The following is a 60,303-nucleotide window of genomic DNA, read 5'->3' as shown; positions in this document are numbered from 1 at the left end:
AACAAAGATTACGTGAAAGTAACACACGAAATCATATTCCTCAACAACACTGCCTCTCCAAGTAAAATGTTATGCCGCGATACAGACGTTTCGGGCAAATGGCCCCTTTTGCATAGCAAACATTCCATTGTATGTTTCCATTAAACGCACCATTATTACTTATCATGAATACAAAATATTAGCGATCATTAATATAAAAACGATTGGCAAGCAGCATAAAGTCGCATTGATTAAAAGCTGTTAAGTACACGAACAAAAGCTATCGGTTATTACGGTATTAGCACAATTACCGCTTAACACTATCAAGAGCAATTGTATTTGTAATTAGTGTCTTCATATTGCATGGCCAAGCTGTACACATTGAAAGAATTGTTTAAAGAAGCACCATTATTATTAATGCTTTGTTATAACAATTAATAACGAGCTTAATTCTTTGTGATGGTCACGATAAATATTCGATGTACCAGTTAGTACAATGTCATCGCTTCTCTACAATATTATTTCGACTTGTCTAATTTAGTTTTGGAATGTTTTACAGGCACCATCATTACTAACTCTTCTTTCCATTAAACACTAAAATGAAATAACCACAATAATTAAGTGTCAATAGCACAAGGTTGTGCAAACAATTATAATCTGTTGAATGGTTTATCCTTACAGATTTGATCGTACTTATTTAGAATCATTACGAAAGACTGGTAAATCTCACCAACAAGTAAAATGTTACTTTGGTTAAGATTATTAAATGTTATGATGCCCATCATACAATTACAAAGACAATATCATAATGAATAAGCTCAATATTTTTAATCGATGTATTATGTAATTTTATTATTTGGTATGACTAATGTTCATTTTATTATATTGCTATATAGTACACGACGTTATTTCACCTAACATTCTAAATACTACAATAATAACTACGCTATAACTATAATTATAGCACAAGCCTAAAGCAACATTCCTTTGTGAAGTACAGTGCAATACAATGTACACTTGAATAGCAATACAGTACGTGACAAAATCAATACAATTAAGCGACGGCACTTTATAACTCACTTTAAAGCTTTAAACATCGCTCACTACACATGTACTCTAAAACACAATTAAAAGTTCAACTTTTAAACATAAATACGCTGGCATCGACGTTAAGAAATCACCTTTGACCTAATTTGTAGAACACGGGGGCAACTTTTTAACAAAAAAAAACATTAAATTCACAACGAGCAAATAAACACGAATAAAGTGTGCCAAATTAAACAATTTATCGAAGACTAAAATGAGAAACGACCGTAACAACTCGTAGAACAATCGCACATTATATAATACTGTACACATTAGAGTAGTGCCAAGCAGGCAACGCCAAATATTACTTTACTCGCTCTGCGAAGCGACACTTAACAACTTTTTTGTTCATTAAAAATAAAAACAAACAAGCAAAAATACTCGCGAGCGATAACAAACGCATCGCTTTCAGGTTTAAAAAACCAACTCGAACGAGCAGGAAGGCGACGACTTAAAAAAATAAAAGATTAACTTAATATCGACCATTGCTTAACGACTGCCAACCCGCGCGCGATATTGCGAGGCGAAACCCTTCCCCCTCAAGCATCAAACTTTCGTCAGAAACTCCAAAAACTATTGCAGATTTTTTTTGCTTTTCAATCTTGACGTGCGAATATACATTCTTACAATTATTATCGTAACTCGCGAGCGCTTCCCCCCCCCCCCCGTTTTACCTGTTGTTCACATTGGGGGCAGTTCTTAGTCGCCGTTTTGGTGCTCTTTTAGACTTAATTTGCGGACATTTTTTTCAGTTTAAACCTCCGCCAAAACGAATCGCGATTCAGCGACGCGTCAACACGAACGACATTAAACAAAATAATTCGCGACAATTTATAAATGATAATTAACTAATCGCCTCGCGCGCGAATAATAAAGGTGGCGAGATTATAAATTTTACTTTCGATTTGCGATAAATTTACAAAGAGCTCCCCATTGCCATCCCCCTCCTCCATCCCCCCCCCCTCTCCTCCTCCTTCCCCCCAGCCCCGCCCCCTCTTATTCCCCCCCAGCCCCCGCCCTCACCTGCACCCCAATCTCGCCCCTCCCCTCCAACTCCATTGACCCGCGCGCTATTGGCCCGCGCCTGCGAGCACGTGACCGAGGCCGCCGCGGCGACCACGCCTACGGCCGCGTTCATTGGCCAAGCATACGGGGGGGGGGGGAGGGGGTGACCAATCACAGAAGAGTTCGGAGAGGAGGGGGGGGCGCGCGAAGGACATTCGTGGGATGGGACGGGGGAGTGGGGGAAGTTATCGGGGGTGGGATAGGGGGATGGGTCGGTGGGAGTGGGGAGGGGGATGAAAGGAGGGGGGAGGGATAAGGGGGAAGATGGGGGAGGGGTAAAGGGTAGGGGGGTACATGGGGGAGGGGGGAAGGGTGGGGGGAAGGGGGGGTACATGGGGGAGGGGGAAGGGTGGGGGAAGGGGGGTGTACCATGGGGAGGGGTGGGGGGGTGTAGATGGGGGTGGGGTGTAGATGGGGGAGGGGGTGTAGATGGGGTGGGGGGTGTAGATGGGGGAGGGGGTGTAGATGGGGTGGGGGGTGTAGATGGGGGAGGGGGTGTAGATGGGGTGGGGGGTGTAGATGGGGGAGGGGGTGTAGATGGGGTGGGGGGTGTAGATGGGGGAGGGGGTTGTAGATGGGGGAGGGGGTGTACGAAGTCAATTCACACGAATTTAATATGAAAGACCCGCGGATTGATATGAATTATTCATTCCGTATATTTAGCACATTGAAAACGCCTTTAACTTTTGACGATGTTGTTTGCTGTTGTTGATTTTTTTTTTTTACCGTCGTATTTTTTGAGTTTTTAAAATGTCAAATGTTACATTTGCAAACGCAACATTTTAACATTTTTTTCTCAACTCGTGGTAATGCGGTCCTCAGGGGGGGAGGGGAGGGGGTTGCGTTTGTGTCAATGCGCGCTATGAAATCGAATCCCCGTCGTGCCACTCCCCGCCGGTCACGTCACAGCACACATTGCAACAAAAATACAAATCTTCGAACAATCAACGGCGACGATTCTGAAACGAACAGGGGGATCAACGTTAGAGGGTTCGGTAAAGTTAGAATAAAAGTTGCGCAATAAATATTTATTATTTATCCCGTAACTTTCCCGCCATGACGTCATCGCGGTGCTGCGCGCCGATTGGTCAACGCCGCCCGCACGCGTCTGACCGTCATGGCGGCCACACGAGTGGTTCCCAAATTCTGGAAGCCAGGTGCGGGATATATTTCACCTCGTCCTTCACTCGCTCGCTCGCTCGCCGCATTTTACCTTTCTCTTATAGTCATCCCTCGCTTGTGCAATGTCATAAAAAAAAAATAGCAACTGTTGCTGTATGCACGGAATTGTTGTTGAGGCCTTGTTAACAACGGTCTTTCCTAGATTCTTGGCCGGGAGAGGCGCATCTTCCTCGGTTGGAATATCGCGAGAGGCTCGGTGGGATGTGGATGGGGCACTTAGTCCTGGTGCTTACTCTCGTATTCATTTAATGCCAGTCTTATAAAGTAACTATGTAGCTCTTATACTTTTCTGCTCGAAGCGTGTTTGTGTGAATATCGGACCATTGAAATTGCAAGCGTCCCTGAGTGTGGTGTTTGAGGCGTGATCATTCAAACGAAACCCAAGAATCTCAGTGGAGCATTTAATAATATATATAATTTATAATTATTTTCGGAATCAAATATATTGTCGTTCACATATTAAGATGTTTTCAGCCAATTATACATGTGGTAAGAAACCGGAGCACCCACAGAAAACCCTGGCGAGCCAGGAGGTAATATTTAACATTTTTTTTTATTTAAAGCCTTCGTGACTGCAGGGATTCATATTCTCGGTTCTTTCGGTAAAGTAACGAAGAAGGGAAATAATAAAAGAATAAAAATATAAAAAATAAAAATCTCACAACAATAATACAATTTTATTGTTTTATATATTTAATTTAATTATTTCCCTTCTACGTGACTTTACATTTTATTTTACCAGGTAAGGCCCCCACATACCTGTCAACCCCTTGTCAGTGCCCAGCTTATTACAGACCAATTCAGACCTTATGGGTCACCCCATGCCCTGATAAATCTCAGTTCACCCTACAAAGCCCGTATTGAAACGGCTGTACGCCGTATGGACGTGCAAACTCAATTTCCCTGTGCAAGAATACTTGTAAGCCGTATGGGTTGACTGCTATGAGCCCCACAGCAATGTAGCTTTTTTTCAGAAACGACCGGGCCACAAATGATAGTAGCCCAGTGAAGTGGCGTATCACGTGGACATTTATAACATCCAAATACTCTGAACGTAAGCTGATTCTAAATGTAGAGGGAAAACCGGAGGACCGTCCCATACAGAAGGAACAGGTGGAGTCCACATTTGCTGTACTACCGCCCTGGAAGCCAGGGTTTATGGCACCCTTATGCCCACGGGAAGGGAGTTTTCACCAACCCTCGCACAGTGCTGGATTAAAGGCGTGCGCCACCACAGCCCCTCTGGCTCTTGAGCCTTGGTATTTACACTGAGCCCCGAGAATCACAAAGGTGCCTAAAATGTTAAATTAGTTTATGATGCTGCGTTGGCAGTGATGCACAGGCACACGTAAAAAATGTAACGCGTTCGTAAATAACACTTACATTAATATATATACGGTGAAGTTTGGGGCAGGGGCCCTTCACAGCACATACAGAGGACAGGAAGTGGATAATAAGAGTTGGAGACCACTTTTCACCATGGGGCCTGAAGTTGGCATCTGATTAAAGGTGTTTTAATTTTAGATTTGAAGTTTTGGTGACTGCAAGGGTCCATACTCTTTATTTTTTTCGGTAAAGTCACGTAGGTAAAAAAAAACCCCAAAGAGTAAAGGTGTTTTAGTCTGGCTCTTTGGGCCTCTGGTGATAACACTTGTATCCCAAGAATCCCAAAGGTGACATGTGGAGAGAGATGGGCTGACCTGACAGAAAATGCCATTCGTAACAATTTATCCCCAAGTTTCTTGTGACTGATGTGTGTGTGGAGCAGTGTCGCTGTTTGTACGAATCTCTCTAGGTTACAGTATATTTCCCACACCACATGGCCGAGAGTATGTAATGTATGTAATAAAATCAGCTCTTGTGCAGTTGCTGTTCCATTGCAAGAACCATGTGACATCGTGACGGCTTAGCCTTCATGGAGCAGTGGAGTGCCCGTGGCTGCTGCTGCTGCTGCTGACGATGATAATGTGAGGCTAGACTATGGAGAATGTTTCATACAGATGAACATTGCACGTTGTTCATGTGGTAGGGACGGAGGCGCCTGGAGTTGGGGAGGAGCGAGCTACTGCGGGGGAAGAGGCCTCCACGGCATTTGTGTACAACCCTCACACCTCCCTTTCCATCCAGCAGCAGCGACAGCGTTTGCCCATATTCATGGTACTTGCAGTGCACGACAAATCCTCATGGCGCCTTGCCAACGTTAATAGTTGCTATCAAAGAATTTTGAGGTGTCAGGATTGTTGCTTTAAATTCAGTGTATTACCTGCCTTAACATATATGGCAGGTCATACACGTATCTGACTTCAGACCTCCTTCCTGTCCACTCATGTCTCACCTCTTCAGGCATCTCACCTCTGACTGCACATATATTCCTCTCAAACCATGCAGCTCCCATCTCGACTTCACACACATCCTTCAAGGCATCTCCTTCCTCCGATTCCGTGCATCTGCATTCTCATGCCATGCATCTCCTGCCTCGTATGCCAAGTGCATTGTGAAATGATTATATATGTGCCCAGAATATGATTTAACTAGATTTACGGGTTTTTTTTCAGTTATTGATTTGTTTTTCCTTGTGCAATGTATTGTTCAGCACAGGAATCATATCCTTTACCTGGTGGAGAAATACCGCACTGTTGTGATTGTGGGTGAGACTGGATGCGGTAAAAGCACACAAATTCCCCAGGTACGCATGGGTGTTGGAGCTGTGGAAGTGACTTAAAGTTTGATATACATAGCATAATCAGTGGTTCACTATACTTTATTATTGTGCCTTTCCTGTAGATTTGTGCTCAATGTGGTGGGGTAAACTGTGAGAAATGTATATGTTTTTAAATCTCATCAGATGTGGTGTGATGGTTAGTACGCTGCACCATAAACTTGGCCACTTGAGGTCAGTTGCTGGATACACACAGCCTGATGTCATTGATAAGTGATATTTTGAACTGGTCTGTGGCATCCCCTTCACGAACTCACGATGACCAGCATGATCACCAAGGTGTGGAGAGACCTTTGTCAAGCAGTGGAATGACAAAGGGTTGTATATTTATAAATCCTGCTGCATTTATTAGTGAAATAACCTTTTCAGCTACTTTTTAGTGAATAAATGGCAAACATGGTGGAAAATAATAACCTTGTCATTTTTCGAACAAGTATCGGTGGCAACTTGTTTTGCACCGACAAGTTAATATGTTTCTAATTGGAGAGGGAGAACGAGGTGCATATGCCAAAGCGGTGTTCTGTCGTGTCTTAATTGCGTCGTCTTGCGCAGTACCTGGCAGAAGCCGGCTGGACAGCGGAGGGACACGTCGTGGCCATCACGCAACCACGGAGGGTCGCAGCGACCACGGTGAAAACGCACACCGCTCGTTGTCTGTCTTTGCTTCGAGTAGTTTCCAATACTCGGCACATTCATCCACGGCCATTCTTCTGCTATGTGTAAGAAGGCCATTGGCAAAAATGTCACCTATTTTGCAAAAAAAGTTGATTCATATTGGTTTTTGTTGACACGCAACAAACACTTTTTGATGAGCATGTCAGTGTGCCACTCTTGTAAATCATCATCATGTGTCATCCCCAAACTGGACGTCGACAGCATTGGATCTCCCTCCTGTCCCGTCCCTTGTTTCCATAACACGCCACACTTTGTCCTTGTGATCCAAACTGCTTCAGTGTGTCATCCATGTACTCACTGCTTTGTGTGTGTGTGTCTGTATATACGTGTCTGCCTCCATCCACCTTGGATGATGTGGCCAGGTCGCAGCGCGAGTTGCCGAGGAGAGAGGCGCGTTGCTGGGTCACGAGGTCGGCTACTGCATTCGCTTTGACGACTGCAGTGACCCTCAAGCCACTCGCATAAAGGTTGCGGCCTAGATCGTTGATCGGTCCCAGCTCCCATCGATCGCTGTCCTCGAAATACCAGGACAATTCAGGGGTAGAGTGACCCAGTATATCTGTTATTTCAATGAAGTACAAATTTAGCCCATTTACAACTTGTGAAGTTATTACGGTGTGTCCTCCAAACACCGGGCTAATTTAAGGGTGAAGTGTCCTGGTATTATTAAAAGTGGTCTTATTTCCAATAAGACTACGTTGAACACATTAACTACTTATATCGTGATCACAATGTGTCCTCCAAATACTGGCATAACTACGGTGGAGTACCATGTTAAAGGTTTTTTTTACCCCATTATATCTATAATGACCAAATTTTGTAATTTTTTTTTAGCTTATAGTGTTCTTTCTTGCTTTTTATAGTGTGCTAAAAATGCATAAAAAATATAAAAAACCCATCACTTAACCAATGTTAGTTACTGTACAGTACACTACTAAACTACAAAAAAAACTACATCGGCAGGCAATGTTTCCTTCGTATACCGGTCTCTCCACATAGAAAATAAAAGTTTTTTATATATATAACCCGTTGGGCCCCACGGTCTTCTGGGAGGTCAAGTTCTACTCAATTAGGACGAGCTGGCACGTGACTTTTCTGCGCAGCATGGAGTTGCAGTGAGCAACAAGTCAGCATTGCTTTGCATGCAGTTTGCAGTGCGATTTTTTTTTTTTCCCCAACTTTTTTTCTATGATCCCTCACCCCCCCACCCCCAAAAAATAATCCATAATATGCGGACACGGTGCATATGGCCACATTATTTAGATGGGCGCACTGCCCCACTTGTTGGTACTACCTCTGGTGGTAAAACCAACTGTTCATTATGAGGTTATAAACACATTCCTGCGGAGGGAGCTGGTAGGAACGTTGGGTTGCTCGGTCAATGGCCAGGGTCAACGGCGGCGTGGTGTATTCCGCAAATATGCCCGACTGTGAGGGCGGGCACAAGCCGGCGTGAGTAGGTTAAACGTTGAGTTTTATAAGGGCACCACGGGGTGACCAGCCCCTCCCTACCCAGCCCCACCCCTCCCACCCCCCACCCAGCCCCACTCTCCCCACCCAGCCCCTCCCCACCCTCCCCTCCCCACCCAGCCCCTCCCCACCCAGCCCCTCCCTGCATGACGGACGGACACAATAATCTCCTGTGGGCTGGTATAACCAGGAGGTTCCTACCAGTACCATTCCCTCCACTGCCTCTGAACTACTGAACATATGAAACGTTCACTGGGTATTCATCTGCATGAATGCCAAAGTGTGTGATGTTTCGGTGTTTGCGGACAGTTTTTGACGGACGGCATGCTGGTGAGGGAAATGATGGCTGATCCACTGCTGAAGAAGTACAGGTGACTCCACTTAACTGCAACACAGTCCGTCATGCTGAGGTTTGGTGACACTACTGCAACTTATCCTACCGTAACGAATGTGTCGAATGCGGTATGGCTCCTGGTATGGTTGTCGGTTAGCTTTGTGCGACGGTTCAATGAGTTCTATTTTTTTTTCTGCCGACAGCGTTATTATACTGGATGAAGCCCATGAACGGACTCTGTACACCGATATCGCTCTTGGCCTGCTAAGAAAGGTAAAACAATTGACTTTATTTAAAAAAGGAAAGCTTTAACATCACTATAATGAGTTAAGATTGACAGTAACCTCGGTCTAATGGAATGGCTGTACTCCATTTACTTTGTGCCTTCATATTTAATGTACTCTATGTGTAAATACATTGTCGTGATCAGCCATTGTCTTTTCACTGCTGAATGAAGAGCTGCCCATGCCATCAGCGAACCTCATGGTCCTGCGGTGCCACAATGTGTCGCGCTCTTGAGCTGATCTTCTCGCTCTCTCTTGCCCTTGTTTTCTCCTTGGGCTGCCGTTTCATCACTTGTGTTTTTTTCTTTCATCGGCCATCATCCCATCGAGCGACGTATCCCGCCTAAGCCCCCTGATTTTGTTAACAGTCAATGCGATTTCTCAGATTGTGTTTGTTTCCTGATTATCGTGTTCCCCTGTCTTTCACTGTAAATTTCGAGAATGCATTTCTCTCATGTGTCCTGGAGTACTTTTCAGTCTAGTGTCATTGATTCTGATCTGTGTAACAGTGGATAATACGTACCGATTGAAAACCACCTTTCTTATTCGGGCACATTGATGATCAAATCGATATTCCAAAAGCACTCTATTCCTATGGTTCTTTCGGTAAAGTTGCATAGGTAGAAAAAATAATGGATCACGACGTTTCGATCGCCATACAAGCAATCGTCTTCAGGTGATTGCTTGTGTGGCGATCGAAATGTCGTGATCTATTTTTTTTTCTACCTACGTGACTTTACCGAAAGAGCCAAAGAGTATGGATTCCTGCAGTCACGAAAGCTTCAAATCAAGATTTCACTCTATTCCTGTCGTAATTCTTGTTTTTATTTCAAAATGTTAATCGCAGTTCACCTTAAGTGCTTTTCATTTTTATTCTTTGCAGATACAGAAGAAGAGAGAAGAGCTGAGGATCATTGTCGCATCTGCTACTCTTGATGCAGAGGTATGAGTTGATTGTGTGCTTGATGCTAGCGTGGTTTTAAAATTCCAGTATCTATGCCGTGCTGTTGCATGTGATGAGCAGGTGGCGTTGGTTCTCAGGGCTACGGTTATACTGAGCCAGGCTGCATCGTTGCCATTCTGCTTACAGGTCAACTCAGACTAAAAGTAGTGAGCGGCTGCTGATTTGTCAATCCGTGCGTTAAGTTAGTCGGCCTGTTCGTTTTTTAATCGTAGTCTAGTTGACGGAAACCTGTGGAATATTACGTTCAGTTTTAGTCTGTGGATTTAATTTAGTTGGCATTTTTTTTAATGACTAAATAAAGTACACAGATGAAGAGTTGACACAAATTCTGCAAGTTTTGGTAGATTAAGACTAAAAGACTGAAATTCTGACTAAATTAACCCTGACCAAACCAACGCTGGGAACACAAAGGACTTTTCACGACTTTGTGTACCAGCCACTGTACGGTCCCTCTAGTGGAGGCCCTTCCGCCACCGGTGACATGAGCAAGTAATTGCAGGGCTGCACCTTTATATATTTTTTCACTTGTAATCTAGAAATTCCAGAAGTTCTTCAACCACAATGACACATCGGACCCCAACAAGGACACAAGCGCCATCCTAACCGTGGAGGGACGCACCTACCCCGTGGAGATTTTCTACACGCACAGGTAACTTCCTCGACCATACTCGCTTGTGCCAGGCTAGGTGCACTTGGTGGCCACGTGGAGTGACAAAGGTTCACGGGCAGAACTCGTGAGTCCAATCCACTTGTCACACTTCAGCAGACCAGGGTGACTGGCGGTTGCAAGTACCTACGTTCCCAACTATGTCAATTCAGTGTTTTATAACCATCGTCGTTTTCCCGTGCATTTGTGTCTTAATGCTGCTTAGTGGATTACATGTTATTGAGAGCTGGGCGGTGGTGGCGAATGCATGTAATCCAGCATAGCGAAGCACAAATGCCAGATGCTACATATTGATGTCATGAGTTTTATTTTCATTGTCGGTATTGTGTGTGTTCAAGTCCTGTGCCAGACTATGTGAAGACCACGGTAGAGACAATCATGAAAATTCACAACGATGCAGCGGACGGAGACATCCTGGCCTTCCTGACCGGACAGGTACCGTCCGCGACATTCTTCAGCATCCTACAACAGCTTCCGTTGCCACATCGAGTACAAATTCAGCAGAGGCTGAACCACAGTATTTTCTACCTGCACAGCCCTTTGTCAATCCACAGCTGGATGAGAGCCTCCCCTTGCCGTGCCGGTCATGGGGTTCATTTAATCATAATTCACCATGCCAGTCATTTGGCGAAGGCACAGACCATAGAACAGGAGCGTATAATTACAAACAGTAGATGATGTTACACTGCCCTCTGCTGCTCAGTATGCAGCCCTGCAGCATCTGCTGTGCATGATGGTCACCCATCTAAGCACCTCACCCACTTGTTCGCCCGCTCAGCTAACTCGTCAACTCATTCATCCGCTCATTTCACCCACCTGCTTGCCCCCGCTCCATTGACTCCGGATGATCGCTGCAAAGTATGATCTGTGTTTTGATTTAGTGTGCTGATCTTAAAGGTGCATTGAAAAATGTTGACACTCCGACTGATGCTCCTGCTGTTGTGGAGTGACTCATGCAGCCAGCTATGGCTGCAGAGTTTGGTATTACATGTTGTTTACGTCGTTTATTGTGAAAATTCGGTCACAGTTCCTATGGTCACTGTTTCATTGCTTTTATGGCTTTATTTTGGTGATTTTTGAAAAGTTTTTCGGTTTGGCCATGTTTGTTTGTTGTAGTACAGAGTTAGACTGATGGTCTTAATCTAAGTTGTCTTGTGGTTGTTGTTGTTTGACTTGCATCCCACTGGGATTTTTGCACACAGCGTTGGTGTACGGTGTTTTTTTCTGCAATATTTTGCTGTCTTTTCTTGGATTTTCTGCTTGCACATAGTCACTTTAAGATGTTTTCTTGTTCATGTTTTAGTTTTTTTGTTTGTTGTGGTTGCACCCGATTCAAGAGCCGAATGGCTCACAGGGCTTGTACCTAGTAAATTAAACTTGAAACTTGCCCACTTGCTCATTCACCCGCCCACCACCTGCATGTTCGCCCGCCGGATCGCTCGTTCGCCTGCCCGCCGCTGCGCCCGTGCAGGAGGAGGTGGAGAACGTCGTGTCGGCCGTGGTGGAGGAGGTGCGTGCGGCGGCGGCTCGCACCAAGGGCAGCCTGCACAAGCACGTGCGCGCCCTGCCCATGTACGCCGGGCTGCCTTACGTTGACCAGATGAAGGTGTTTGAGCGTGTCGGCCGCAGCTGTCGCAAGGTCAGAGTCTGAAAACGTGCGGATGATTGACCCTTTCCCGTTCCGATGAAGTACAGGTAGTCCCCGACTTACGATGGAGATGTGTTACGACGACCCCATCGTAAGTCTAAAATATCGTAAGTCCAAAATGGCCTAGCCTCCCCAGGAGTCTTAAAGAATGGTGATAATTTAGCAAAACAGAGCAATTTACAGTACCGTACTGTATAAACTATATGCGTACAGTACATCCCGGCAGCGTCCCAACATACAGTATCGTACCTCGTACGCTGCTGCGTTTGCCTGCCGCGCGAAATGCAAAATATTTTTCAATTTTGTCGTATCGCTATCGCCATCGTAAGATCCAAATATCGTAAGTCGGACCTTCGTAAGTCGGGGACTACCTGTACATGAATATAATAAGTTTTTTCTTCCGATTCCGTTCCTATGACGTTCATGTTGAACATGTACTGAACATTATCCCCCATTTTGTTTGTAACAAACCGCACCTCCGGACAGGTGGTGGTGGCAACCAATGTGGCGGAGACCTCGGTGACGGTGCCGGGCATCGCGTTCGTGGTGGACTGTGGCTTTGTGAAGCTGCGCGCCTACGACCCTCGCCGTGCCGTCGACGCGCTGCTCGTGACGCCGGCATCGCGGGCGTCGGCACAGCAGCGTGCCGGCCGGGCCGGGCGGAGCCGCCCGGGGAAGTGTTACCGTCTCTATCCAGGTACGGTGAGCGTGCAAGCCAGAGGTCGCAACCGGGTACCCGATACCCGTACCCTACCCGATACCCGGCTACCCGTACCCGGCTGGGTACGGGTACGGGTAGCCGTTTGCGAGCCTGGTGCGGCCGGGTACGGGTTGGCCGTGAGTCACTGGTGAGTAGCCGTTTGTCACTCATTTCGGGTAGGGTACGGGTAGGGAACGGTACGGGTACGGGTACCCATTTGCGACCCTGGTGCGGCCGGGTACGGGTACGGGTAAGGAATCAAAACCCGTTTGCGACCTCTGGTGCAAGCTGTCCTGTGTTAGGTGTTGTGTCGATGAGGCGAGTGTTGTTGGCGAGCACTCGTGAAGGCTGGCACGGTGTATTCGGGCTCGCTGTGGCCGGCACAACGCCAGGCGACCTTTGTCTCGAAAGTGCGTATGTTCACACCGCATCAGGTCCTTGTTTTAAGGCAGGTCGAACTGCACCTGCACCAGCAACCTGGTCGTGAATGTGAAGAGTGGGAGTCTAGTGGTTAGGGCACCGCACTACAAACCTGAGGGCCTCAAGTTCGATTCCCGGCCACGGATAACATCTAACATCAATCGTCATTATCTGAACTGGTCCTGTACCTCTCCTAGGATGACTCAGCCTTAAATGAACAGCAGCACTCGGGAGGCAAGGGCGGTCGGGCGTGATTCTAGACACACCACTCACGCGTGCGCCGTGCCCGCTCACAGCACACAGTATCGGTTGCAGTGTCGGTTTAGAAATGTAATCCTAGTTTTGATGCCGATTGTGCTCTCCGTGCCATGCCATGTGACAAAGAATCCGTCTGGATCTCTCGCAGAGCAATGCATCCCTTTGTATGTTAGAAAACGCCCCACGGTAGCACATATCACAGAGCTAAACTCAACGATCCCTTCCAAGTTACCTGTGGGTCCCACACGGTTGGCGGTGGCTGCGCTTGCCCACCCCGCTCTGCCGCTGAGTGTGCCGACGGTCGTGCGCTGACACAGAGTCGGAGTTCGCGAAGCTGCCCGAGGCGACGGAGCCCGAGATGCGGCGGAGCGACATGGCGCCCGTCATTCTGCAGCTCAAGGCGCTCGGCATCGACAACGTCCTGCGTTTCTCCTTCCTCTCGGTGAGGCTCACCGTGCTCGCTCGTGCGGCGTTACACTTTTATTTTCCCGCGGGCACATCGGAGCCGAGCCAGGAACTAAGCTCCTTCGTTGTAAACAAAACATTTTTTATGTAAAGTTGCGTTTGTCATCCAGTTTGTAAATTCACGCGACCCTTGCCCGTGTTTTTTCTCTCTCTCCACAGCCGCCTCCAGCTGAGTCCATGGTGCAAGCCGTGGAGCTACTCTACGCTTTGGGAGGTGCGTGCGCTTGAATTCCCGTGCATTTAAAGCAGGGGGGTGGGTGACCCCCGAGTCATTACTGAGGGCCAGATAGGATGTTAAAATACCTTTGGAGGGGCCGCATGTTAACGCACGCCTCGGTCACTTCCGCCACTGCACGGGGCTGTCGCCCATCATCCCTGCAAAGTCAACGGAGCCTGCTGTGTGAGAAGCCAGCAGTGGTTGTTGTCACGTGCAGAGACGCGCCCTCGTCGTCATGTTAGAATCAACGTTGCGCTTGGAGTATTTGGCTGTTTTCAATTTCCATGCGGTTAGCCACTTCGTTGAGCTATCATTTGTGGCCAAGTCGCTTCTGAAAAAGAGCTGTACAGCTCAGTGGGCCTTACCTGGTAAAATAAACAATTGTTTAGTTGATCAGTAAGTTTAATGAGGAAGTAGCCTTCGTTGACCTAGGGTTGCTTATGCACAGGAAGACTCCACTTGTTTAGCTGCTGTATAGAGCATGCGGGATGGGTGATGTTAGCGAGCGCATATTAAGGCTGGCCAGTGTAATGCACGGCCGCCTTTGCCTCTTCAGTGGTGATGTTCACACACGGTGCCAGCTACTCGAGAATGGTTGAGTCATTGTTGACGATGTACAGGACATGTTTGGCTAGCGCCAATGATGATGTGCAAGGCTGGGAAACAAACTCGGGATGTCCAGGATTGTGGCACCATGAACTAACCGCTAAGGCACTGCTCTTTCCTCTTTGTGGAAATGCACAAATACACAACAAAGACAAAGATCCCCTGTGTAGCCTTAACAGACTGTTGGGGCAAGTGGCATGGCACACCAGGGGGTAGGTGGCAAGCACCACGCCTGGCTGCCTTTGTCTCTCCAGCAGCGATGTTTACACACCGCACCAGGTACTCCTTTGAGGCTGAGTCGACCTAGGGGAGGCCCAGGATCGGTTCAGAATAATTATCGCTGGTGTTGGTCGTGAGCGGGAATCGAACTCGGGGTCGCCGAGTTTGTAGCGCAGCGCACTGAACCGCTGCGCCGCCACTCCCCCCTCTTGTGCACACGCAGGCCTTGATGAGCAGTGTCAGCTGACGGAGCCTCTAGGAGTGCGCATGGCTGAGTTCCCGATGGGACCCATGTATGCCAAGATGCTGCTGGAATCAGGTACAGAGTCTGTTTTTATTTTTTTCAAGTTTGTAATCGTCCCACTGATGCCCTCAGCCAAGTACCTAATCAGCCCTGATGTAAAATTCACAATATTTTGAAGCACACTTATTCGTTTGGCTTCTGCCCCCTCTTATCAGTTGTCGTTTATGTTACAACTAGCCTTTTGCCCATCCCAGGACGGAAGCTGTAATATTTACGTAAAGGAACGTCTGCGTAGAGTTATTTATTTTAGTAACTTTAAATAAAAAAACGTCAAATTTAAAGCGAATTTGCGATAATTTTTTCTTGCTTTTTATAGCAATGACGTAATAACGGAGGGTGGGGGGGGCTCTTTTGCAGTGACGTCTCGTACGTATGTAGCACTGTGCTGCGTATATTTATTTTTGTCCGTCACTTTCTGTAAAGAAACGTCATGTTTGAAGCGACTTTGCGAAAAAAAATATCTTTCCGCTCGACCTTATTCCGCGTGAGTGTAAAAATCCACCCGCTCATGATTGTTTATTATTAATGACGGGGGGGGGTGGGGGTGCGGCATGTGGAGTGACGTCACGCGCGTTACACACATTTCTGGGCTATTATAGTAGTAATTGTAGTATCACAAATGTCTTTTTGGACCTCTCGCGGTGAGCAGTTCACCATGCTGTGTCCGAGAACCACCCCAGAAGAAGGGCTTATAGAGCTATAAGTCACTTCAGTAGGCCTCTGTCTACAGGAGGGACATCACTTTCACGACCTACTGTGGTTGTTCATGTCAATCGAGCAAACATCCCTAACTTGGCAGAAATGGAATATGCTGATTTAAAGTGGCACATCAAGTTTATTATGATGGGGAGATTTAGTGTGTAATCGTTGGTGACTAAATTGAGTCCATGAACTCAATGCACCTGAGAACCAAGCTTCATCGAGCACGGGTATCCAGATTCAACCCCAGGATCGCAGTGGTCCCAGGCTCAGTGTTGTGACCACTGAGCAGTGTTCAAAATCGTTGTTTCTCAACAATGGTGATGACATTTTACGGGTTTATTTAAAATACTGTTTTAATGTGTTTTGGGATTTGTTTTTGTTACTCACAGGAACCTTTGGTTGCTCAAAAGAGATTATCACCATCGCCGCCATGATGCAGATTCAGAACGTGTTCCTTTCTCCGCCCAACCAGAAGATAAAGGCCGTAAGCAAAACAACACACAAGTTCCTCATCTCAATTTAAAGCTTTCGTGACTGCAGGGATTCATCTTCTTGGTTCTTTCGGTAAAGTCACGTAGAATGGAAATAATAAAATAATAAAAATAACACATAATAAAATAATTCTCACGACGTTTCGGCCACAACGCAAGCAGCCGTCCTCAGGTGGAGAACAGGTCTGTCTTCTCGACAGACCTTCTCGACAGACCTGTTCTCCACCTGAGGACGGCTGCTTGCGTTGTGGCCGAAACGTCGTGAGAATTATTTTATTATGTTTTATTTTTATTATTTTATTATTTCCATTCTACGTGACTTTACCGAAAGAACCAAGAAGAAGTTCCTCATCATCGATCGTCGTCAAGGGATCTTGTATACGTACAGCACCTGAGTCCATGCACCACATAGCACAGCCCTGATTCCAATTACGGCAGCCTGCTGTGAAATGGTGGTCAGCAATTTTAACACGAGGCAGGCTTCGTACCTGCTTATCTTCCGAGATGTGATGAGGCCGGGTGCATTCCAAGTTATTTGATCGTAGGCCAAAGCCGTCTTATACTTCGATCATTATAGGTGTTTACGGAGGAGCAACTGAGTGTGAACACTGTCTTTCTTGAGCATTTTTGGGGGATTTTTGGCCATTTCATTTGCTGCTTATTCATATGCGTGTGGGACGAAAGCAGTGCCCGGAGAAAACCCAGCTGTAAGAGAGGATGACCCAAAAAAAGAAACTACGCATAGGTCAACATGCTTGTTTCTTGCGCCAATCTTGCAGCCGTGCAGCTTGCGAGTCTTGCAGCACACGATTATCTCTGTGTGATCCATCAACCCTGCCCACCGTGACTGCGGTGTGTTGCGTGCAGGCTCGTCAGCAGCGTAAGTTTGCCGTGGAAGAGGGCGATCACATGACGATGCTGAACGTGTTTGAGGCATTCGTGAAGGTGAGCTCTTGACTGCTGCTATTTTAAATTTGTCCTCCAAATATCGTAGGCCGATGTACAGTGTTCTGCGTTTAATGGGGGCGTTTTGAGTGGGGGGGGGGGGGGGTGGAAGGTTAGAGACCCCCTTTAGAGTTGAAACAAATGGAAAATTGTAGAGAAATTGGTCTCTGCTTTAGGAATGTGTAATAAATCACCTTGCACATTTCGAGGTCACGTGTCGACCGTAGTGATAAACAATGAGAGACAATCCAGAAAGTGTAAGGAAGCGTGGGAAGATATGCGTTGGCATCAGTGGCGATGGTTGGTCGAGGTGACCTCTCGACAAACATTCCCATTTTTAAATCCTTTATATTAAGTTCACTTGCTTGCTTGCTTGCGCGCTTACGACCGTGCAAATCTTTCGGTCGTTTTTTAACCCACTTCCCGTGATCCAATCGAGCTGACATTTTGCACACAGACTCGTTGTGCGTGACAATTTCTTTTCGTGAAATTTTTTTTCCAAAATTTTACACTTTTTAGGTAAAAAAAAAAAACATTATATTTAATTACCAATTGCTTAATGGTGGCAGGCAATCATCTGACCCATAGGTGGCAGCCATCTCAAGCCAGAGGACGAGAGGACTCTAGCCGCCCGTTTCAAAGACCAATGTGGGCTGGGTTGTGGCCCATTGAACACGCATATAAAGGATTTATAGTGAAAAACTTTGTTTTTACGGGTTAATTTTTGTATGGAACTCAGCACAACAAGAGTTCTGCCTGGTGCCAGCAACACTTCCTCAACTACAAGGGGCTAGTGCGGGCTGGAATCCTGCAGGAGCAGCTTCGGAAGCTTCTTCGAAGGTTCCACATCCCCAGCAACTCCAGCAACGGTACGTTTCTTCCTCCCTAGGCCAGGGGAGCGGTGGGACAGTGGTTGGCACACTGCACGATGAATCCGGTAACTTGAGCTTGACCTCATTGACGAGTGATATCTGAACTGACTGTATTTTTGGAGTTTGCATGCTGTCCCCGTGGTCATGTGGATTTTTTTCCGGGTCCTCTGGTTTTACCCTCCACTAGATTTGAAGCTTTCGTGACTGCAAGGATTCATATTCTTAGGTTGTTTCGATACAGCTATCGTGCTGTGACGGTTCCACCTGAAGACGGAGGCTTGTGTTGCCTCCGAAACGTCGTGATTTTTATTTTATTTTTATTTTACTTTTATTAATTTTAATTTTTTACCTACGTAACTTTACTGAAAAAACCTAAGAATATTTACCCTGCACATTTGGAAAATGTGTGTTTAAAGAGTATTTGGCTGCAATAAATGTCCACGTAATAAGCCACTTCGTTAAACTATCATTTGTGATGGCCAGGACGCTTCTAAAAAAGAGCTATATAGCACTGGGTCTTACCTGGTAGAATAAAAAAATATAGTTTTTATAGTTTGTACAACTGATCCTAAGTTGGCTATTTCCACCGAAGTGCATTGAGAAGCGTGGCGAAGTATGGCTGACCTCAACGACCCAAACTGTGTGGGGGGGCCCTCTTCCATCGATGGGTTGAGAGAGGGTGGTATGTGCACATGGGCATTCCACGTTTGCTATCGATGTCATTTTTTTAAGATTAAACACTTCCTGTGGAGGGAGCTGGTAGGAACGTTGGGTTGCTCGGTCAATGGCCAGGGTCAACGGCGGCGTGGTGTATTCCGCAAATATGCCCGACTGTGAGGGCGGGCACAAGCCGGCGTGAGTAGGTTAAACGTTGAGTTTTATAAGGGCACCACGGGGTGACCAGCCCTTCCCCACCCAGCCCCACCCTCCCCACCCAGCCCCTCCCCTCCCTCCCCACCCTCCCCACCCTCCCCTCCCCACCCAGCCCCACCCTCCCCACCCAGCCCCTCCCCACCCTCCCCACCTAGCCCCTCCCTGCACGACGGACGGACACAATAATCCCCTGTGGGCTGGTGTAACCAGGAGGTTCCTACCAGTAAAAATGTTCTTTCGGAACTCTCACAACAAGCAGGGTTTACCACCTTGTGCCGGAGAATGGTCTTGGTAGGTGGAAGTCATAAAACTTATCTGAATGGGCCTGTATCTACACAAGGGACACACCATTTATATGTCCTGCAAAGAGTGATTGTTGCATGTAAATGTGAATATTTTTTTTATTGTTCATGCTTTAATAAGCTAAATTAAGGCAATACAACATTATTGAATTATTTGTGTGTAAGTTATTGTGAAATGAAAAAACAACGTAGCAACACTGTTGAATTCAATAAAAAATGGTTAAGTAATAAATAAAAAAATAGGGAAATTTTAGGCCCAGAAATTAATATTCACACAGTGTGGGCTGTGGAACAGATTTCTCAAAAAAATTTCGTCAAGAAGCATTTTAATCTTTCAAACCCTAAGCGATGCACTCTGGCACAAGATCGTCCCTGTAGCCGGTGTGTTTTGTGTATCTGGTCTTCCCGCTCTGTGTGCCTGAGCAGGAGACGCAGACCCTGTGCGGAGATGCATTGTGTCCGGGTTCTTCGCCAATGCCGCCAAACTACACCACAGTGGAGCCTACAGGTGCGGTGTTCTCCATGCATTCTAATACGATGGGGTGGTCGTCGTTAGAGCTTTAGCAGGGGTACTGAGATTATTGTGAAAGTTAAGGAAGTGAGACTTTGATGGTTTGTGTTGAGAAGAGACAAAGATGGTACAATGTGAAGATTACCATATGGAGATGCTAAAGGTGCAACGCAGAAGGAGTAGTGGGAGACCGAGGTGGAGATGGGAGGATGGGTTGGAACGAGACGCGAGGACGGGTGGATGTGACGAGAGAAGAGGCACGGAACGGAAGCTCGTGGAGACACACCACGCAATCATGGAATGTTTGGCTTAGGAGAAGCAAAGTTGGCTGTGGGGTTCAGGGGACTTGCAATTGCCATGTCCCACACGAAGCCAGCACTGCTCAGGTGCTGGACTAAGAGGGGTCTCTACCTGCTTCTCTAAGAGAACTCACAATGGCCATGGGCAGAGACACTCTGCTGGTGCTGTTGAGCACCTGAGATTGGATCCCTGCTATTTGTTTTTTTCTCAGGGGTTTACGTGTGTAGACATGAGTGGGTGTGTCGTGGGGGCGTAGTCGCGTGGTTGCTATAAACCCAACGACCTAAGTTTGGTTCTGTGCCGTGGCCCACATCAGTGGTGTGAGTGACATCCGAACCAGTTCTGAGTCTCCCCTATGTCGACTCAGCCGTAATAAGTACGTGGTTTGGTGGTGTGTATTAACATCAGCAAAGGCCACTGGACTTGGTACGGCCACCAAGTCCAATACTGCCACCCCCCCACCACTCTTTGTGCACATTGCCGGCCTTAATAGGCACATATCAACAGCACTTAAACTTATGAATAAATATTTTCCATAATTCATCAACGTTTATGGGAAACAACGCGTAGTGCAACAATTTATAGCGGGTGAATCCTGTAATGGCATAGGATGTACGTTGACTTGGATTTTTCTCTTTGTTAAACAGGACGGTACGCGACGACTTTGAGCTCCACATCCACCCGACCTCCATGCTCTATGCCGAGAAGCCACCGCAGTGGTAATGATAACGCAACGTCTTTCATTCTTCATAAACCTGTGATTTTTCATAAAATTGTAACCCCGATTATGCTCTCGCCATCACGTGATGGGACCAAGTATCCATTCGTGTCCCTCACAGAGCAATGAAAACCATCTGTTAGAGAATGGCCCACTGAAGCGGAGGTCACAGAGTTACTTCTGAGATTCCTTTCAGTCCACCGCTGGCTCACAGTAAATGGCAGGACTTTCCCACCTGTTCTTCATATGAGAGTAAAGATGTTTTTACTTGTCAGAGCTGGTGGTGTACCCATTTGTACTGCTGGGTAGACAGAGGCCAGGGGCATTTAAGATATCCCATTTGTTTCAGCTGCCGTGCGAGGTCAAACCAGCAATCTCTCTATTGCTAGTGCAGTGTGTTAGCCATTGCACCACAGCAGCCCCCTCCAATGTTTAATCCTAAATGAGGGTCTCTCTATGCGTGTGTGTGTGTGCGCGCGCGTGTCAGGGTGGTGTTTAACGAGGTGGTGCAGACATCTCGCTTCTTCATGAGGGACGTGACGGCGGTGGAGCCGGCCTGGCTCACGGAACTTGCTCCGCACTTCTTCCAGCAGAGCACGGTGAGGCTTTGTCACCGCGTCGCTCTCGTGACGCTCACCGCTTCATTTGGTTCGTGAAATTAGTGACGAAAATAAATGCCAAAAGGGTGATTTTTGTTGTTATTTTAGTCAAAGATAATGATGAGTCATCCAACGGGCGGTGACATAGCCTAGCATTCGTGCGTTCGCTGCTCCACGCAAGGGTTCACGGTTTAGGACGACCACGCTGATTATCACTACGGGTTTATTCACTGTAACAATACACTCAGTCTACTTCACAGTTGACATTCAAGATCCCGTGACGTCATTTGCAAGGGGAGGCCGTTGCGTGCCTGCGTCAGGGGCCATATTTGTCAAAATGAAAAGTTACCCACAAATTATTAAATTGGGAATATACATCATGATCATCGCGCACTACTGTGAAAGCTTTGCAGAACTCTCATGAAGAATAGTTATGGTACTCGGTGACGCTTTGCTAAGTAAACCATTGTAAAAGTAATTATACGTTATCACCTGCATTCTCCGCAAGTTTAGAATACATAAGTTCGTATAGCCGAATTTGAATGTTCTTTTTATTTTCCACATTTGTGTTTTATCGGGTCACGCCTCCTCCCATTACCCCAGATATTTCAAGAGTTAACTTTATATGAACCAGGAGCGTGATGTTCGTACACGCAACATTTATACGCCAGTTATTAAAAGAGGTCATTAAAACTGTTAAAAGTGAGCTGGGGCAGGAAATGTCGCTAGAAGGGACGATGGCCGATGGTCTAGAATACTGGCAGCCCAAGGATATGGAACGAACAGGAGAGAGTGCCCACCAAAGAGATGGAGCAATGACATCGGCTTGTGTGTCGGTGCTCGGTGGGTTGTTGCATCGCAGAACCGTGAACTATACAGCGACGACTTGAGATAAACCTTCATTCGTTGCTGACAATGACGGCGCAGGGTTGTGCGTTCTGTGTATGTACTCTGGTTGAGGTCCGCCATTCTCTGCTGCCTGTGTATCGCACGCAGGATTTTTCTCAAGCATCCAAGCGGTCGCGACCATCGTAGCGGCGTCTCGCACAGTACAGCGAGCCCGGCGGTAGCCACGGCGAGTCCTGTGAGCCAGCGACTCGGAAGTGGGTGGGGGTCCATCATCTTGGTTCTTTCGGTAAAGTCACATAGAAGGGAAGTAATAAAATAATAAACATAATAAAATAATTCTCACAACGTTTCGACCACAACGCAAGCAGCCGTTTATTATGTTTTATTTTTATTATTTTATTACTTCCCTTCTACGTGACTTTACCGAAAGAACCAAGAAGATGAATCCCTGCAGTCACGAAAGCTTTAAATCGAAATTTAAGTGGGTGGGGGTCGGTGGATCGTGCAGAGACGGAGCCATCGTGCGTGCCGGGAGATGGTGGGATGGTAACCTGTGGGATGTGATTACATCAAATAGACGCGACACACAGTTCAGTGAGCCCTCTCTCTACGTTGCTCCTATTTCTACGTTGTTTCGCTGTAACATAGCCAACGAATTAGGGAACATAATGGGATTTTAAATTAATTGATTCACTCCGTTTTGAAATTTTTTAAAGAAAAGAACGCGGGAGGTTGGGTGGTGTGCGTCAATACGCGCTATGCCATGGTGCCCCCTAGTGGGCGCTAAAGCCTCTTCGTTTACAACATACTGTACACTGTACCACCCTCTCTAAATACAATCTCTCGCGCCATCTCTGGTGAGGACTTTGTATTACCGTATATATTTAAACTTGTGTACTATCGTTTTGGCCATCTTTTGTTATCTTTTGTGGCATTGTGCAAACTTTCACCCAAATATTACCCCCTGGGACGTGTCCTAAATTTATATCATTAAAGTCGGTGGTTAAATAGTTTTCGATGTACGCTGTCCGTCAAATGCCGTGCTTCCCAGGGATGCATCCGCCACGTAAATAGAGGGCTTCCTCTACAATGTCATATATCCACCTGGACCAATTAACCGACCGCATCCAGTGCCAGATGTGTACGTGGAGTCGCCATTTTATATGCATGTTTACTTAAACAACATTTTCAACGATCTACCTATGCCTCTCTCGCCAGTGAGTCGGATATGCGACGCACTGCTGTAACAACCAGCTTCAGTGTTATCCCCTCTTATGAGGGGGTTTCCTCAGGTTTGCTCCCACATGCATAATACTATAAGGGACAGATTACAAACACGTTGAAGAAATCCCCCCCCCCCCCAAGTTATTTAAAGATACATTTAAAACATATTTTTGTACAAAAATTGTAAGTGTTGTGTAAATACTGCTTGCAGTGTATAGTACGAATAGTGTGCCATGTTTTGTTGCACTAACTCATTAAACTTAAGATTTAGAAAAAATTGTGGTAATGTAAAACATGAATCGACCCTCTCAGCAGCCATGATTGGTCCACTCCTAGATGAAGGGTACCTGCTTATGATGTCAGCACACATTTGTTTTCGTATTTAGTGTAACCTTAATGTTAGGTTCAAGTTTTCGGAATAGTTTAGGGGTAGTGGTAGGGATAGTAGTATGGTTACGAGTTATAATAATTATGCGAGAGTATAGATTCATACTATTTTAAGGCTGAGTCGACCTAGGGCAGACCCAGTATAGGTACAGAGACTAAATTAAGGCTGAGTTTATCTCAGGGAACACATTTTGTAAATTAAACCCACTTGTCCACCCACTAGTATATTTGGGTGCACCACAGTAAGTTGAAACTAAACTTTTTATTTCACCAGGTAAGGCCCAATGAGCTGTATAGCTCTTTATCAGAAGCTCAACGAAGTGGCTTACGGTAAAACCTTGGATTGCGAGCATCCAAAGCACTCGTATATCAAAGCACTCGTATATCAGTTGTGATCACGTGATGCTTGGCAGACAAAGCGTATACACGTACTACTCGTATGGCAAGACTTCGCTCGTTCATCAAATTAATATTTATTGTAAAAATTTGCTTGTCTTTCAAAACACTCGCAGACCAAGTTACTCGCAATCCAAGGTTTTACTGTATGTGGAAATTTATAGCAGCCAAATACTCGAAACGTCCCAAGGGGTGAGACGGCATTGGCGATATTTCAAGCCGCACGTTAACAAAACATGGAATGTGTTGCTTGTGGTAAATATAAAAATCTAATTGTGGGGTCTTAAGGGGGAGGCTATCCCGTACAATATGATAGAAGTTAAACATACGTACATACATCACCCCCGTTTCCCCACCCTTGGATCCGCCAAGACCCTAGCACGTTTTGCGTGACCACACGAGGCGTGCGGCAAGCGCTGGGCGCGTGTGCAGACGAGGGCTCGCCTGCTCCCCGCAGCAGCAGCAGCACGTGACCCCCGTGCCCTCCGGTTCCTTCAGAGGCTTCAGAGACGTGTCCACCTGAAGCACCTGACAGCCGGGAGGCAGTGGGATGGTTAAGCGGAGAGCATCCGTCTTAGTAAAATAAGACCGTGTTCAAGACCGAGTAGACATGTGTGTGTACTGTCATTTATTCATTTTTATATTTATTTTTTATTGAGCCAATGTCTGGGCCCAATACTGTGATTTCCACTTTTAATATTCAGGTTGGAGTTTTCTTCTACGTTTTTCCTCCGTGCTCTCTTCCTTCACTGTGGTGGATGAGGATGGTGTCGATGCCTTGCTTGATGTTGAATCGCTGTGCTCCTGGAAGATGTTGAATCCAGCAGTTCCAGCATCAAACTGCTGCATCAGGATATTCAAATTCACCCTGAAAATCTAAAATTGCTCATTTCAGACTTTGAACTGTGTATAAATAAATCAAGTTTTTTTTATGCATATGCGTGGATTATGTGACACCTTCCTACATGCGTGTGTCTCCTCGGAAAAAAATATATTTAGGGATACGATGGCGTGAGCATGATAATTGTCTGGGCAAAGCACTTTTGCAAACAGTGCTCCGCGATTATAACACAGATTCTAGTTCAGGTGCGGGCACCCCCTCGTTATAAGATCTCCCCGAAGACACTGTCGGCTTACCCAATACAATAAATACATTTCTTAACCATTAAACTATTTTATCAGGAAAGTCCCACTGAGCTATATAGCTATTCTTCAGAAGCGACATTGCCACAAATAGCTCAACGAAGTAGCTTATATTCTTGGTTATTGCGGTAAAGTCATGTAGAAGGGAAATAATAAAATAATAAAAATAAATTCTCACGTTTCGATTGCAACACAATCATCATCAGGTGTGAAAACCACAGCAAGAACATTTTCTTGTGAAAACCACAGCAAGAAAATGTTCTTGCTGTGGTTTTCACACCTGATGATCATTGCTTGTGTTGCAATCGAAACGTGAGAATGTAATTGTTTTATTATTTCTCTTCTACGTGATTTTACCGAAAGAACCAAGAATATGAATCCCTGCAGTCACGAACGCTTTAAATAGAAGTAGCTTATGTGGACATTTATCGCAAGCAAAATATTCTTAAACGCACATTTCTGAATGTGGAGGGGAAAAACCGGAGGACCCGGAGAAAAATCCACGCAGCCACTGGGAGAGACGCACACACGTTTTTCAGTTTCATTTATTAGGTACTAGCTGTACTACCCGGCTTCGCCCGGGACTTGGATCCACCACGCCCGGCCGCCTTTGTCTCCCAAGTGCCGATGTTAATACGCCACACCAGTTACTCGTTTGAGGCTGAGTCGACCTAGGGGAGGTTCAAATAATCGTCACCGGTGGTGGCCGTGAGCGGGAATCGAACTCGGTTCGCCGGGTTGGTAGCGCAGCGTAGCGTTAAGCACTACACCCACCGCTCCTCACACACCACACACGCACAGACACACACACAGACACACGCAGACACACACAGACAGACACAGACAGACACACACACAGACACACAGACAGCACGCTAAGCACTACACTACCGCTCCCCACACACCACACACGCACACACACAGACACACACACAGACACACACACAGACACAGACAGCACGCTAAGCACTACACTACCGTTCCCCCTACACAACACACGCGCGCGTCCATAGGTACACATACACGCGCTTGCTGCAGACACACACGACTTTCAGGGTGCGTAAGGCAGTAAACGACTGAAATAATAAAGCGGCAATGCTGTGCGAGGAACGCCTTAGACCAGCAACACATTTGTGTAATGCGAGCGTAAACACACAAACACATACAAACACATACACACACATACATACACACACATACACACAAACACATACACACACATACAAACACACAGACATACACATACACACAAACACACACATACATGCACACAAACACATACACAATACACACACACATACATGCAGACACACAGACAGACACGTAACACACATACATACACACACATACATACACAGAAACACATACACACACATACATAGACACACACATACATACACACAAACACATGCACACACGTACATACACACATACATAGAGACACGCAGACATACACATAAAGACATAAAAAAAACCCACATACATACACACACACATACACACAAACACATACATACACATACATACACACATACATAGAGACACACAGACATACACATAAACACACATACACATGACCCGGCTTCGCCCGGGACTTGGATCCACGATGCCCCGCCGCCTTTGTCTCCCCAGTGACGATGTTCACACACGACAGCAGTTACGCTTTTGAGGCTGAGTGGACCTAGGGGAGGGCCAGGTCCGTTTCAAATAATCGTCAGCGGTGGTGGGCGTGAGTTGGAATCGAACTGGGGTCGCGCAAGCAGCTTAATGACTGTTTGTACAAAGAACATATAAAGAATCGATTATAATAACCAGGCAAGAGTCCACATTATAGACTGCCAGTACACGCACTCAGCTTCATAAGCAGGCTAGAGTGTACATGATAGAGTGGCAGTACGCTCACCGAGCTTAATAAGCAGGCTACAGTGTACATGATAGACTGGCAGTACGCTCACCCAGCTTAATGAGTATTTGTACAGTGAACATTAAAGTAATCGATTGTTGGCGCGTTGGGTTTAAAAGTAATATTAATAGCACACATTGTGGTGGGGGTGTAGTGAAGAGTAGGAAAAACTTTGATGAATTTACCTCAGAGTGGCGTGGTGGGTGTCGAGGCCTAGTAGCGTGCAAAGCCTGCGGCCTCGCCTAAAATTGTCGGCTTGGAAAAGGCAGGGTACGGGTGGCGTTCCTTCCCCCCCCCCCCCCCCCCCCCCAACAATACTGTGTAATGGCTATTATTTAATTAAATACGGAGCTTATGAAAGTGGCGAAGGCGTGGCTAGCCGTTGGCAGGGGCAACCGCCGTCCAATGAAACTGCAGCCCTTGGCGAAGGCGTGGCTAGCCGTTGCCAGGTCCAATGAAAGCGGCGAAGGCGTGGCTAGCCGTTGCCAGGGGCAACCGCCGTCCAATGAAAGTGCGTATGGGCCAAAGTCCACACACAGACAGACAGACATGAACGATTTTATATATATAGATAGCCCTGTGAGCCATTCGGCTCTTGAATCGGGTGCAACCGCAACAAACAGAAAACAGAAAAATCCAGGAAAAAACTGCAAAGTCTTCCAGAAAAAGCACCATACACCTAATATAGAGCAGACGGCCTTTTTATTATAATTGTTCTTTTACCCTTTTATCTGGCAACAAAACTGACACCTTTTTTAAATCCTTTATATTAAGTTCGCGTGCTTGCTTGCTTGCTTAGGACACTTTTTAGGCAAATTTTTTTTATTTTACATATATTCAGATAGAACGCATTCATGGCTTTGGCTGAACATCACAGTGCAAGAGCCCAGAGCGTAACCCCTCCACAGGCCGTGGCGGAGTAGCGCAGTTGGTAGCGCCCTCGCTTCCCATGCCAAAGGTCGCGGGATCGATCCCCGCGTCCTCCACAGGCGAATATATTTTTAAATCCTTTATATTAAGTTCGCTTGCTTGCTTAGGACCGTGCAAATATTTCGCTCGTTTTTTAACCCACTTCCCGTGATCCAAACGACCTGACATTTTCCACACAGACTCGTTGTGTGTGACAATTAATTTTCGTGAAATTTTTTTTCCAAAATTTTACACTGTTTAGGGAAAACTAATTAAATATTTAATTACCAATTGCTTAATACTGGCAGACAATCATCTGACCCATAGATTGCAGCCATCTCAAGCCAGAGGACGAGAGAACTCTAGCCGCCACGCATATAAAGGATTTAGAGTGAAAAACTTTGTTTTTACGGGTTTAGTTGTGAGAAGTCATGTTTGCATTGACCACAATACCTGCGGTCGAAATGCAAACAAAAAACACAACTCTGATGATGTATGCACTGTCCTTGAAATTGATTGGTCCACACCCGAGACAGCTTTTCTTAGAGCCCAGTCTCACATGGTGTTGGACCAGATTCCAATGGTGTAAAAGCCTTTTTATTCCTTTCCAGTCCTGGAGTTCCGTCCAACTTGTCGAAGAACAATGAATGTTGCCATCCTATCCGTCCACGTGGATACTCCCATTTAATTTGCGTTTTTAAAACCCTATTACTCAATCTTGATTTGAAGCTTTCGTGACTGCAGGAATCCATACTCTGGTTATTTCGGTAAAGCTCGGTAAAGTTACTCTTTCGACAATTGTTAGTTTTTTCAGCGATGCTGTACAACTTTATCTTATTTACGTTCACCATTACCCATGAAAATGAATATACTGTAATACTTTTCGATTTAAAGCTTTCGTGACTGCAGGGATTCATCTTTTTGGTTCTTTCGGTAAAGTCACGTAGAAGGGAAATAATAAAATAATACAAATAAAACATAATAAAATAATATAGTATTTTTTTATGTTTTATTTTTATTATTGTAAGATTATTTATTATGTTTAATTTTTATTATTTTATTATTTCCCTTCTACGTTACTTTACCGAAAGAAACAAGAAGATACTGTAATACATTACAATTCTACAGCTGTACACCTCGCACAGCAAGCAAACAATCACAGCGCTAAGACTCCACAAAGGACTGAACTAAGAGTCCAGAAAGACGTGCTATCAGGCGGACCATACGATAAGTCCTCTCTTCACGCGGTTCTTCCACGAGGGACTACTTTGCACAACAACGTGGAACGCGCACCGTTGTGACGCGGTTTCTGAGCGGTCGACGACGAACTACTTTCTTGAGCTGAGTGGCTGAGCGGAGTGATACAGTAATGCGGCGCCGTACCCGAGGTTATTAGTCGCGACGTCTTCTTGTGCTGTTGTGTGGTGCGTCTGGAAAACCGGAAAACCAATAGGGCTGATTTAAATGGCCAATTCTAGATTTGAAGCTTTCGTGACTGCAAGTATTCATATTCTTAGGTTTTTTCGGTAAAGTCACATAGGTAAAAAAATCTAAATTAATAAAAGTAAAATAAAAATCATGACGTTTCGGAGGCAACACAAGCTTCCGTCTTCAGGTGGAACCGTCACAGCACGCTTGCTGCAATCAAGTAAATGAGAGATTCCAAGGGATACTACCCCGTATATATACTGGTTTATGGGAGGGGGATGGGCCAGGAAGCTTGTGTTGCCTCCGAAACGTCGTGATTTTTATTTTATTTTACTTTGATTAATTTTGATTTTTTACCTACGCGACTTTACCGAAAAACTTAAATGGTCAATGTAGCAATGTAGTCTGACCGTGATTTTAAACTTGAGTCAGACGCAAACCAAGGGTTTGGTACCTGTGAAGTATGGGAATTGACGGCAGGAACTTCTTGACGGGAACACACTTTTTATTACATTTTTACGTGTCAAAATACAACGTGTGGTCTCCTTTCTTCCGACTTCACACTCCACTAATCTCGTGTAAACTCTAGGCCTCTGGCTACACACGATACCCTTCACTCGTGTAGACCCTATGCCTCTGGCTACACAATACACTCGACTCGTGTAGACCCTATGTCCCTGGCTACACACAATGCATTCGGCTCGTGTAGACCTTATGCCTATGGCTACACACACTACACTCGCCTCTGGGTTACACAGAGTCCCGGTCCCGTTAGGACAGCGGGACTAGGTACCGCAGGGCCCTAGGTCTTCATCCCCGTCTTCATTCTTCGCTGGTTACACACTGCCCTCACGCCTGTGTGCATCCCCTTTTATAGCCCCTGCTCACGAGAGACGGAGCTGATGCGTACGTCGACGTGAGCATCGCTCCTTAGTGAACCAATCACGACGCACTCTCTCTACGATCCGTTTTCCCCAGCGCGTGTTAACGCTACTCCGCCAATCACACCGCGCTGCCACCCAGTCACTCCCTCTCAGCGCGTCACCGGCCCACAGCCAATCATTACCCCGTAACCCACGACCCCGCGCTGACCCCTGATCCTCCACCGTCAGCGCGCGTCACCACATACACAGCCAATCATTACTCGCTGGCATACGATCCCTCATCCCAGCGCGTATCACCTCTACACCTGCAAGGGTTGCCTCAATTGCCCCGTGGGTCTTGCGGGCTTTGTTGGGGCGTGTGAAAATTGCCCCTGCTACGGGACCGTCCATAAATGACGTCACGCACCTCGGGGGGGGGGGGTGGGGTCAGACATTTGTGACGATGTGTGACGAGGGGAGGGGGGTTTGAGAAATGTGACGTCACATCAAAATGCGCAACTTTAAATAAATATAGACAACACGTTCTACTTAATTAAATAGACTTTTTAATAAATATTTTCTCCTATAACAGAGTGCAGCGCCACATTAAATACGCACTACAATGACAATAGTTTAAAGTGATTTGAAGCATGTTTTATTTTGGGGGGGCAGAGCTTTGTGACGTCATATTTCAGGGGGGGTCTTTTTGTGACGCCGTGTGACGAAGGGGGGGGGGGTCAAAAATCGTCCAAAATCGCTTGACGTCATTTATGGACGGCCCCTAATTACTTTGGGCAGTTTGTGGAGAAACTGAGGAAAGTGTGGAAAATTTGATGTCAGGTACATCATGTACATGGACCGTACATGTGCACATCCTTACGTATCGATGGATGAGTGTTATGGCTCCAAGCGCTGATATTTGAATACAAAACTATAGTGAATAATTTGTAATGTTGAATTTCTAATTGTCCACGTTGTGTAAAAACATTTACCAGAATTTCATTGCAAGTGTGAATGGCCCAGACGCTGTCTGATATTTTAATACAAAACTATAGTGATGAATGATTAGTAATAATGGTACGTTTCTAATTGTCCACGTTGTGTAAATACATATTAATATATTATTTGTTCTTTCGGTAAAGTCACGTAGATATAATTTAAAAAAAATAACATTTAATTATAAATAAAATAAATAATAAAAGCAAAAAAACAACGAAGTTTCGATCGCGACACAAGCGGTGTTCATCATTTACCATTAATCGATTGTAAATACATTTACCATCGATTTCCACTGCATGTGATTACAATAAAGTGCATCGCTTCCGGGTTCCCCCTCCTCACCCTCCCCCCTTCTATTCGCCCGCCCCCTCCCCGCGCTTGCGAATGGCACCGCCCACAACGTCGACAGATCCAGCTGCTGTTTCAAGCAAACCCCGGTGTGGAGCCCACCCCCCTTTACGGATCCGGACTCTCACAACAGACCTCGCGTACGTAGTAGCAATCCGCTCCGTGCTCCACCGAAATCCGCTCCGGGATTTTAGTTTTTGGATTACACCCCCCCCCCCCAGAGCGCGAGGGGAGCTTGCAATTCATCGACGCGCGTGACGTCACCCACCACCACCACCTCTTCGTCGCCGCCGTCGTCAAAGTGGAGCCATTTGTTGCGCGAACGTCGTGCGAACGTCGCGGGAACGTTATTTTTGTGAGGGGGGAAACCCCCCTCCCGCCGCCGCCCCCTCCCCTCCCCTCCCCCCCACAAATCGCGACGTTTTGCGCGATCGGTGTCTTTCCTCACATTTGTAACAAGATTCATACAGCACAAGTACATCGGTACAGGTTACAATCTTGGCGGCGAATTCCGTTGTGTTGATGTACAAACACAACGTGCGGCACGGTCCTGTCCCTTGCGATTGTTAAGCCTGTGGTGGTGGTATAACTACCGTCTGTAAAACGTGTGCTTGTGCACGTTGTGTTAATTCAAAATGTGTAACGTTTTGTGTATGTGCCGGTACTGATGTGCTAGTTGTCCATGATTGGTACTAGCGGTTTCAAGATCTTCCTCTGCGGAGGAGGAGGAGGAGGTTCGTGAAGGACGCTGCCGTGCAGTTGGGCGAGGCCAAGAGGAGGCGACGCTCACAACAACGAGCGGAGCGCCGGGCGGCTAAAATCGCATAAAGTTGGCGCAGTAACAGCACGTGGCAGCTGCTGGGGCTGTCCAGTGACCTCCTGCCAGCGGTCCTTCGACAACTTCACGTGGCCTCAAAGTGCACCTGGCCTGGCACAGCCGCTGCGGTGACGTCACGGCCACTGAGCGGTCATTGTTGTTGGTGGGTAGCTGGGGACGTACGCCTTTTGGCGTCATCTGGTCCAACACCAATGGAGACTAGGCTCTAAGAAAAGCTGTCTCGGGTGTGGACCAATCAACTTCAAGGACAGTGCATATCATCATCAGAGTTGTTTCTTTTTGTTTGCATTTTGACTACTTGTGTTGCGGTTATTGCAAACATGATGCCTTGTATGTACCATTTGAAAGGGTAAAAACCTATTACTATAGCTGAGGCTGGTTTGTCGATACATCTGACTCCATAGAAGTCGACGCAAATGGGGCTGCTGCTGCTGTTGTAATGCGACCACGTGTGTGCGTCTCGTCCGGCTAGCCGTGTCAGTGCAACTCGATTTCGGCGACCGGAGAAATTTCAATCCACGGGCGGTCACCCTTGTGGTAAGTCCGCTGATGGATTAAGGGCCTCCTCCTTAAGCCCACGTGTGGGGTGATTTGACCATATTTCACCGGGAGTTAAGCCGGGTCTTTTTTTGCTAGCGCGACATCCCCATCCTCGGCTTCCGAACGCTTCGCTAATAAGGCGATTGGAGTCGTGGGCTATATTTAAGTGCCGTCTTTCAAACTCGCCTCTTCAATCTGGCCTTTAACCCCGCCTAAGTTATGGCCCGTTTACCCAGCTGCTTCTGTTTTGTTTCATGGACAGTGGCGTGTTGGGGTCTACGAATGAAATCAGCCTTATAAACGTGAATAATAATATAATTATTGTTGTTTAGTATTGACCACACGGATACAGGCCGGATTTTGCTAAAGCTAAAGATGTGGCAACATAGAAGTAGAGCACAGCGATGGATGTCGTGGACACTGCCCTCTGTTGCCCACCTGGCAGCGATGTCTCGGCTGTAAAACCTCACACTTTCTAGCCAGATATATTGCTGTGCGGCGGTTATTATACATTTTAGAAGTCCACAGCTCAATGCCAGTTTAATCTACTCAGGCTGGTTTTTGTTGTTGCCATTATGAGCCAAGGGCTGACAATGTGTGGGCCCTGTAGGTGTGCAAGGAATTTAGATTGATTTTTTGACCTAACAGGAGGTCGAGACGGCTTTTATGAGCAATTTTCTAGCGAGGCTGAGTGCTCCTAAACGCTGAATTTAGTATAGATAATACGTTTATCAGAAGAAAGCCCTGAAATATTTACTACACTGAATTAGGAAAAAGGGTAATTTGGTCCACTAAACACCCTAACATTTAAATTCAGTGGCCTTTAACAAGATGGTAGCCCATTGAGGTCTCTTTGTGTTTGAAGTAATTTAACCAGGAGAGGGCACATCGAGATTAATTATCTTGTAAGCGATATACTTTATTTAACCAAGTACAACGGATATTTCTCACTTGCGAGGAAAACTCTATTGATAGTCTATTTTCACGTGGACGATTAACCATAATTTCCAATTTTACTTGTAATCATTTATCACGTAGCATTTGTGCCTTTAAAAAAAATACCAAGTCTTTACCTAAGCAACGGAAATGAGGTCTTTGATGTCAAATGTCAGTTCCTCCACAAACTGCCCAAAGCATGAGCAAAGCCGATTTTCACACGGGCCAACAAAAGCCGCAAGAACCACGGGGAAATTGAGGCAGCAGTAGAACTGACAAAGGCAGGTCTTGCAGGTGCCAATCTTGGCTGTGTCTGACACAAGTTTGAAGCTTTGCTAATGGTAAAAAAAAAGTCTTTAAAATCACCGCGAGACTGCATTGACATCCACCGCACGGAAACAAACGCCGTCAAGCCATCGGTCACCCTAAACCAGAACAACAAAACTAAAACTGAATGAACTGTAAATGAAATAAATAAAAACTCCAAGTGATTCGACACAAATCGAATGGAAGCTGGTCACCACCACCATCATCGTCACCATCCATGGGCAGATAGTCCATAGGTGTCCACTGCATATTTTGTCATTTGTTGCCACTTTCCTCTCGTGCCAATATACTCAGGTAGTGGGACAACCTCCTGGCACTAATCTCTTATGTCGTCGTCAAGCTGTTCCCTGTGAGGTCTTCCTCTCTTCCCGGTTGGTTCCGTTTTTCTGAACAACAACAACAACACATAGAAGCTGGTGAGAATGAAGCATTGAAACTGGAAGGAAAAAATACGAAACGGGAAAAGTCCAACAAATGAAAGCCGAATCAAACGCCTGGGACAGAAACTGTAACCGGATCACGATGGCATCGTCGCAGCAGCAGCAGCAGCCGTGCGGGCGCTACGTGTACTGGTCGGACATGGAGACGCTGGCGCTGCTCTCCATCATCGAGGGCATGGGCGTCGTGTCCCAGCTGGACGCCAAGCGCCAGCGCAACGCGCACATCTTCGAGGCGGCGCGCGTACAGATGGCGCGCCGCGGCTTCTTCCGCCCCATCCAGCAGATCCGCTACCGCTGGAAGACGCTCAAGAGCCTCTACCACAAGCAGAAGGCTGCCGCGGCGGCCGGTGAGTGTCAGCGGCGTGGCGGTGGCGTGCTCGTGAGTGACGGTGGTGGCGTGCTGGTGAGTGGCCGTGCTGTGCCGGTGAGTGGCGGTGGTGTGGCGTGCTGGTCAGTGGCAGTGGTATGCTGGTGAGTGGTGTGGCAGTGGCGTGCTGGTGAGTGGCAGTGGTATGCTGGTGAGTGGTGTGGCAGTGGCGTGCCGGTGAGTGGCAGTGGCGGTGGCGTGCTGGTGAGTGGCGGTGGCATGCCGGTGAGTGGCAGTGGCGGTGCTGTGGCAGTGCTGTGCCGGTGAGTGGCGGTGGTGTGGCGTGCTGGTGAGTGGCAGTGGCGGTGGCGTGCTGGTGATTGGCGGTAGCGTGGTGGTGTTGGCTCCCTCCCCCCCCCCACCGGTGCGCTCTGTGAAGACCGGAGGTGGGATTCTGTTTAAATTCCAGCTGTTTGCAAAGTTGTTGATGGCTTAATAGAAAAAAAAATGGCATCTACGTACTTTAATCGATAAGGTTGACACGTGCGCGGTGAGAATGCACGTGGCGCTTGCTATAACGTGGGTTAGTGGGGGGAGGGCAGGTGTGACCGTACCCACGCTTTGCCCCACCCGCTGTCGGCAGGGTTGGCATGCATGCCGCTGCCGCCACCGCATGACGTTTACCGCCCGACGTTGCAGGAGTCAAGATGACATTCCGGTTTATGAAGGGCATGCAGCGACTGCTGGAGCCCGGCACGGTCACAGGGCCCTCTTCTCCTGCTCTGCCTCTGCCACCGCTGGAGGGGCCTCCGCCCACCGAGCCGTCACACGGCTCGTCCGCAACCGGTGAGGCCGGGAGAGGCGGCCTTTGAAAGCCGCTGGGTAAAAGAGCAGTCACAATATAGAGAAGCAGGCAATGCCTCCCACCACCACCCTTCCCATGTCTGTCTCTTTCGAGTATTCCAATGTAGGACCACGGAGCTTCGGAAATTTTTTGACGTCAGCTCTGGCTGCTTGTGGTTTTTCGCTGCCCCGCGTGAAAACTGATAGTTGCAAATTGTATTTTTTTTCATGCAATTGCCATAAATTAAGCTAGAAAAATGTAAGTAAAAAATTATTGTTTTCATGAAATAAAAATTGTACTCATCCTGTCAGCCACAAAGAAATTGTGATAAACAGTTACAAAGTAATACAGAACTGATATCGCGATAATCGTCACGTCGGCAAAATTAACTTCGCATCGTAAAGTGAACATTTTTGGAACCCAGGTAAAATCGCGGTAACGGATTAACGGCCTACAATCAAATCCGTTGTCAAATCTCTTAAGCTAAGCGTGCCGAGGGGCCTGTATAGTGGGGAGGCACAGCCCACGCCACGCGGGCCCTATGGAGGGTTTGCGAAGCGGCATGTTTGACCTCGCAAGACGTATGCTCGTCCGCCTGTAACTGCGTCCGCACCCCCTAGCTTGCGGCTCATCAGTTGTCATTTTGGCAGCTTCGCCATTGGCAGGAGGCGGAAGTGAAGAAGCGGGAGCGGTGGCGCTGCAACGGCACCTGCACGAAGACAAACGCCCGCAGGTGACGGCACATCCACACAGACACCACCTGGAGCCACGGTCACAACAGCCAGCGACCAGCAGCGGTTATTTTCTCTTGTACACGAGATAGCCGGACGCTCGGTCTAATTCCAAGCGTGCATCTCTCCACGTCTCTTTATGCACTGGCTCGTATGTAGGTAGGTATGTTGTATGTATGTTGTATGTATGTTGAACATCTTTCACACCATACGTAGCCAATAGCTCCTCTAGGCATTTGTTCCATTTTCTTTGTCAATGTCCGTGCTTCTTCTTCGCATGGGGAGGTTTTCTTACTGGACAATACTGTCAGGAAACCTCCAGCTGTCTCTCTTACTGCTGCTGCTGCTGCTGCTCCTTTGCCCAGGGAACTCTGCTCAATGACTGATGAACAAAACAAAAACGCTCCCATCTGTTGGGGTTGCCCAGTTTGGATCTCGCCACGGCGGTGAGATGTTAACTACCTCGCCTGGTATACAGGGGGCCGTGAGTTCGATCCCAACCCTGATGTTTGTATATTTGGAGTTTGCATGTCTGTTGAACTTCTTCCGCACTGTACGTAATCGGAGGTGCATTTCTATCTCCCCGTGGTCGTGTGCATATGTTTCCGGGTCCTCTGGTTTTTCCCTCCACATTTAGAATCAACATGCGTTTAGAGTATTAGGATGCTATACATTTCCACGTGATAAGCCACTTCGTTGAGCTATCATTTGTGGCCAAGTTGCTTCTGACAAAGAGCTATATAGCTCAGTGGGCCTTACCTGGTAAAATAAAAACTAGTTTTAATTTAGTTTAGACTCGAAGCGCCATGCGGTCGTGGGTTGTGGGTCACGCTCTGCCGAGATGAAGATCTCCTCTCTGCCGGGCCCCGAGTGATTTCTTGACGCGTGCCGTGCCCCCAGCAGCCACAGCTACTGAAGGAGGAGGAGGTTTGTCCAGCGGTGAAGGTGGAGCTGCTGGTGATGGAGGAGGACGTGGAAGTGGGCATAGAGGCCAGACAACAGCAGCACCAGCAGCAACAAGAGGAACATTCGGGAGCGCCTGTCTGTGAGGAGTACGCACCCGGGGTAAGTGAAGATAATTGAAATGTGCTTCCGTGACGCGAGTAGGTTGTCACGGTTGTGCTGCATCGCTCTCCGAAGTGTGTTCACGTTGTACCGGCGAGCGTCTTCAGTAGACTCCCGGCACATGGAGCAAAACGTCGGACATCGTGCCAAAACAACACGCGGCGCAGCCGGAAGACACGTCTGGGAGAGTTTGGATTTTGACGAGATTTTGACGTCCATATTGGCTTGACCCAACAACTTGAATCGTTCCACAAGTTTTTTTTGCGTAAAATCATTGGGTGGGCTGGCTTACGCCCATCCATCAACTCGCCACACATGCTTTATTTTTGCTCGTCTCGTACGCAATTCTAATATCAATAGCTGTGCTCTTGGCATAACGTTGGAATTATCGCGGGGCAGCGCGTCATACTGCGCGCGTTAAGAGACTGGCCTGCGGCCAGACCTATATCGCAGAGTCCTTCGAATTACTTTTTCTATTTTCTGCACTCAGGAGGGTGCTGCCACAGACAAACGTTCATCGCATACTCTTCGGTTCTTTCGGTAAAGTCACGTAGATAGAAAATTAATAGATCACGACGTTTCGATCGCAACACAAGCAACCGTCATCCGGTGAGGCAAACACAGCAGGAGAACTGCTGACGCAAGAGGTAATCTAAGATGATTATTTTTCTTAATTCTCCAAGGTATAATTTAGCTGAATTTAGTGATTTTTTTTCCTTTTTCAAAATTTTCCCCCTTTTCCCAAATTTTCCACCTCTTCTACCCCGAAACTTTTCTTATCGTGCTATCAGCATCGTGTCACATGGAAAGGAATCTATTGGCCCATGTGTTAGACAAAATCCCGTGGGGGCAGAGGCTCACACAGAGACCCATAGTTTGTTGTCCTTCCCTCGCACCTCTGATTAGCATGGTTGGCTACGTACGGCGCGAAAGAAGTTCAACATACACACATTTGGACTTTACTTGGTGAAAAAAAATGTTTCATTTGTGTTTATGTTTTAAAGTGATTTGTTTACTGTAATAGGTTTTTACCCTTTTATCTGGCACCAAAACTGACACCTTTATACAAGGGATCATGTTTGCAATAACCACAACACAAGAAGTCAAAATGCAAACAAAATGAGAACTCTGTTAATGATATGCACTGTCCTTGAAATTGATTGGTCCACACCCGAGACAGCTTTTCTTAGAGCCTAGTCTCACATGGTGTTGGACCAGATGACGCCAAAAGGCGTACAACTCAAAAACAGCTCACTATCAGAGTATTGAGAGCTCGGGGTAAGCATTTACATTGAGACCTCCTTTGCCAGTAGCAAAATATAGTAATAGGTTTTAACCATTTTATCTGGCACCAAAACTGACACCTTTATACAAGGGATCATGTTTGGACCAATCAATTTCAAGGACAGTGCATATCATTATCAGAGTTGTCTCTGTTTGTTTGCATTTTGACTGCTTGTGTTGTGGTTATTGCAAACATGATCCCTTGTATAAAGGTGTCAGTTTTGGTGCCGGATAAAAGGGTTAAAACCTATTACTATATTTTGCTACTGGCAAAGGAGGTCTCATAATGATTTGTTTACCTTTCCTATACTTTGCGCTCATATCGTGTTTTTGTTTGTTGCAACGTTCTGAACCCATCCCTACTGGACGTCTGTGAAAAAGAGCTTCATAAGCTCATCGGATTCCCACAGTGTAAGTGAACATTGTCACGGAACTCCCCAAGAAATCCTTCAAGCTGCGTTTGCATTCTTTCCACAGTAGGGGGCACACTTCACTCAGGCACCCTGTTCATACCTCAACAATTGTCAACATTGGACTTCGGCCAAGATGAGTGAAGAAGGAACGGAATTTTTCGATTTAAAGCTTTCGTGACTGCAGGGATTCATCTTCTTGGTTCTTTCGGTAAAGTCACGTAGAAGGGAAATAATAAAATAATAAAAATTAAACAATAAAATAATTCTCACGACGTTTCGGCCACAATGCAAGCAGCCGTCCTCAGGTGGAGAACAGGACTCTGTCTCCTCGACAGACCTGTTCTCCACCTGAGGACGGCTGCTTTGCATTGTGGCCGAAACGTCGTGAGAATTATTTTATTATGTTTTATTTTTATTATTTCCATTCTACGTGACTTTCCCGAAAGAACCAAGAAGAAAAAAGGAACGGAATGTTTCACAATCGGCTGTTTTTGCACGGTCATCAACGACTGGCCTGCGACCTTTAAACCCGTGGCACTGGAGGGGGGCCCCCGCTTCAACCGTGGGTGGTTGCGCCGATCCCAGTTCGGCTCCTCTGCTGGTGCCAGCTCACAGCTCTGACCTCCGAGCCACCGGGGACGTAGTCTTGAGACGCGGTTGCGTTTTAGCCGCGCTGTATCAATCCGGAACGGTTTTGTATTTGCAGCCAATTGGAGACCCATCAACCCGCTACGCTGGAAAAAAACGGTTAAATGAGGGTGCTGCGGTGGTGAGATGTTAACCGTCTCGCCCGGTATACGGGAGGTCGTGGGTTAAATCCCGACCCTGACGCCTGTATGTTTGGAGTTTGTGGGTCTCTCTCTCCCCGTGGTCATGTGGATTTTACTCTGGGTCGTCTGGTTTGCCCCTCCACATTTAGAAGCAAGAGTATTTAACTGCCGTAGATTTCCGCATGATGATAAGCCACTTCGTCGAGCTATCATTTGTGGCCAGGTCGCTTCTGAAAAGCTGCTATTATAGCTCAGTGGGCCCTACCTGGTAAAATAAAAAGAAATAGTTTAGTGTTAGTTTAATCACGGGCCGCCAAATCATCGTATCGACCCGGAGTTGTGATGTCAGCGGTGCCCACTTGGCTTCTTGCACGTACGTGGCCATTACGAGCCTCTTGAGCCAAGAGCGCGACCACCGCTGTGATTTAACGTCTTTGTTTGTTCCCCATTAGGCCAGTCGGCCGTCACACTTTGTCGCAGGGCTGTTGGGAGCTGCTACGCGTCGGTGGCGGATCTGGAAACATCCCAAGGGGAGGGGTGGGGGCGAGGGTGGACGGGTGGGCAGGGGGAGGCGATCCTGAAATTACAAGCCTTTTAAATCGGATCCCAACGTTAATAAAACCACGTGCAATGTCTATTCTCTGATAAGAAAATACTTTCTGGGTCTCGGGGCTATCCACCCCATCGCCCCCTCCCCCCCTCTCCTTATTCCCACCACCGCTGTGCATGTGGGCTAATGCCAGGGCTAGTGGTAATGATGATCTACTACTACGTGGCATGCTGTCACACACGTGTATCGAAGGGCTAACGACCCACTCCCCCTCTGCGGCGCACCTCTTGACGGCAGCTGAAGGAGGAGGCCGCGACTCAGCAGGCAGAGTTCGCAGTGTCCGTCAAGGTGGAGCTGGCAGAGGAGGAGGTCGAAGCCAGGGGTGGAGCCCATGCATCCGCCTGGGATGACTTCTATTCCACCACCACGTCGTCGTCGTCACAGCAGCAGCGACGACACCACAGAAGCGGGCGGCTGCTGCGGAGAGAAGGCACGCGGGTCAGGGGTCGTGACCCTGCCGCGACCCCCCCACCACCCCCGTGGGAGGACGGACTGCATGGGGGTAACGGCAAACGTACGGACTTGTGAACGAGCGCGCGCGCGTTGTGTGTTTCCTTCTGTGCGGGGTGCGGTGGCGCAGCGGTTAGTGCACTGATCTATGAATCCGTCGACCTGAGTTCGATTCCGGCTCACGGCCAACACCGGTGACGATTATCTGAACCGGCCCTGGGCCTCCCCTAGGTCGACTCGGCCTCAAATGAGTAACCTAGTGCTGTGTTTAAACATCGCCACTGGGGAGACAAAGGCGCGGTGTTGGCCACCCACCCCCTCGTGTTCCATACCGGCCTCCATAGGTGCTCGCGAACAGCACTTGCCCCAACAGTCTGTTAAGGCTATACGGGGGAATCTTTGTTTCTGCGCTTGTGCGTACTCGTGCGTGCGCAGGCGTGCGAGCGCGCAGTGGCCGCGCGTCCCCGTCCCTGCAGCAGGAGCTGGTGCTGCTGATGCGCGAGCAGGTGGCGCTGATGCGCCAGCAGCTGCTGCTCATGCGGAGGCTCGAGCGCAGGGATGAACGGCGGCGCTCGTGGCGGACGCGGCGCGGCCTCCCCCCCCGCGCCGGGTCCCTCTGTTCCACGCCGGGCCTCCCGCCCGGCCGATCGCGAGGGCCCCCGGGCCCCCGCGGTCGACACGGCCCTCCGGATCCCAGGACGCCTCTCGCCGTGGAGACATCGAGGGCGGACGCGGGCGGACGAGGAGTTCGCCCTGCGATGGAGGCAGACCGCGCCGCCAGAGGTCCTGACGAACAGACGGCTGCCGCTACGGGCAAGCTGAGCGTCTGAGACGGAATAAAAAACTCCTTGAGGAATCGACTAAAAAAAAAGAACACTAAATTTTTTTTATTTTACCAGGTAAGGCCCACTGACTCGTATAGCTCTTTTTCAGAAGTGACCTCGCTGTCACAAATGATAGCGCAACCAAGTGGCTTATCGTGTGGACATTTACAGCAGCCAAATACTCTGAACTCGTGTTGATTCTGAATGCGGAGGAAAAAAGCGGAGGACCTGGAGAAGAATCCACGCAACCACAGGGAGAAATATGCAAGCTCCGAATGTAGGCGTCAAGGTCGGAATCGAACCCACAGCCTCCTGTATACCAGGCGAGGGATTTAACATCTTGCAGATTCGTGCAGCGTCTTTGTAGAATCAGAATCTTTATTCCTGGAGAAATCCGATGAGCTATGAAGCTCTTTTTTCACAGATGTCCAGTAGGGGCAGGTCAGAACGTGACAACAACAAACGGTGCAAAAACACGATAGGAGTTCAACGTATGGGAAAGGTAAGCAAATCACCAATAAATAAATACATAAAATAGATAAAGTATATAAGTACAAATTGCATAAGTGCACCAACTCCCAAGCTTTGGCAAGGCAGCAAAACAACAGCAAGGAACAATTCCAGACCACAGCAAGCTAACAAACGCAGTCCCTCAATATCCAACAGTATCCAACACGAGATTGTCTTGAAGCGATGAACTGCTGGCAGTGCGGAAGCCGACGGGGGGTATCTGTTGAGGCAAGACTCGTCTTCGTATCTGCGACGTCGATTTACCACCGATTTGTGTTTCCCAAGTTTTGGACAATACGCGAATCACCGTGGCCAATTGTCTTCAATAGTAGCGAGTCGGTGATAGCAACACAATTTGACACTTTAGTTGAAATCGTGCAGAGGTACCGAACTGTTTCCGCATAGAACGTGAACACATGCAAAAAACACACGAACAGTAAAATAAAATATGAATTACCCTAGTCTCTCCACAGTGCTGACATTTACGCCTTGCACCAGGAGAATGTATGATTGTTGAACTTCTTTCGCACCGTACATAGCCAAGCGTGCTAATCGGAGGTGCGGAGAAGCTCACGACCAGTGCTGTTTTCACGATTGATGTTAGCCATGGCCAGGAATCGAACTTGGACATCGACGTCTGTAGTGCAGATCGCTGACCATCATTACAGCACTACTCCTCACTGCACCACAAGGAACACGTGAATGTATAAATTAATTGGACTGCACGTGTGTGGGTGTCGGCTTCGACAGAAATGAGCAAATATTGATAAACGTGGTCTTCATTGAAAGGTCAGAGGGCAACGGAATTGGCTGGGTGACCCTTGACCTTGAGAAATGAAAATGTGTACTGCTGCAAGGACTGACCCACCAACTGAGATTGCTACGAAACACTCCGCATCGCTTTTATTTTTTCCCTAGCTGTAGATTTTTCGGTACAGCCGCGGTGCAAAAAGAGAACGTAATCGTGAACTGAACCCCACCATCACCACCACCGCCACCCGCCCGACAATTTGACAATCGGACGCCGTAGATCGAAAGTAACGGAGGTGTTGGTCAACCAATCTGTTACGTTTATTTCACTAATTGTTTATTAGAGAGCATCGTCGCTGAGTTTTGCCGTGGTAGGATGGACTTTTAGCACTATCCAAGTGCACTCGAACGTATGTACATTGAAATTCTTTTGCATCGTACGTAGCCAACCGTGCTAATCGGAGGTGCGAGAGAAGGACCACAAACTAAACACAAAAAGCAGTTGTATGGGAATGAGTTTTAAATCTAGATTTAAAAGTGCACAACTCCAGTGGTTTCTTAATATCGGAATAGCATTTCAGATGGCCGCAGAAACACATCTGAAATCATGCGATGCAGTGACCGTCTTTTGTTCGATGGCAAGCCACAAGCCGCTGTGAGGATGCCCGGAGTTTGTGCGATGGGTAATGCTCTTTGACGAGATGTAACAGGTTCGGAGATTGAGTTCTTTCAAACATAAACTCACAGCCCTTTGTCAGTTCATTACAGTATGAAAGCCACCCCATGCCATGTCGCCACATTGGTCATGAGGGTTTTGAGCATACTTCACCACGCTGGTCAGTGCAGGACATGCAGGACCATTTCAGATATCATGCGCCATCGATGTTAACCGTGAACGGGAATAGAGAGCACCCCCTCCAGATTATATAGGGTATCTTGGCCTACTCTTGCACGCTGGCCGGACGCCTTAGGGGAGGGTGGGAGTGCTCACACTTTACTCCACCACACGCGACAACGGCCATTTATACTGCTTGGTAGACATCGATGGAGGGGGATTTTAAAATAAAAAGACACGTGTTCGTTGTTTAAACTGCCGCACTGGGAGATGGAATCGAGCCGGCGACAACTGGATTGCAAGTCCGTTGTGCCACCTAGGGATAACTGCAATTTTTCATTATACGATTTTAATACAATGTTACATTTGACGATCTCATGATTTGTCGTAATATCAATTTTACCTATATTAGAAGAAAAAGTTTTGCTGGCTGGCGTGGACGGATGGGTCGCGTCCAACGGATGTGCAGGCCTCCGAGTCGTTCAAGAAGATAGCTTGAAAGTCGGTAAACTGCAGTTCACTCGGCATGAACCTGTTATGGGAATTTCCAATGGTTCTTCAGAATCTACAGTTCACCCTCAACGCACGTTGCTGTCAGATGACGTAGCATCATCAATGTGTGGTCAGTTACGCCGGAGAACGTTTTTAAAAAGCGCTAATTTAACGGGTGACGGTATTTTGTTTGAAATAGCTAAAAACTTTTATTAAGATTGTGTACAAAATACAATAATTGCCGCAGTTTTGCAATTTCATATCTCGTCAGGGAAACGAAACGTTTTTAAGGAACTGAATTAAACGCGATGAACGATTTCCTACCGGCGTGACTACGATGACGACGACGCTGTCGGAAACGGGACGACGCGGCCCCCTCCGATCGCGGGCCTTGCTCTCGTCGCGGCTCGTGTGGCTCCGGCAAAAAAAACAAAACTCACCTCCCCCCCCCCCCCCAAAAAAAAATTTCTCCCGCACCAACACCAGACCATCTCCATACCCGCAGCAACAGCCCGGTGCGGAAAAACGCCTCCCATTACCGCAGATTGATAGATACAATTTGACGGAGCCGCGTAACTAATTGCGGTGCGAATTCTGCCCAAAACCAACATCAATCCAGCGAGATGGGGGGGGAGTGGGAGGGAGTCAGGAAGGGGGGGGGGGGGAGCACCCCCACCCCGCCCTTACTCCCCCTCGCCTACCCCCCCCCATCTCTCACCACCTCCGCTCCCGCACGTGAACGCGGCGCGCTCGGGCAATAAATCACGCTTGACGCGCCGCGCCGCTTTCATTTTTCAATCGGCTTTGACGCAGTGGAGGGAAGTCGGGGGGGGGGGGGGTGGGGGGGCTTGGGGGAGATGGGGGTGGTGGTGGTTCGTGAGCCCGCCAGCCGGGCAATTACACCCCGAGTTAACTTCACGCGCAGCGTCCCAGCAGCAGCAGCAACTGCTGCTGCTGCTGCTGCAAGAGGCGTAGGAAGGAGCATTGGGATGGAGAAGCAGAGGGAGCATGAGAAGCCAACCGTGCTCATCGCAGCTCCGATTATCGGTGGTTGGCTACGTGCGGTGCGAAAGAAGTTCGCATGAACCACCGCAATACGTTGGGAGCGCCGGTGACGCACTGCACGAGAAGCGTCAACAGAAGCGGAACGAGGAGCAGAACCATAATCGGCAAACGCAGCAGTAGCGGCATCAGCAGCAGCTGTGCACTGGCCGTGTGGAAAGTGGTTTGTGGTTGGTGCAATGCACTGGCCAAAAAAACTGACTGACTCCGAGCATAGAATCCTGTGTAAGGTGAACATAACCCGTGGTAAATTGGCGTCTAAACTATTGCGGAGGGATTTCGATTTAAAGCTTTCGTGACTGCAGGGATTCATCTTGGTTCTTTCGGTAAAGTCACGTAGAAGGGAAATAATAAAAATAAAACAATACAATACAATTCTCACGACGCAAGCAGCCGTCCTCAGGTGAAGAACAGGTCTGTCGGAAAGACAGCGTCTGAATGAGACGCTGTCTTTCACCTGAGGACGGCTGCTTGAGTTGTGGCCGAAACGTGAGAATTGTATTTTATTATGTTGAATTTTTATTATTTTATTATTTCCCTTCTGCGTGACTTTACCGAAAGAACCAATAAGATATTACGGGGGGCTTTTTGTGCTCAAGCGAGAGATAGAGCAGCACTTAATCTCGAGGCAGAAATGGCAATGCAGGAGGGAGACCATCCGTATGGTGACGACCACTGTTGACTTATACCCAACAGAGTGGTACTTATATCACCGATCCTGGAGGGGTGATTGATTTAATAAACGCGCTAGGCGAGGAATTGAACTATAACGTACAAAAATATAAATTGTAACGGAGCCATTCTCACGTGCAATAGTTGCACGCGGCTCAACATTCTGATGCTTATAATTGAGAGCACACCCGAGATTATATTATGTCTAGTGTACTTCTTTCGCACCGTACGTAGCCAACCCATGCTAATGGGATTATGGAGTGCTGGAGTCGGCTCGTGTGCAGGCGCGAGGTGGAATGTTGTGTCACGGGACCGTGATGATGTCCCTCGTGGAGGACTTCATCCAGCAGTGGATAAGTCATGGCTGTTGATGGCGACTAATTTCTTTATTTCTGTAACCAGCAAATCTTCGCTTGAGTCTCAAGGTTTCTTTTTTTCAGGAGGGTCTTGCTAGCTTTGCTTATGAAGGATAAGCATTCAAATACAAAGATCTCCCGTGTTGCCTTCGACTGTTAGGGCAAGTGCTGTCAGAGAGCACCTATGAAGGCCGGCACGGCACACTAGGTGGTGGAGTTGCCAGCATCACGCCCGAGCGTCTTTGTCTCCCCACTGGTGATGTTTTTTTACACAGCACAAGGTACTCATTTGAGACTGAGTCGACCTAGGGGAGGTCCAGGACCGGTTTATAATAGTCGTCACTGGGTTTCGCCGTGAGCAGGAATAAAACTCTAAGTCACCAGGTTTAGAACGCAGCGTGCTAACCGCTGCACCACCGCTCCCCAACACACATACAACACATTTCATCCCCATCTTGGTATGAACCACCGACCCCAACCCGCACCTCCAAATAGACTGGTTTACACGTCTGCATCGTTACCGCAGAGACAAAGGTGGCCGGGCGCGAGTTAAGTGTGTTTTTTGTTTTACTTGTACCAGCCACTCCACGTGCTCCGCGTGTGTTCGCACCCACCGGCCCTTAATCGGGGCTCGCGAGCAGCAGTTGCCCGCAAGAGTCAGCCGGGCTAAACGGCGGGGAAGGAGGCAGGAGGCAGGAGGAGGAAGGAGGCCGCCAGGGATGGAGGGAGTCGGACGGACCTCTGCGATGCGCGCGTGTGATTTGTGTGTGTCCGTCCGGGAAGGGTTAGGGATGGGGGGCTGGGGTGGGAGTGGGGGTGAGTGGGGGCAATGGGCTGGGGTGGGGGTGATGGAGGTGTGAGGTCAACCGTCAACTCGCCTCGTTGACCCCCAAAGCGAGCCCCCCCCCCCCATCCTCATTAGCTGTGGTCCCCCTCCACTCAGAAAACGGACGCGTTTCTCGGCGACAAATTGGCCGCTTCGCCTTGGATGGAGAGCAGGGGGCATCGTGAGGTCATGTCGCCACTTTGGTACGGGGGAGCAGGCGGCTTGAATTAAGAAGACTTATATCGGCACGCGCACACACACACAAATACAAAGACCCCCCCCCTCCCCGTATATAGCCTCAACAGACTGTTAGGGCAAGTGCTGTTAGCGAGCACCTATGAAGGCCGGCACACGAAGACGGGGTAGGTAGGCCAGCACCACGCCCGGCCGCCTTGTTTAAACACACGGCGCCAGGTACTCATTTGATGCTGAGTCGACCTAGGGGAGGCCCACGACCGGTTCGGATAATCGTCACTGAGCGGGAATTGAACTCCTGTCGCCACGGTTCCGTAGCGCAGCGCGCTAACCGCTGCGCCACCGCTCCAAACGCATGCGCGCGCACAATCACGCGCTCTCGAACGCGCGCGGGCGAACGCGTTTAAAAGTACCCCAAGCTGCCGCTGCTTGTTAGCAGGATTTATCCTCGGCTTCAGACAGCCGGGCAGATCTCCCTGCCACCTACAGACGCCGTCATCCCACGCGCCCCCCCACCCCCCACGACTTTATTTATGTGACGAGCGACTGCTGCGTGAACGAGCGGGAGACGGCCACGCGGCACGATGAAGACGCCGCGTTCGAACTGGGAGGTGACCGCGCGCGCATTCAACGGTGCAGCGTCTTGTTGGCCATGTCACAGATACAACTTAAACAAAACTATATATTTTTATTTTATCCGGTAAAGGTCCCACTGAGATATGTAGCTTATTTTTCTAAAAGCGCCCTGGCAATCGCAACGAAATGGCTCATCGCGTGGAAATGTATTCACAGCCCAAATACTCCGAACGCGTATTTGATTCTACATGTAAGAGGGGGAAAAACCGGGGAAGAAAAATCCACGCGACCACGGGGAGAGAGAGAGAGATTGACACGCAAACTTCAAATATACAGCAGCAGGCGTCAAGGGTCGGGATGGAACCCACGACCTCCTGTATACCAGGCGAGGTAGTTAACATTTCGCCACCGCGGCGCCCTGCCGCAAGTGGCGTCCGTTTAGTTGTTGGGTTAATGTCAGAGGGCTGCGTGTCCTCTCGCGCGCTGCGTCAAGAGACACATGGCCACGTCGGAGACACGGCAAAGGAGTGCTGAGGGCTGGGTCTCTGTCTCTCTCCCTCGAGCTGAATGTTCGGGGGTGGTGTCAAAGGTACATCGTGGCTGTGTAAGAATCACTGCCATCACTACCGCCGCCCTGGGTTCAAGCTCTGGGAGTGGTTCGTCTGTTTCTCTGTCAGAGAGTTCATAATGGCCTTGTCGGAGACACTCAGCTCACGCCGCTGAGATGCTGGATTCAAGCTTTAGGGTTGGGTGTCTCTCACTCCGTCAAGGGGTTCATAATTACCGTGTCAGAGACAGCGAGCCGCCACTTGCTAGGTTCTGGGTTAAAGTGCTGGAGTCTTCCTCTCTCTCAGGGAGACTCATAATGGCCGTGTCGCATCATTCAGCCGGAGCCAATGGCAGTTCTGATCCAGCAGTGGAAATTCCAAATCGTTGTGGCAGAGGGCCTCGTAGCCGTAGGGAATACATTTTTGGCTTCCTTATACCAAACCCACGACCTCCTGTTGTATTACCAGGCGGGGTAATTAAAATTTCTGGGGGATTGGGACAGAGAATGTCGCTCCGAGGCCGGTGGTCAAGAGATAACACTGGTCAACAACAAAAACAAACATTTTTTTCTGGCCTGGACTTTTACAGCTGTTCTAGACTAATTTCAGGGTGCTGATTCCAAATCTGATCTCAGATTTGCTCTATCACATCTCATTTGTATGCTATCGGCATACCCCATTTTCATTGATTTTACCCGAAATTAACTCTGTCACTTATGATTGCAAGTTGTTGCGAGTCAGTGACTGCTTTAGTGTTAAAATATGGTGCTGTATTTTTAGAATGGTGTGTTTATAATATCATTTTATGTAGATATCCACATTTATTTAATATTTTTCTTCCGCAGTTTTTATTGAAAATGCAATATTTGATATCTCAAAAACCTGATGTGATAGACAAAAACTGATTCCAGATTTGGAATCAGCACCGCAAAATTACCTTAAAACCGTTGGATTACCTTATGCCAGAAAAAGTGTGTTGACCAGTGTAATCAAAGGACGCAAGGAGCGGTGAGATCGGCTCGCGTGCGGAAGCGAGAAGACGGATCGTGGCATCGGAAGAGCGCGAGGCGATGGTTACAGCTGGGGGAGGCTTTCATCCAGCAGTGGATAGATGATGGCTGTATGTATATTGAACTTCTTTCGCATCGAACGTAGCCAAGCGTGCTAATCGGAGGTCTCGGGGGTGGTAAGGACGACAATCACCGCCTTCACTGGCTGTCATCAGGACGGCCGATGGAGGCGGTGATAATGACATGTGCGGTGAGTTTATTAATAATTGACGATTTTTGTTCCTCTGCCTGTCGTGTCACCGGTGTGGCATCTGTAACTTGGATTCGAACCCAGGCTCTCTGAGCGGTCGCGGCTCGGTGGCGCTATAACGAAGACAAAGATGTCCCGTGTAGCCTGAACACACTTGGGGCAAGTGCTGTTAACGAGCACCTATGAAGGCCGGAACGGCGCACGAGGGGGTGGCCATCACCACGCCCGGCCGCCTTTCTCTACCCAGTGATGATGTTTACACACCACACCAGGTACTAATTTGAGGCTGAGTCGACCTAGGGGAGGCCGGTTTGGATAATCGCCGCTGATGTTGGTGGCCGTGTAGCGTTAACCCCTACACCACGACCGCCAAGCTATCCCGTCACCTCTGTCCCTCAATGCATGATAACCGTTTCCAAGATAATGAAACGGACCGACGGTAATTTTAGCGCTCCTCGTCGTGAGAGCGATGATGAGCAAGGCTTGTCCGTGTACGGCAGCGTGTAAGTGCTGCATCTGTGCCGACGCATCAGAATATTTGGCTGATATCGGACAAATAAAAAGTAACATCCCCTCCCCCCTCCGCCTTCTCCTCTTCCCACTCCACCTGCACCACCCCCCCCTCATTGTGACGTAATACAGGTGTGATTAATTCACCTCTCAGTCCGCGCCAGCTGTTATTGTAAATATGTGTGCGTAGCGTGCCCCCACGTGCTAGCGGGTTTGTTGTTGTTGTTGTTGCTGCAGCCGGCTAAATGTATTGCCCGCTAACCTCATTGATATTCGTAGGGAGAGTGCAAATGTTCATGTTAATTTGGAAGCCGTATGCCGCTTTTTTTTTTTTTTGCTAAATGACCACCCCTTGCTGACGATAACAAATTCTAATGATAGTCAATTCTCGGTTTAATCCACAACACGAAACGCGTCGACGAATCTCGCTGCGCCTTTTTCACGAGAAGGTGATGCGCAGGGGGGGGGGGGGATGTGTGGACGGAGAGTCTTTTAACTCGTTGTAATTCATAGCATGGTTCCATTTATTTAAACTATATACTAGCGGTTAAAATTTCTTACATGCCGAGTTCGTGCCCTGACTGAAAATTGATCTCACTAGGATGGATACCACTTTGGGGAAAAATCAAGAGGATTTGTTATTTATAGAGTGACTGAAATACTGGACATCTGTGAAAAAGAGCTTTATAGTTCACCGGATTCTTGCAGTCTAAATACAGATTCTGAATCTATAAGTCTCTGTGCGAGTCTATGGGTCTATGTGTGAGTCTATGGGTCTCTGTGCGAGTCTGTGGATCTCTGTGCGAGTGTATGGGTCTCTGTGCGAGTCTATGGCTTTATGTGTGAGTCTATGGGTCTCTGTGCGAGTGTATGGGTCTCTGTGCGAGTGTATGGGTCTCTGTGCGAGTCTATGGCTTTATGTGTGAGTCTATGGGTCTCTGTGCGAGTCTATGGCTTTATGTGTGAGTCTATGGCTTTATGTGTGAGTCTATGGGTCTATGTGCGAGTCTATGGCTTTATGTGTGAGTCTATGGCTTTATGTGTGAGTATATGGGTCTATGTGCGAGTCTATGGCTTTATGTGTGAGTCTATGGCTTTATATGTGAGTCTATGGGTCTATGTGCGAGTCTATGGGTGTCTGCGTGAGTCTATGGCTTAATGTGTGAGTCTATGGGTCTCTGTGCGAGTGTATGGATCTCTGTGCGAGTTTATGGCTTTATGTGTGAGTCTATGGGTCTCTGTGCGAGTCTATGGCTTTATGTGTGAGTCTATGGCTTTATATGTGAGTCTATGGGTCTCTGTGCGAGTCTATGGGTCTCTGTGCGAGTCTATGGCTTAATGTGTAAGTCTATGGGTCTCTGTGCGAGTGTATGGGTCTCTGTGCGAGTCTATGAATCTCTGTATGCGTCTATGGATCTCTGTATGAATGTCTCTGTATGAGTATATGGGTCTCTGTGCGAGTCTATGAGTCTCTGTGCACGTCTATGGGTCTCTGTGTAAATGTGTGGGTCTCTGTGTGAGTGTACGGGTTCTCTGTGTGAGTCTATGGGTCTCTGTATGAATGTCTCTGTATGAGTATATGGGTCTCTGTGCGAGTCTATGGGTCTCTGTGCACGTCTATGGGTCTCTGTGTAAATGTGTGGGTCTCTGTGTGAGTCTATAGGTCTCTGTGTGAGTCTACGGGTCTGTGTGTGAGTGTACGGGTCTCTGTGCGAGTCTATGGGTCTCTGTGTAAGTGTGTGGGTCTCTGTGTGAGTGTACGGGTTCTCTGTGTAAGTCTATGGGTCTCTGTGTGAGTCTATGGGTGTCTGTCTTAGTCTATGGGTCTCTGTGTGAGTCTATGAATCTCTGTATGAGTCTATGGATCTCTGTATGAATGTCTCTGTGTGAGTCTATGGGCCTCTGTGCGAGTGTATGAATCTCTGTATGAGTCTATGGATCTCTGTATGAATGTCTCTGTGAGTATATGAGTCTCTGTGTGAGTGTACAGGCCTCGGTGCGAGTCTATGGGTTTCTCCATCACCGGGGTCTCTGAATGAACGCGTGTCCATCGCGAACAAACTCCGAGGGCACGGGAGTAATTCACTCGCTGTGCCATGAAGCCAGCGTCTGGATTCACAACTGTGTTGTGTCTCTCTCTCTCAAATGTAGTTCTACCTGATGACGATTGTTGTCTATAGTTTAGAACCTCACAGAGTGTCGGGCCAAGTGCTGCTAGCGAGTAGCAAACATAATGAAGGCCGGCGAAGACACACAAGCGTGTGAGTGGCCAGCACCACGCCCGGCCGCCTTTGTCTCCCCACTGTGGAATCTACACACCGCGCCAGGACGCTGCACTCAATCGAGCCCGAATAGACGCGGAGCGAAGTGCAAGGACCATGGGCTTCGGACGATTCCTCACCAGAGGTCGCAAACGGGTTTTGATTCCTTACCCGTACCCGTACCCGGCCGCACCAGGGTCGCAATCGGGTACCCGTAACCCGTACCCTACCCGATACCCGGCTACCCGTACCCGGCCGGGTATCGGGTAGGGTATCGGGTACCCGATTGCGACCTCTGGGATGAAGCCATGTTGCAGGCGCGGGTGGGTTGATTCTAGGAACTTGAATTGTGAGAAGAGACAAGACGTTGGGAAATGAGTGACACACGGTGACTCACCAGTGACTCACGGCCTACCCGTACCCGTACCCGGCCGCACCAGGGTCGCAAACGTGTACCCGTACCCGGCCGGGTACGGGTAGCCGGGTATCGGGTAGGGTACGGGTATCGGGTACCCGGTTGCGACCTCTGTTCCTCACCCACGACATTTGTTGGCCGTGAGCGGGAATGGATGGGGAACTCGGTTCGCCCGTGGGTCGTGCGGTGCCCGTGGGGGTTTCGTAGCGCGGCGCGCTAACCGCTGCGCCACCGCTCCCCCAAGCACACGGACTCACACCAAGGAGGGGGCCCACACGTGCGGGCAGTGATGGACACGGCTGCGTTGCTGGTGCCCGGCTCAGCCCCTCTCATTGCCCGGCACTCTCCCCTCCGTCTTGAGGCGGCGCTGAGTCTCGCCCGAGGTAATTAATCTGAGGTTCCCGCGTGGGCCCTTAGGCCCTGGGCAGGAGCGGCCCCGCACGGCCAGTGGGCCTTCTTTGATTGATGATGATGGCTGCAGCTCGCAGCCTGAGCCCCCCCCCCCCAATTCTCCCCACCACCACCACCTCGCCCGGCCTCGCTCGGCCTCCACCCACCACCACCAACCACCACCACCCAACTCTCTCTGTCTCTCTCTCTCTCTCTTCTGTAGACGCTTGTGGGGCGAGAAAGTGTGAGGGAGTGTGATGGGAATTAAAGAGAGTGTTGAGGTAAATGAAAGAGAGTGTGAGAGAAAGTTGGGAGAGTTTCAGGGATACATACTCTTTGGTTCATTGGGTAAAGTCACGTAGGTATAAAATTAAGTTCAAATCTAGTTTGAGGGATTGTTGAGAGGGGAGAGTTGAGAGAGTGTGAGGGAAATGAAAGAGAGTGAGGGGAGTTAAGAGCGGGAAGGGAATTAAAGAGAAAGTGAGAACGTGATGGAAAGTTGAAAGAGTGAGAGAAATTTCGATTTAAAGCTTTCGTGACTGCAGGGATTCATCGTCTTGGTTCTTTCGGTGAAATCACGTAGAAGGGAAATAATAAAATAATAAAAATAAAACATAATAAAATAAGAAACGTCGTGAGAATTATTTATTTATGTAAAATGTGTATTATTTTATTATTTCCCTTCTACGTGACTTCACCGAAAGAACCAAGAAGATGAGTGAGAGAAATGTGAGAGAGTGACAGAGTTTTAGGGGAGAGTGGGAGATGTGAATGAGTGGTGAGGCAAAGTGTGAGGTGAAGTGAGACAAAGTTAAAGGAAAGAGTGTGAAGGGGGGAAAAGGTGAGAGTGTGAGAGGTTGATAGAGTGAGAAAGGTGGGTTGTTACGAGCTATATGGATTAAAAGTTGTGGACCGAGTAAAAACCGAACGTTGGAACAACGTTGGCCCAACGGTTCCAACCAACGTTGAATGGTTACTGGTGAATTGCATCCATATCGGTTGTAGATTTTTTTTAAAATAAATTGCGAGCGTTATTTATAAATGTGTCGTAACCCTCCACCACCCGACACGGCCAATCAGCAAAAAAGTGTCACGTTGACAAAAGACAAATAGTTCACTGCTTTAGCCCACCGGTGTGTTGAAGCGTGAAACCACAACATTTACAATTTTTGAGTTGTACGACGTTTCGCTGGTAATTGCATCCAGCATCATCGGGCAATTCGCCAGAATGGTGAGGCTCTGCTCTGTCTCCCGTTCTTATATAGAGCAGCAGCAGGGTGACGTCATCATTAACTCATCAACTCATCAGGTGCAACGATTTGAGGCTTCAACACACCGGTGGGCTAAAGCAGTGAACTATTCTTCACAAATGTTTGGGAGAAATCTATATTAAAAAACAACTACAACTTTTGCCTGTTTTTGTACCGGTGGTGGTGGCAGCAACGGCACAGGAATACGAGGTTGATGGTCGCGGTGAAGTAGGCGGTGGTGGACATGGTAGAGATGAAGTGGTAGTGGTGGAAAACATTGTGAAGATGTTGATAGTGACGATGGTGGTGGTGACAGTCGAGATTGTAGGTGTAATGGTGGAGGTACTGGTAGTGGTGGTATTGGTGGAGGAGATGATTGGTAGTGGTAGTGGTACTAATCATAATGACACTATCAATTTTTGTCGTGATAGTAGGTATAGTAGTGGTGGTGGTAATCGTGGTGTTAGTGGCGGTGGTGGAGGACGAGGAGGTGATGGTAGGAATGATGGTGGTGGTGGTGGTGATGGGAATCATAGTAATGATGGCATTGGTGATGGTCTCGATGGTAGTTGCAGTGGTGGAGGTTGTGGCATTGCTGTTTGATGGTATGGGATGGTGGAAATGATGGTGGAGGTGGTGGTGCTTGGTAGTGGTGGTTGGTGGTTGGCGTCGAAATTAGCGGCTGGGTTTGGAGGATGTGGCTTCGTTTGTCTCAACTCTGACACGCGCGCACGAAACAATGGTGAGGAGTGCAGAAAAAATGTGTGTGATGTGCCGGGTGTCTCGAACGGCAATAAATAAAGAGGGTTGGCCCGGCTTGTTTGTCAAAGAAAAGCAGAAATGCAAAAATTGCACAATTCTCGCAAACAATGCCCGCAATTTTTGTCGACAAATGAAACGCAAAAAAGTAACTCCCTTCTCGGCTACGAGGCACAAAACAAAGACAACGATCCCCCGTGTAGCCTCGACACACTGTTGGGGCAAGTGCTGTTAGCGAGCAGCACCTATGAAGGCCGGCAAGGCACGCAAAGGGGGTGGGTGGCCAGCAACCACGCCCGACCGCCTTTGTCTCCCCAGTGGCGATGTTTACTACACACCGCACCGGGTACTCATTTGAGGCTGAGTCGACTTAGGAGAGGCCCACGACCGGTTCAGATAAATTAAAATTTTCTTGCTGTGGATTTCACACCTGATGATGATTGCTTGTGTTGCAGTAGAAACGTCGTGAAAATTTATATTGTTTTATATTTATATTATTTTATTATTTCCCTTCTACGTGACTTTACCGAAATAACCAAGAACATGAATCCCTGCAGCCACGAAAGCTTTAAATCAAAATCTAGAACAGTGGTTCTTAATCTGAGGTGCACGCACCCCCTGGGGATGCGAGATGCCCTCTTGTGCGAGACATTGCCAGATTATTTTTGAAGTTACATTATTGAAAATACAAATGAAGCACTAGCACGTAAGTGCAACTACTTTGTTTTATAAAACCTCTGTATTTTTTTTGCATTATACATTTTTAACGATTGAAAACGAAAGGGGTGCAGGCTTCAGTAAAGGTTAAGCACCAGTGATCTAGATGATTTAAAAGTGCGTTGCTCCAGTGGCTTCCTAATATCGGATGAAGGAGCGTTCCAGACGGCCACGGAAGCGCATCTGAAAGCACCGTGCGATGCAGTGACCGTCTTTGTTTAATGGCCAGCCATAGCAACACAGCAAAATTGTACAAAAATCATATGCAGACGTTTTTTTTATTTAACCTGGCCAGAGCCCGTTTCACATTTATTATTTTCTTTCGTCAATGAGACCTGGGGTCTGTGGTGTTAAGTATACTTATTAAATAGGCAAAGATATTAGAATATAAAAAAAAAAAAAATTTTCCTTCTGGAAATGTTCTACATTTGGAATATTTCGTTCGGTCACTGTATTTGTTTTTCTCCTTAATTAAAAACTACTAATTTACCATAGTTGTGTTAAATTGCAGATGCTCATGACGCTCATAATCTCCGCACCACTTATTGCGAGGAAAATTCGCTGACTGCCACTCGTATTGAAATACGATAAAGTATAAAGATTTATTTTTTTAAGTTCATTTTTAAATTTTTTTTTATATTACCGCTTATGGCAGTAAGAACGCGGCAATGTATTTCACACGTACACTTGCCCACGCGCTCACAAAGACACGCACACACACACACGCGCGCGGGCACGGTAATTATAGAGACAGTATTTAAGAGGGAGAGAAAAGAAATCATCATGTGCTGGTTTCTGCTGGAGGCAAACCGGGCACTGGCCATCTCGGTCTTAAAATTAAGCAACTTTAATACTCGCGCCACTCTCTCTCGATCTCTCTTTATATCTCTCGCGAGCGCCAGGGTCACGCGCAGAGTGAACCCCGGGCCGTGTAAATCATCGCGGCTGTAATTATGAAGCCACGCGGTTACTGTCCCCCATTTTCACAAGTTTTCTCCGAAGTTGGCGGTGACGATGGGGAAAGGGAACGGTGGTGACTATGCCTGAAATTACGCGCCTTGGTGGGGGGGCTTTAGGAGCCCCCCGCCCCACTACCCCACAAAAATATATATATTCAGGACACATACTGCTTTATAACGGTTGAAAAGCCCCACTGTGGACACTAAGATGAATCCCAAAGTGTCATTTGGTAGTTACGTCTGCAGCATCACTCCGTGTGCCACGATCGGGGTACGTGCTGACATTTAAATATTTTTTTTTTATTTCAACTTTCATTTATACAATTCGTATGTCTCACTTAAATAAAAGCTACAGCTGGAATGACCCAGGTGAATAACCAAAGGGAGGGGGTTGGGGGGAGGGTGATTGGCGTCCGGCATTGGTGGTGGGTAAAACAAGTGAAGGGAAGGAAGTAAAAATATAGAGAGCTCTCCCCCTCCCGTCCCCCCCCGGCCCCCCCTTAAACTTAATCCAGCTGTGGTTGTGCGTGCAGTCACATTATTTGAATGCCCCCGTGGCGACACGCGCGGAGGAGCGGTGGCATAGTGGTTAGCGCAATCCGCACAGAACCCGGCAAATCTGAGTTTGATACCTGGCCAGCCCCATGCCAGCATCGAACTCAGCCGGGCCCTGGGTAGTGGTGTTAGTCAGTAGGAGGCCGCGGAGTTCAAGCGAAAGAAAGGATCGTGAAAGCATGGGCGGAAAACAAAATGCGCGCTAAAGGCGCATCCCTGCAATTGCTCGCTCACACCACAGCTGGCGGAAGCATCTCCGCTCAAGGGGAGCTCTAGAGAGGCCCCGATCCAGAGGGTCATCTTGGCCTACTCTTCCATATGCTGGCCACACTTCTTGGAAATAGGTGGAGCATCCACACTTTACCCCACCCCCGCCGTACGTGACCTGCCGTGTGCTATTACGCCACGGCCGGCATGCCGAGAGAGGACAAAAGGGGAGAGGGACATTTATGGCCGCTCGTTCTGAGGCTTGCCCCCCCTCCCCCAGGATCCGATGTCTTGACCTGTCGCTGGGACGGGCAGGCGGGCCAGGGTGGCGGTGGGGGGGGTGTGACTCGTAGGGGCTGATTTGCATTTTACACGGCGGTCGTGATGAAGTCATATTCTTTGACAGAGATAACAAAATCGCCGGGCGGATGGCGCCCCGTGTCGTGACTGAGGGCAATAATTATTATTATTAAGATGTTCCCGAGGGCCGGCTTCAGTGTTACTTCATGATTAAAAGATTATTTTTAACAAATCCGTCTTATTGGACAGCCCATCTTATCTTTCTCCTATCGCTCAATATGCGTGCGTATTAGATACTCTTTCATGAAGTCAAACTTTCGGCACGCGAATTTGCGGCGGGTGCGCGCTGAACGGCGCCCACAGACGGCGGTCCGTGATGACTTTCCACAGTAGTGTGACGGGCCCAAGTGTTGACCCTCGATTTATAAAACTCAACCGCCGAATTGCCTGAAAATTAACACAGGAAACGAGGGAGGAATTTCACAGGGACGGGCTCAAGATAAAACACGAGCAGAGCAAAATTCGAGTACAACGAGTCGGATGAAACGACAGGAAATTATTCGCATGTGATGGGTGACACAACTTGGAAGAGGATTTCTGCGCCTACCTCCGAGTTTCGCGATCGTACGAGGAAGGATTGTCCTTTTCGGAAATTTGTGCGTGTTACATATCATTGTATTGCTAGTTTTTCCTTCTAGATTTGAAGATAGTATTCCTGTATTATTATGCGAATGTGATTGCGCGTTGGGTGGCAGATTTGTGTCAGTAAAGCGCGACCTGTTAACCAATTTTTTTCTATTGAATTGACCACCTCGGGCAATTATTGAGTGTCGACCGGGTAAGAAAAATAAAATAATGAAAACAAAGAAGCGAACAAAGGCGAGATGGACGGATCGCTATTTGCCAATTGTATTTGATAAGGAAATGCGACATTCCAATGTGCCTTAGAGAAGAGAGTTGGTAATCATTGTAGGTGACTTTGCTGTGACACGTGGATTGGAGAAATTGACACGGACAAAGAAAATTGTGGGGGGAGGGGGGGTCGGGGGTAAAGTTGCAAAGTGCATAAGGTCACGCGGAAGATGCGCGCTTGGATGACACTGAACGACCAGGGAGGAGACCACAACTCAGACGCGTCTCGTTCCACTGCACAGTGAACTTGTACAGCACAACCTGCGGCTAGAGAGGGACGATCGCCTACGGGGCGAGGTCAGTGACGGAATGGCAGCCAAAGGAGAGAACGTCGTGCCAGAGAGTACGACCAACACCACCACCGAGATTAAGGAGTGAAAATGTCAGCTCCCGTGCACGAGTGCGTGTGGCCCGTGACTAGAGGGGCCCTCTAGCGCTCCCTCTAGCGGGAGGGACCGTCAGCGGCGTGAGAATCACACTTACAAAGTGAGCCGTCCCCACTTGCCACAGCGCATGACGGCAGCAGAGTAACGGCACCATCAGCACCGCTACCACCATGACCCCCACATCACACCTCTACCCT

The 60,303-nt window shown here is 48.0% G+C and overlaps 2 protein-coding genes across 5 annotated transcripts; both read left to right on the top strand.

Annotated features, from left to right (window-relative positions):
- Positions 1 to 3,202: 3,202 nt before the first annotated feature.
- Positions 3,203 to 25,324, top strand: LOC133355940 (probable ATP-dependent RNA helicase DHX35). Its single transcript, XM_061573377.1, has 22 exons — positions 3,203 to 3,287; positions 5,342 to 5,469; positions 5,906 to 5,998; positions 6,584 to 6,661; positions 7,069 to 7,173; positions 8,486 to 8,547; positions 8,714 to 8,783; positions 9,678 to 9,737; positions 10,295 to 10,407; positions 10,764 to 10,860; positions 11,897 to 12,064; positions 12,560 to 12,770; positions 13,769 to 13,893; positions 14,076 to 14,130; positions 15,182 to 15,277; positions 16,354 to 16,448; positions 17,323 to 17,400; positions 18,140 to 18,269; positions 19,874 to 19,955; positions 20,906 to 20,977; positions 21,464 to 21,575; positions 22,572 to 25,324. The coding sequence occupies exons 1-22, from the start codon at positions 3,248 to 3,250 to the stop codon at positions 22,608 to 22,610; spliced, it is 2,109 nt and encodes a 702-aa protein (XP_061429361.1). The 5' UTR covers positions 3,203 to 3,247; the 3' UTR covers positions 22,611 to 25,324.
- Positions 25,325 to 32,401: 7,077 nt separating this feature from the next.
- LOC133355943 (uncharacterized) lies at positions 32,402 to 45,292 on the top strand. 4 transcript variants are annotated; one of them, XM_061573385.1, is made up of 8 exons: positions 32,402 to 33,399; positions 35,076 to 35,452; positions 36,112 to 36,258; positions 36,907 to 36,989; positions 37,888 to 38,052; positions 39,718 to 39,747; positions 41,367 to 41,643; positions 42,015 to 45,292. In XM_061573385.1, the coding sequence occupies exons 2-8, from the start codon at positions 35,140 to 35,142 to the stop codon at positions 42,407 to 42,409; spliced, it is 1,410 nt and encodes a 469-aa protein (XP_061429369.1). In that variant the 5' UTR covers positions 32,402 to 33,399; positions 35,076 to 35,139; the 3' UTR covers positions 42,410 to 45,292. The 4 variants fall into 4 exon arrangements, with proteins under 4 accessions (XP_061429369.1, XP_061429371.1, XP_061429368.1 ...); XM_061573387.1 differs by having other exon boundaries at positions 32,402 to 35,452; positions 37,891 to 38,052; XM_061573384.1 differs by having other exon boundaries at positions 32,402 to 35,452.
- Positions 45,293 to 60,303: the final 15,011 nt, after the last annotated feature.

This window comes from Lethenteron reissneri, chromosome 52, assembly GCF_015708825.2.
Source record: "Lethenteron reissneri isolate LAM-NWPU_2019-01 chromosome 52, ASM1570882v1, whole genome shotgun sequence".
Classification (NCBI taxonomy): Eukaryota; Metazoa; Chordata; class Hyperoartia; order Petromyzontiformes; family Petromyzontidae; genus Lethenteron; species Lethenteron reissneri.
The sequence above is the reverse complement of the archived record's forward strand: the minus strand, read 5'-3'. Positions and strand labels throughout refer to the sequence as shown.

Coding starts and splice junctions, on each gene's coding strand:
- LOC133355940 (XM_061573377.1), top strand. CDS start 3,248: ATGGCGGCCACACGAGTGGTTCCCAAATTCTGGAAGCCAG. Junction 7,174..8,485: donor CTCAAGCCACTCGCATAAAG/GTTGCGGCCTAG, acceptor GTTTGCGGACAG/TTTTTGACGGACGGCATGCT. Junction 18,270..19,873: donor CCCCAGCAACTCCAGCAACG/GTACGTTTCTTC, acceptor GTGCCTGAGCAG/GAGACGCAGACCCTGTGCGG.
- LOC133355943 (XM_061573385.1), top strand. CDS start 35,140: ATGAAAGCCGAATCAAACGCCTGGGACAGAAACTGTAACCGGATCACG. Junction 35,453..36,111: donor GAAGGCTGCCGCGGCGGCCG/GTGAGTGTCAGC, acceptor CCGACGTTGCAG/GAGTCAAGATGACATTCCGG. Junction 39,748..41,366: donor GCTCATCGGATTCCCACAGT/GTAAGTGAACAT, acceptor TCTTGACGGCAG/CTGAAGGAGGAGGCCGCGAC.